Here is a 70,542-nt window from a genome sequence, read left to right on the forward strand (position 1 = left end):
ATAAGATAATCAAAATAAAGTAAAAAGATAAGCAAGACAAAGGTGGCCTAGGGAAGTGGGTAGCAGATCAGGTTAAAAGCCTTTTCTTACTGTATACTCAGGCAATTATGTGGCAGATAAGATTGTGGGCCACACGCTGTGCTCCTGGAGGAAAAAGATACAGCAACAAAGTTACATTGAGAGTTATCTCTGCCCTACCTTACACAGGAGCTTATATTGATGGACAAAGAATGTTGTGGGTAGGGGCTGGAGAGATGGCTCAGTGGTTAAGGGCACCAACTGCTCTTCCTGAGGTCCTGAGTTCAAATCCCAGCAACCACATGGTGGCTCACAACCATCTGTAATGAGATCTGATGCCCTCTTCTGGTGTGTCTAAAGGCAGCTACAGTGTACTCATACAATAAAATAAAATCTTTAAAAAAAAAAAAAAGAATGTTGTGAGTAAGTGGGAAAAGAATAAAATATTAAGAACTCCCCTTCTTAGAAAAGTTAGCTCATGTTAGGCCACTGTGGTGTCATGTGACCAAGAAACAAAAGAATGCTAAGATTCAACATAAATAAATTCTACAAAGATACAAAATATAGACAGTGTATTATGGCAGAGATTGGATAATAACTGTAGCAGCTTTGGCCTGAAGATTTTTTGGGGGGCACTAATGACAATTTAGCACTCTGACCATTAAGTTGATAATACACTGCTTGGGACATGACCACCTGCCCAGGCTGGCTTGGTGATTTTTTTTTTTTTTCCTGTTTAATGCCCTTGAAGAAGCCACAAGAGCAACCAGCCTAAGAACAGGCTGTCATGCTTTGGCAAAATATGTCTCTAGATTCTTAAAAATTGGGTTATAGGATTGATGAGGGAAAATGACTGTAAAAGATAACTCTGTTCTGTCACAGTTTATCAATGATGACTAAACTCATGACCAAGAGGAAGTTAAAACAAACGTCAGGGACAGAAATGATATGTTCTGTGTTTTGGAACAACATAAATCTATCCATGCCTATTGAGTTCTGTGTAACTGAACTGCCAGCCTGTCAGGCTGCAAGATTCCTTCTACCCTCCCCAGCACCTCACCCCATAACCCCACACCCTGACGCCCTTCCTCCAACCACTGTGCCTGACTCACTCCACACAGGCAAACTGCTTATCTGCTTTGTGGAATTTGGCCATCTCCCGTGGTAGGATTGGTGTTGAAACTTTAAGGTTTCAAAAGCCCATAGCCTGACTCGGTCGTGTTCTCTCTCGCCTGTGAATCAGGGTGTAGAAACTCTCAGCTAATAACCATGCCTGCCTGCACACGCCATGCTTCCCACCATGACTATAATGAACTAAACCTCTGAACGGTAAGCCCACCCCAGCTAAATGTTAAAGAGTTGCCTTGGTCTTGGTGTCTCTTCACTGCAATAGAACAGTTAGTTACTGGAGGCCTTCAAGGTAGTGAGTCTCTCAGACTGCCTGAGGTTCAGCCTTGAGGCTAACTGGGGCGTGCCCCCTGCCTGAGGCTTGAAAAGAATTTCCATTTCCTGGGGCTGGAGAGATGGCTCAGCAGTTAAGAGCATTGATTGCACTTCACGTGCTTGTTTTGCGTACTTGCTTTAGTAGAACATCCTCTCTCCTGTGTCTGTTTCAGCGAAATGTTCCTTTGTGCCTTTGACCCAGCAAAACACTATCCAAACGACTTCCCCAAGAACCCTTAAGTTTCCATTTCAGGACTCTAGAGACCAGACATCCAAGGGCTGACTAGGGTCTCATGTGTCACCATAGTTGGAAATATTTAGAGCCATACTGTAGCACAGGTTGGTGACTTGTACCCACAACTGAGGAGAAGGGAACAGGGACCATGGTCCCCAGGAACATGCAACAGGAAGGAATAGCATACCTCATGCTCTTGGTGTGAAGGCATCAGCACCCTTACTTTAGAAATCTAGGCGCTGAGGCCGGATGTGGTGGCATGCACCTTTAGTCCCAGCACTCTAGAGAGGCAGAGGCAGGTGGATCTCTGAGTTCAAGGACAATCTGGTCGACCTACAGAATTTCTGAACACCCAGAACTAGACAGATAAACCCTGTCTCAGGGGCTGTGGGGGCGCCAGAGAGATGGCTCAGCAGTTAAGAGCACTGGCTGCTCTTCCAGAGGTCCTGAGTTCAATTCCCATCAACCACCCAGTGCCTCACAACCATCTGTTAAGGGATCCAGTGCCCTCTTCTTGTGTGTATAAAGACAGCTATGGTATATTCATATACATAAAACTAATAAATAAATCCTTTTTAAACACTTTCTCTTTTTTTTTTTTTTTTTCCGGAGCTGGGGACTGAACCCAGGGCCTTGCGCTTGCTAGGCAAGCGCTCTACCACATAAATCCTTTTTAAAAGAATGAGTCTAGCATTTATTTATTTATTCATGTATATTAGTACTCTTTCGCATGTATCCCTGTGTGACAGAAGAGGGAATCAGATCCTGATGCAGATGGTTGTAAGCCATCATGTAGTCGCTGGGAATTGCATTCAGGATCTTTGGTACTGGTTTTTGTCCCTTTGTTCAGAGCCCCATCCCACCTCTTCTCTGAACCCTTTGTCCATTTGTCTGATCCGCAGGGGCAGCAAGGATGGGCCGTATTGCCCAAGGCTTTGGTCTGTGTTCTCCCTGGTTCAGTAGACTACATGTGCCAAGGGTGCCACGGAGCCTGGTGGAGATAATGCACCAGATAAAATGGCCCATTTTGCCAGAGAAACATAGAGGTCTGTGACACTCAGGACTTAGGCTAAAGTCCTGATGATGTGGGATAGCCCAGGGGTCTCTGTACAATCCTACCTCTCATATTGCCCGTGTCTCCAAGACAGGATTTTTCCCCAGGATCTGGGTCAGGTCTAGAACAGATGAGGAGTGAGGCAGATGGAGTTCTTTGAGCTCCCGTTCTTTAGCCTGCAGAAGGTAAAGTCTGATAGAGAAAAATGCATGTTGGCCCAGAGCTGGCAGGAAATCTATGGAGATGGTTTATAACAGAAAAAAAAAGGTACGGGGGGAGGGGAGGGCCTGTGAAAACTCGGGCACGAAGGATCCGGTGGGGCAGAAGAATAGCCAGGCCGCTCTCTTTCCTTTTCTTTTTTCTGAAAGGGAAAAGGAAACATTCAAACAGGAAGATGGAAGTTTTGTCTTCAAAAGGCAAGAGGGAAGAAAAGTTGTTCCTGGATCACAGCTTCCCCTTCCCTCTGTCTGGTTCTGATGCTATCACCTGAGCCTAAAGCTGTAACTGGCTATGAGAACCCCTGATGGGACTTTTCCTGGATCTAGCAACATTCCTTAAGTGTATATGGTGCAAGAAAGCACCTTCTTTTCTCTCTTTCTTTCCTTCTTTCTTTCCTTCTTTCTTTCTTTCTTTCTTTCTTTTTTTTTTTTGAGATAGGATTTCATATATCTCAGATTGGCCTTGAACTTGATAACAGCTGGATAACAGCTGAAGGTGACTTTGGACTCTTGCCCCTACCTCTCGGAGCTACTGGGATTGTAAGCACTTCCATGCCTGCTTTTTAGCACTTACTGGGTTTTCCAAGTGAGAAAGTTAAGCCATTGATGGGGCAAGAAGTTGCTGGTTGGGCTGGAGAGATGGTTCAGTGGTTAGAGCACTGACTGCTCTTCTAGAGGTCCTGAGTTCAATTCCCAGCAACCACATGGTGGCTCACAACCATCTGTAATGATGTGCCTGAAGATAGCAACAGTGTACTTATATATAATAAAGAAATAAATCTTAAAAAAGAAGAATTAGCTGGCTGGTGGTCTCGTGGAGGTCAGGAGTAGTGGGCTCAGCCCCTAAAGCCCTATGTGGTATTTCTAATTTTATTTATTTTTTATGTGCATTAGTGTTTTGCCCTCATGTATGTCTGTGTGAGGGGGTGAGATCTTGGAACTACAGACAGTTGTAAACTGCCATGTGGGTACTGGGAATTGAACCTAGGTCCTCTGGAAGAACAATCAGTGCTCTTACCTGCTGAGCCATCTCTCTAGCCCTGAGCATGCCTAAGTTTTGTAAAAAATAATGGTAATTAAACTAAGTTGGTCGGCCATAGCACACTCCTTTAACCCTGGCACTCTGGAACAGAGGCAGGCAGATCTCTGAGTTCAAGATCAGCCTGGTCTACAGAGCGAGTTCCAGGACACCAAGGTCTACAACATAAAGAAGCTCTGTTTCTGGAAAATACATACATACATACATACATACATACATACATACATACCCTAAAATTTAAAAAGATTTATTTTTAATCATGTGTGTGTGAGTTTCTGCAGAGTATAGGTACCCACAGAGGTCAGAAGTGAGTGTCAGATCCCCAGGAGAAGGAGTTACAGGTGACTGCGAGTTGCCCAGCATGGGCTCTGGGAGGCGAACTTTGTTCCTCTGTGAGATCAGTATTTGCTCTCAACTGCTAAGACGTCTCTCACCTCCTTCCATCCCCTCTGATGATGGGTGGCCTCCTAGGTCTCCAATGGTTAGATCCTGACCCGAGGCTCTTATTGCAGAGAGGTTCAGTCTGACTCTGCTATGGTATGACTGCTATGGTATGTCCTTGCCAACACTCAGAAATATCCTCGCATAAGATCAGTCACCCTAGTGCCTTGGGACCTGCCCTGTCATCCTTAGAGCCTCCGATGGCCTGGGAAAGTTCTTAGCTACGGTTTTCTTTTTTTTTTTTTTTTTTTTTTTTGGTTCTTTTTTTCGGAGCTGGGGACCGACGAACCCAGGGCCTTGCGCTTCCTAGGTAAGCGCTCTACCACTGAGCTAAATCCCCAGCCCCTTAGCTACGGTTTTCATTCCCTAGTCTGGGAGCTGGCGCTGGACCTGTGAGATCACTCCTGGTAAGGTCTGTCCAGCTGACTTTCCTTCTCAGGCCTGCCTCTTAGGAGAGCCCTGGGTAGAGAGCAGAGCTGAGTGGGCCAGAGTATTTGTCAGAGCACCTACTGACACCCAGAGCCAACGACCTTCCCTTGCTCTGTTGGGATCATATTCAGGTGTTTTTGGGTCCCCAGGTACAGGGAGCACTTCAGACCTGTCATTTGCTGCAGTCTCCCATTCTAGCTATTCTTTCACACCACGGGAACAGCGGTATGGAGACCGCGAGGAGAATTCTAAGCCTAGTGCTCCAGCCATCGCTCCTCATTTCCCACATTCTTTATCCCTGTGTGTGTGTGTGTGTGTGTGTGTGGTGTCCCTGCAGATGCTACAGTTGGCAGAGGACTTATCTGCGAGAGGCACAGGAAATCTGGTTCAGCGCAATGTGGTTAGCTGGGCTGGTCCAAACTTCTGGAGTCTGACGTCAAACTCCAGAACACATAGTGCGTGTCTTAATCATGCGTACAGTACGATTGGGAGCAAAGCTTCCTGGTGCGATGTAATCCTCTGTGCACAAAGGGGCATAACTAATCGAAGCCTGCTTCCGAACACATTCCACTCCTTCCAAGACGATGGGTCACATGTATTAAGGGCCTAGAAAGGGATCCGGTGTGGTCTTTGTCACACTGATAGTACAGAGCTCATCTAGGCTGTTAGACACCTTCAGCCCCGCTTGTGGGAGCTTGATAAGACCTGGCTTCACAGATAGTGTCAATCACTAGGTAATTAACCACCTCCATTCCCAGCCTTCTAGGGGGAAGAACAGGTTATGTTCTTTCCCATTAAAAATTCCTTAGTGAGGGTTGGGGATTTAGCTCAGTGGTAGAGTGCTTGCCTAGGAAGCGCAAGGCCCTGGGTTCGGTCCCCAGCTCCGAAAAAAAAAAAAGAACCCCCCAAAAAAAAATTCCTTAGTGGCAGTGGTGGCACACACCATTGATCCCAGCACTTGGGAGGCTGATGCAGGTAGATCTCTGAGTTCAAGACCAGTCTGGCCTACCAAGCAAGCTCCAGGATAACCAGAGCTGTACAGAGAAACCCCATCAAAAAGGGGGTGGTGGCGGTGGTGATGACTGGAGAGATGGCTCAGCGGTTAAGAGCACTGACTGCTCTTCCAGAGGTCCTGAGTTCAATTCCCAGCCACATGGTGGCTCACAACCATCTGTAATGGGATCCAATGCCCTCTTCTGGTGTGTCTGCAAATGCCTATAGTGTACTCATAAATAAATAAATCTTTAAAAAGAAAAAGGGAAAAAAGAAAGAAAGAAGAATCCTTTGCTTTCTCTGTGTTCATCTGTGAAGGCAGGGACCTTTGTGTTTATTTGTGGAGGCAGGGACCTTTACTTTCTCCACACCCTTGGCTCCTCCCAGCCCTGTGTGGCTTGCTTTGTACACTTAAGGCTGAAGTCATTTCCTTTGTCTCCCCTCTGCACCACCATCCCTCCTTCTGTAAGAGAACCATAAGGAAGCCACTTCTCCAGGGGCTCCGGAGCCCGAGGCGACAGGACAGGCAGCTCTGGGACTGCGTTGCACTGTCCAAAAAGGTTCAGGTGTGTGGCCTTGAAGATAGTCATTTATTCACCCAGCAGACCATGCTTGCTTACTTCCTCTGCATCAACTTATACTGGGGGCTGAGGGTACAGATCATGGAATGGCCCAGCAGGCTAGATGTCCCAACTTTAGCAGGCAGTCCAAACTGTGAGAAAGGTGTGGGGAGGGAGATTTTTCTGGGACCTTGACCCCTCCTAGCATACTTGGACTTTATCTTTGGGCTTAGACTTTATTCAGAGGGCACTGGATCCAAGAACGAAAAGAGCGGGCTGGCTCCTGTGAACCTGACTGGGATTCCCTCAGGAAGGCTGTGCTCTGGTCATGGTGAGTGCTTAATTGCTGATCATGGGGTCTGAGATTAGTGCCAGCCTGGCTGGTTCCTGGAGACCTGGCTAGAAGTTTCTTAGAGAGGCTGCTCTATCCTTCACCTTGGTGAGCGCTTGAATGAAACAAATAACCAAGTGAGGGCATGACTGTTCCTAGGAAGGGCGGAGACAAAGATTTATTGTAGATCTGAGAGAGAGCATAGCCAGAGGCATGTGGAAGGGTCCAGACTGAATATGACCACCTTGCTGGACTGTAACATGTGAGAAGGTGGAGAAGGGGAGAGGAACCTTACAGCAGCAGCCAAGGTGCTGAAAGGCCAAAACAGAACCCGTAACCAAAATGGCTGGGTTATATAGAGAAGAACAACTGGGGGAAGGGCACAGTCCCTGGGCAAGAGAAGTTTACGGTAGGGGACGTTTCTGCCAGCCAGGAAGACCGTGCAACAGGTAGGGACTGAGGGATGCTGGGAGAACCTGGCGGAGGAAGGTTTCTTGTTGTTGTTGCTGTTGTTAGTTTGTTTTTGAATTCTCAGCAGGTCATCAGACAGAGGAGGACCATTGAGTGGAAAGACTGAGGGAGGTTCCTGGGGATTCAGTGTGTGTGGTTGCTTGGCTAATCATCGAGTGGCCCCAGACAAAAGAATACCAGGCATAAAGAAGTTCCCAAAGCCTCCTTCAGTGCCAAGCATGTGTAATAGGTTTATCAACTTGTTTGTCAGAACGGTTCATTCAGAGCACTTTGCAGCTTGCCTGCAGAAGCTAAGCCAGTCTTCTAGGAGGCAGGCAGTGTAACCCACAGCCACGGTCACTTCCTTTTGGCTGCCCATGCCTGTAGGAGTGTCTGCCATGACACGTGTCCCTGATCTTATGCGTTTCCCTACCTCAATATCACAAGGACAGTGTAAGAAACAAAGCTTCCTCGCAAGGGGCTTCACTCCATCAACAGAGAGGTCTTGAGAGGACAGTGGAGGGGTAGGGAGCACCCCCTCCCTCCTCTAGCCCTCTGGGCTAGATGGAGCTAAAGTGGCCTTTTGTACTTTGTTGCTGGAGGCTGGAGGCCTGGGTGGGAGGGGCTGGCACAGCTGGGACAAGACTGCTGGGCCTCAGCAGAGGGGGTTGAGGGGATGTTCTGAGGAGGGGGAAGGTGGTGGGATGTTCTCATCACTGAAGTAGGGAGGGTGTTCCATCGGATGTGAGTTCTTAGTGTCTGGGCCCATTCTCCGAGGACCCTTGAGTGGGTCTGAGCTTGTCACTCTGTACAAGAACCCTTTTCCCAGGGTTCCTTGGGTCCTCGCACTGTTTGGTTCCAGTCCGCAGCAGTTGTTTACTGGCCAGCCAAGCCAGTGGGAGTGGAAGGCAGAAGTTGACCCTTCTCTCCTACAGTTGACATTCCTGAAGGCAGAGAGACATAAACAAGGGCTAGCATCTCCCTCAAGGATGAACTCTGGGGTTGAGACCTGGGGGGGGGGGGGGGGGACAGAGGAGAATTAGTTGTTGGGGCAGGGGTCAGGAAGGTCTTGGACAGTGACATCAGAAAGAGGAGCTGCCTGCACGCAGAGAGCTGAGGTAACAGTGCACCAGAAGGCTAAGACAGCCTGCATGAGGACTCCAGGGTGAGCTTAGCCCGAGGAGGAAGGGTAGGGAAGAGGAACGTGAACTTAGCAAAGATGTGAGAGCCATCTTGGCAGGATCTATGGCCACCCAGAGCAACCTGGGTTTCTTTCTGGGTGTTATGTACCATGAGCAACAGGGCTAAGAGTGGGAGACATCCAGGTGGGGACATTGTAGTGACCTGTGGCTGTTAGGGAGGCAAAGGGAAGCCAGTGAGCTTGGCTTTGGGGTTGCAGAAGAGGAAGAGGGGTCAAGTTTCCTACCAGACACAGGGTGAGGCTACATGTAGAGCGAGTCTCAGGAACTTGTAAAGCAGGTCCTTGTCAAGGCTCCTAAATGTCATCTCCTCTAGTCCTTGTGAAGAGAGTCTCTGGCTGATCTGACTGTGCAGACAGGAACTCTAAGGTTACCTGCCTAGGATCATTTGGTGGTGGGGATGGAGGAAGGACAGGCTTTGAGTTTAAATCCCTTCAACTCAGAGCTGAGCTTCCCAACACTACCACAGGGGCCCAGAATGTTTCTTTTGTCCCATCCTCTCTGGCCTTAATAAACTGAGAGGCACCCACTCTTAATATCACTACCCAACTTCAAGCTCAAGCTGCCCCTTGATGCTGTGCTGGGGAGTTACTAGTGCAGGGAACACCCCGTTCTTCATTGCATAGCTGTGGAAGGGGTTCTTGACAGAGCTGGCCTCGGTGTGACTGTTGAATTTGCCTTCATTCTCGTTTCCTACTGCTGATAAGACAGGGCCACCTTTCTGACTGTGGGAGGCTTGAGGCTTGTAGGTAGCAGGGAGTTGAGGGGCAGGGACCCTGTCAGATTCGTCCCCCACTGGCCTTTGGAACTCTGAAGACGCCTGGAATCAGTTCGAGTGAGTGTGGCTCAGTGAGTGTCAGAGGTCCCAAGCTTCCACAGAATCTCACAGGAGACAGGTTCACCTTCTTCCAGTTGAAGCCATTAATCATTAATCTCTTCCTCGGATTGCCCAGTTCCTCTCTGGCCTCTCCTGTTTTGAAGGTCAAACCCTGCCCCTCTCCTCAAGCTCTATCCAGCCTCTCACTACAGAAGTGGGGAGGGTCTGCGTCTGCCAGGCAAGTCTTGGTGTCTTAGCTCCATGTCTCCTTTCCTCTGAGGAGCTATGGGCAGCTGGGCCAGTACATGCCGTGGCATCTGGCAGATGGAGATCCTGACACACAGACGGGGAAGGGGCTCCTGCCTGTGGGCATCCTGTTTGGTTATTGGTTTGTGGGATGTTTATTGTGTTGATGTTAGAGTGTGTTTTGGGGGACGGGGTTAGGACTTGGTGGTTAAAGCCTGCTGGGAAGTTGAAGAGTCAGGCTACCCAGCCAACTGCCTGGAAGTCCAGGGCCTTTGAGTGGTCTGAGCTTGGAGACTGCCTCAGGGAGGTGGAGGCTGTCCTGCGGTGTAGAAGTGGAGAGAGAAACCTCTATGAGTGGAGCATTGCGTGTGGAGCCGGGGTTAAAACATGGTGGCCCCCGTGAGTGCTTAGAACTCTGGCTGGCCGCCTTCAAAGCTCAAGTCTGACTTATATCCACCACAGAGGATGAGGGTTGTGGCCAGGCCAAAATGGGACTGCTAGGTAGTGTAGCAGCTGCTTGAGGATCTCCTCTAGGCTTCTAAAGTCTCATCTGTGGTCAACCACACAGATCTCTCAGTTCCCCTGTGGAAGGAGAGCTTCTGTGCCACACTCCACCGTGGAGCTGTGGGTACTAAGCTGGAGGCAGAGTTCTTACCCTGGGCTTGTCATCCTGGGTCCCTCTACACAGAGATTTTGGTCCAATCTAGCACTTGGGAATGAAAGACTGGAAAATAGAAGAGGATTCCTTGACTCTATAACAAGTGGGAGAGCAGCCTGGGCTACATGAGACCCTGTCCCAACACAAGTGCACACAGAGACAGACAGACTGACAGAAAGAAAGGCAGAGAGAGAGGAGGAGAGCTTGCCTGCATGCTATGCACATCTTTTAGTTGTTATCTTTGGTCTTCTGAGAATATCCCTTGCGGGTAGGACATAGTCTTCTAGGATGAAGGTTGTGGCCAGAGACTGCGTAGAGCTCAGAGGAGGGAGGTCTGAGGTTGGTTACCTGCACTTGGCCATGACAACTCCAGGAAGGGAAAAGGCAGGTGGTGCTTCCTGCCTCGCCCAACACCTGGCTCCTCAGAGAGTAGGGCTGCCCTCCCCCCTTCCCCCAGCTGCCTGTTTGCCTATTTTACAAACAAGGAGACCTGAGGCCTGGGAAGAGGTGGCTCCAGGAAGCCATTCCAGGTAGACAGCTGTGCTGGCATGGACTTGGCTGAAATCAGTTCGTGGCTACACAACTGATAATCTTGTTTGTCCCTGGACACCAAGGAAGGAATCGGCTGCTACAAAAGCCAGAAGCTGGGACTGAGCCGAGGGCCTCCAAACAGGTACCATATGGTGGAATGGTGGGCAGAGATGGCAAGTAGGGACCCAGGTAGTGACCCTGTACAGGTGGAGTGGTGGAGAACATAAGCCTCAGGTAAGGTAAGAGGACGAGGGCTTGTCCTTTGATTCTGTGCCTTAGCCTCTTAGCTGTAAGTAGCGGTGAGTGGCCGGGGGCAGGATGCAACATGATCTACTCTGAGCAGGTTTCTGTGGGTGTCTCTGGGTGGTCTTAGGATAGGTCCCCGGACCTCTCACACTTGCAGGTCACTGGAGAGCGGTGGGAGAGGTTTGAGTCAGGCAGGCAAACGGTAACACTTGAGTAGCCGGATCACTTGGAGCCTTCTGCCCATGGCCTGAGTTGCCAGCGGTCAGGACTGGGGTAAAACACAGAGGGAAGGTGTGAGATGTAAGCAAGGAGGTTCCTGTGGAGGGGCACGGACCAGTCATGTTAGGGGCAGCACTGTGTGCAAGTGTCCTGTCAGTCCTGTGAAGCCCAGGTTTTCCTAACTTGGATGTTCTCTAACTTCCTGACGTACCAGTGACTTCCCTTCCCCACATCAAATTGTGGGTGAGTTGACAGATGGTAAGGATGTCCAGGATGGCAAGTACCTGAGGGTAGAGCTGAGGAGGCGCTGGCTGTCTCTTCAGATCTTCAGAGAACTTAGGGCTTTGTGAACTGTGGTTTTAAAATTGCTGCAGCCAAGCCTAGGGAGGTACCATGGGCGCTCACACTGGTTGGAGGCAGAGAGATGCATGGGTTGAGAACTGCAGATGTCAGGCTGCTATCAGCCAGCTGTGTGTCAGAGCCTCTGTCCTCCAGAGGGGAGGGAAGAGGGTGGCGCACAGCGTCTGGCAGCAGACAATACTCCAGGAGTCAGCTGCCGTGAACAGAAGGATGAGGAAGGTGCTATTTTCTGGGAGGGATGACCCAATTCCGCTCTCCCGCAGTCTGTCCTCCCCTCCCTGGTTAGAGGGCTTAGCTATGTGTGTCCTCCTCAGAAGACTCCCGTTAACCCTCATGCTCTCCTCAGCTTCCTCATCTCTGTCCCTCTGAGCTGAGCTCTTTAAGGGTTTTTGTTAAAAAAAAAAAAATAATAATAGACTGTTTTTCCTTTCCCAAGTCCTGCTCCGAGAATGATGGCTCTGAGATTAAATATTTACTAACAAATGTCTAGGCCATAAACTTTGGCTTATTCCTCCACTAGGTCATAACTTATTTAACCCATTTAAACTATTCTATGTCTACCATTTGGTTAGTTAACCTCTCCTTCTTTCCTTCAGTCCCAGCCTGCTTCTTCTCGTCTCCCTCAGTGTATCTCCAAGGTCGTCAGCCTGCTGGTTTTCATTCATCTCCTGGTTTGTTTTTTTGTTGTTTTGTTTTATTTTTTGAAAGATGTATTTATTTTTATTTATATGAGGACACTGTAGCTGTCTTCAGACACACCAGAAGAGGGCATCAGATCCCATCACAGATGGTTGTGAGCCACCATGTGGTTGCTGGGAATTGAACTCAGGAATTCTGGAAGAGCAGTCAGTGCTTTTAACCCCTGAGCCATCTCTCCAGGCCCTTGGTCCATTTTTTTGTCTTATCTCTTGTGGCTCTCCCTGAGTCTCTCTTTTATCTCTGTTTCCTAGATCCTCTCTCTTGTGGACAGTGTCCCAACTTCTATTTTCTACCTTAGCTCATTGGCCAGTGGCTTTCTTATTGACAGCTGATGTTTCTAAGAGATTCTTTCTAGTTTTATCCTTCTGTCTGACCTCTGCTGCAACGGCTCCCAGGTAGCCATCCTACCTATTCATCCTCCCATACCTGTACCCTAGACTTTAGTCCCTGTGTCCCCCTTGGCCTTGGATTAACTTCCCTGTATCCCAGCCAGGTCCAGACTCTTCTGCTTTGGGCACTTCGATGGCATATGTGGAAGGTCATGCTTCCTTGCTGCCGGAAATCATGAAGGAAGGTCATATTTCTTTTCTTTTCTTTTCTTTTTTTTTTTTTTTTTTTTTGAGCTGGGGACCGAACCCAGGGCCTTGCGCTTGCTGAGCTAAATCCCCAACCTGGAAGGTCATATTTCTGAGAGTAACACATGACTCATTCTTTTGGTTTATCCACATCTGCTCTGGTCTGGGCCACCTCCTGTCGACCTCTGGCTGCAAAGGGGCTTGGAGGGACCCTTTTCCCTTCCTGACCTGTTCTTTCTGGAATGTTGTTCCCCTTGACCATCTGCAGGTCTGTGTGTGTGTGTAGTAGTAAGGGCCCATTCATCACAGGTCCATATGGGGAATCTATCTGTCTCTCATTTGCCCTGGGATCCTTGTTCCTCAGACAGCTAGAGGGTGAAGACCCATCCCCACACTCTAGGCCTGGCTATGATGAGAAACCTGAGTTTGACCTCCTGTATGAGTTTGGTCAGGTTGCTGACCTTCCGTGGACTCCATTGTTCTGTTGATGGAGACACGGTAAGGCTAGCTGTACTTCTTTTTCTTTTCCTTTCTCCTTCCTTCCCTCTTTCCTTCTTTCCTTCTTTCCTTCTTTCCTTCCTTCCCCAAAGAAAGTTTCTCTGTGGGGTTGGGGATTTAGCTCAGTGGTAGAGCGCTTGCCTAGGAAGTGCAAGGCCCTGGGTTCGGTCCCCAGCTCCGAAAAAAAGAACAAAAAAAAAAAAAAAAAAAAAAAGAAAGTTTCTCTGTGTAGCCCTGGCTGTCCTACAACTCACTCTGTGACCAGGCAGGCCTCGAACTCAGAGATCTACCTGCCTCTGCCTCCAAGTGCTGGGATGATTAAAGGCATGTGTCACCACCACCTGACTTAACTGAGGCTGGCCATTTATTTTAGGCCATTCTCATCATGACATGACAGCAGGCAGATATGGTGCTTAGTGTTCTACACCCAGATTGGCAGGTAGCAGGGCAGGTGAGCCACACTGGACTTGGTTTGAGCCTCTGAGACCTCAAAGCCCAACCCCTAGTGACACACCTCCAACAAAGCCACACCCACTCCAACAAAGCCACATTCCCTAACAGTGCCATTCCTTATGGGTTCTTTCAAGCCAACACATTCTTGTCTGTGGTCCCCAGAGGCTATATCATCAGTCCAACTTTAGAAGTCCCCAGAGTCTATCAAAGCCTCTGACCCGTTTAAAAGTCCACAGTTCGAAGTCTCTTCTGTGATCTCTTAACTGTAGTCCCCTATAAAATCAAGAGCAAAAAGCAGACCACGGGCTGGGGATTTAGCTCAGTGGTAGAGCGCTTGCCTAGCAAGCGCAAGGCCCTGGGTTCGGTCCCCAGCTCCGAAAAAAAAGAAAAAAAAGACAGTAAAAAAAAAAAGGGGGGGGGGCTGGGGATTTAGCTCAGTGGGTTCGGTCCCCAGCTCCGAAAAAAAGAACCAAAAAAAAAAAAAAAAAAAAGCAGACCACACATATATGATATTCAGCATATGATGGCACAGGATATACATTACCATTCCAAAATGGAGAGAAGAGAGCATAGTGAGGAAGTGCTGAACCAAAGCAAGATGGAAAAGCAGCTGGTTAAACTCCAAGCTCTGCGTCTCCATGTCTGATGTCAAAACATCCTTCAGATCTCCGACTCCTTTCAGCTATGTTGACTACAACACACTTCTTTCTCTTGGGCTGGTTCCACCCCTGTTAGCAGCTTTCCCCAGCAGGTATCCCACGGCTCTGGCATCTCTAACATCTTGGGGTCTCCAAGACTACCTGGGCTTCACACAATGGATTCTCTAGGCCTCCATGCAAGGAGACCCCTGTCACATGCTTGGCTTTGGTGCCTTTCTTTAATCATGGAGGGAGATTCCGTAACCCCTTTCTCCTGCCCTTGACTCTAAAGCCAGAGCCACATGGCCAGTCTGCTGGGGCCTGATTACATCTTCACTAGCTTTCTGGTTTTGATGGATTCCTTCACGGCTTAAGCTTGGCTGTTCTGGGACTCCATCTGTAGATCATGTTGGCCTTGAACTCAGATATCCAATTGCCTCTGTCTCTGGAGTGCTGGGATTAAAGGTGGGATTAAATGCCTAGACGGTTCTTTGTTTCCTTTTCACCAGGTAGAAGCTTAGCTGGGTGCAGTCTTGCCCTGAGGTCACCTACTCCCTTTAGTTCATTAAACATCAGGATTCTCTTTAATCTGTTTATGTCCGTGAACACAGGATTTTAGTTCCATTCCACTTCCTAGTACCCCCTTTCTCCTCAAACTGTGCACTTCCTACTTTTCCTTGCTCAGCTTGCTCCATTTCGTTATCGATCTGCCTAGGAGTGACCACTAGTAAGCACACAACAGAGTTGACACTAGGCCATTTTGAGAATTCCTCTGCCGAAGCAATTCATCCAAAACTCTTCAGTTTGGCCTCAGGCGGATTTTTTTTTTGGGGGGGGGGGAGATAAGGGCAAAAAGCAGCTGCATTCTTCACCAAAATATTACAAGAAAGGTCTTTGGGCTACATAGCTGAAATTCTCTGAAACCTCTTCAGTCAGGCTCCCATAGTTCAAATCACCCTCAGCACCGCCATCTTCATGGCTCAAAGCCTTTCCACTGCTTTTCTAACCCTAAGTCCTTCCTCTAAACAAAAGAATGATCAGGCCTATCTATCACAGCAATGTCCCAGCCTCTGGTACCAACTTCTGTCTTAGTTTTAGGGTTCCTATCCCCATGAAGAGACACTGTGACCATGGCAGCTCTTACATAGGAATCCATTTCATGGGGCTGGCTTACAGTTTCAGAGTTCAGTCCATCATCATCATGGCAGGAACTGTGGATGGCAGGGTACTGGAAGACCTGGTGCCGGAGAAGTGTCTGAGAGTTCTACATTCAGATGGACAGGCAGCAGGAAGAACAAGAGAGCCACACTAGGCTTGGCTTGAGCATCTGAGACCTCAAAGCCCGCCCCCTAGTGACACCTCCAACAAAGAAAGCCACATTTCCTAACATTCCTTATGGGCTCATTCCTATGGGGCCATTTTCTTTCAAACCATCACAGTTACCTAGACTGTACTGGACTAGGTACAGTCTGCTAGGACCTTAGCCCACAACCATCCCACACTCAGGTCTTTCCCTTCACTCGGGCTGGCTGTTCCCTCATCTGCCCCCATCAATCTAGCAGGGCCAGTATAACCAACCTACCTGCCTCTCTGCCTCCATTCTCTCTAGGCTGATCAGTTGCAAGCTTAATACAATAGTGCCCAGTGCATGTAGCTACAGGAATTACTTTGTTCCTCCGTTATCAGAGTCAGGTTCCTGGGCTCAGTAACTGCATGTGATGAGTAGCTCTTGTATTGGACAGTGTAGTCCAGGTCCATTTCCATTGTCACAGGGAGTTCTGTTGAACAACAATAAGGCTGGCCATATGACCCATCCTCAGGTATAAGCTGACCAGGTTCACCCTGCTTACTGCCTCCTAGAGCCTGTGGCCAAGGTCTGCCTCCTTCCTAACCACGTAGGATGGAGTGTGGGTCTCAAGCCCTGAAGGGCAGTGGGTCTGGACAGGTGAGTGAGTCCAGCTGCTTTAACCCCCTTGAGCCTCAGTTTCCTCATGTGTAAAATGGGAGTGTAGGCTCTACCTCAGAGGGAGGAAGGGGAAAGCATGTAGAAGTTTCCTAGCTGGTGCCTGGCATTTATATCAAGGCTGTGGTAAGTGGTACGTGTCACTTTAGCATGAATTAGGCAAACCACAGGTAGGTCATGGAAATCGGGGCTCTCAAGAGTCACTGCTTCATTGGCTCACAGTAAAAGCCATGAAGGCTTCTGACCACAGCTAGCCTTTGGTCATGACTAATCTGCTTGCCTCTGGCAACAGTAGAATTGTCCTTTGTCTCCACTGCTGGGTAGGGAGTATGGGGGAAGGTCAAAGTCCTGGCAGGGCAGCTCTCTCAAGGACTTGCCAGCCCCTTCTGTAGAAGAGTTCTGAGGTAGCCTGCAGGATGCTGAAGTCAGGCTAATGAGGGCTTGGAGGAAGGGAAGGAATCAGTCAGGGTGCAGATGGTTGTGGGGTAGCAAGATTGAGAGCTGTCAGTGAGCTTTTTATTCTGGAACTAAAATAGCCAAGGGATCTCTATGGGATCTAGGTGGTCTGGTCTGGTCTGGGCACCCCGGAGCACAGGTTGGGCAAAAACTGCCCTCCCTGTAGTTTTTTTCACCTCCCTGACTTTGATGGTTTTGCCCACATAAGGCACAGTGGCAGTTGTCCCATGGTAAACAGGATGGCAAAGACCATCCAAGCAGGCAGGTGTCCTTGACAGCTTTGACAACACCTTTTCCCCTGGAGCAGACTTTTCCCCTCTGGGTGAGCCAGGGAATGGACTGGGTATCCTGGGCTTTCCTCAGCCCAGATATTTGTGTTTATCCTGGAGCAGGACCCCAGCCTACAGCCCCACTAGAGAGTACTCAGATCTGTCTGTTAGCTACCAAAGGATGCCTGGCCATCTTGGCTTCTGTTAGCTTCATTTCTTTGCATGATAATGTGTGATTGTTGACCAGCTTCTAGCACCACTGACACCAATCCCTTCCAGACATGGGGAATAACTCTATGCTGTGTAACTGTTAGCATTTTTTTAATGAATGGAGACTGCAAGCCATACACTACAACAGCCTCTTTAAAATGCATTTCCATTGGACACCAGGTAAACTCATTATAAGTATGACCGCCATCATTAGTGGGCATGTGCTGTACAATGATTGGAAAAGCTGAAGATTCCTGTGTAGCCCCAGACAAATCTTGCCCTCCCTGGCTCCTTGTCTCACAGAAGTGCTCTGGGCACCTGGCAGTGAAAGTGCGTGGAGCAGGGCAGAGTGGCAGTCTGCCCTGCAGCCTAGTTTGCTGCCCTCTTTCATTGTGCAGTAAATTCCTGGTTTCAGACATTAAGCCTGAACCCTGTTCTCTCACTGGCTCGTTTTGCTTTCCAAGTGTTTCTACCTCTATCTGCAAAGCCAACTCTGCAATCTTTTCTAAGATAAGAAAATTGAATGAACCTTCAGAGTTTCGACTTTCCCCCCAATCTTTCTCAAAATGATATACATGAAAACTATGAAGCAAAACCAGAAAACCCCCTCAGGGAGCAAGGCAGGCAACCACCCAGTTGCAGTAGCTGCTATTTTTACTCACCTCCTTAAACAACCTTGCCAACCCATCAAAACTTGGTAATTCCTCTACTACCTTAGAAGTGAAGTTACCCCTTAAACCTAGGCCACATTGGGCACCACCTCTATGCTTAGATTTTTTTCTTTTCAAAACCTACCTTAGGGTCCTTAGATGCTTCAATCTAGCCCACCAGTGAGAGGTAGAGGAGAAAGAAGGTTAATAGGGGGCTGGGGATTTAGCTCAGTGGTAGAGCGCTTACCTAGGAAGCGCAAGGCCCTGGGTTCGGTCCCCAGGTCCGAAAAAAAGAACCAAAAAAAAAAAAAAAAGAATATGAAAAAAAAAGAAGGTTAATAGGGAAAAGGAGGTTGTAGACCTGGTTAGAAATAGTTCTTCAGGGGTGTTTCTACTCTTCATTGTCAAGATACCAGCAGTCCAGTTCAATAGCAAACAGCAAACAAGAGTCAGTAAGTAGCAACAGCATGATGCAGCAGAAACAGCAAGGCTCTGCAGAATCAGCATGAGTCAGCAGAAGTGGCCAGAACCAGTTAGAATGCCACAAGAAGTTCTTTGGTGTATTTTTATGAAGTGAAGACTTGTGAAATGTTGCACGGTGTAGCAAAGCAAGAGTATCCTCTCACTGTTTGTGGGGTTCCATTTATATTCTTCCTAAACACCACGTGTCTTTTTTTTTCCTCAGCAAAACATCACATGCCCTCTCACAAGACAGTTTCCAGAAAAACATCAAGTGACCCAACTAAGTTGTTAAAGAAACCAGAAATTTCCACTTCAGTTATGTGGCTGGGTGAGTGGCTTAAGTACCCCAAGGCTTCTGTTTCTTCTAAGCAAGCTGATCTCCACCAGGCTTGGCTCTGCTCTGGAGCCAATCCCTAGTTTTTCTCAGGCATTTGAAGCAGCAGAGCTTGGCACTACAGAGGCTATCTTAGTTATGGTTTTACTGCTGTGAACAGACACCATGACGACCAAGGCAACTTTAAAAAAATAATATATATATAAAACTGTCTTCAGACACACCAGAAGAAGGCATCAGATCCCATTACAGATGGTTGTGAGCTATTATGTGGTTGCTGGGAATTGAACTCAGGACCTTTAGAAGAGTAACCAGTGCTCTTTTTTTTTTTTTTTTTTTTGGTTCTTTTTTTTGGGGGACCGAACCCAGGGCCTTGCGCTTCCTAGGTAAGCGCTCTACCACTGAGCTAAATCCCCAGCCCCGTAACCAGTGCCCTTAACCATTGAGCCATCTCTCCAATCCCCAAGGCAACTCTTTTTTTTTTTTTTTTTTTCTTTTTTCTTTTTTCTTTTTTTCGGAGCTGGGGACTGAACCCAGAGCCTTGCGCTTGCTAGGCAAGCGCTCTACCACTGAACTAAATCCCCAACCCCCCCAAGGCAACTCTTATAAGGCCAACAGTTAATTAGGGTTTGCTTACAGGTTCAGAGATCCAGACCATTATCATCAGGGTGGGAGCGTGGCAGCATCCAGGCAGGTATGGTGCAGGAGAAGCTGAGAGGTCAGTCACATCTTCATCTGCAGACCTCTAAGAGAAGACTGGCCTCCAGGCAGCTAGGACTAGAGTATTAAAGCCATGCCCATAATAATACACTTCCTCCAACAAGGCCACACTTCCTAATAGTGCCACTCTCTGGTCCAAGCATATACAAACCATCACATTCCATTTCCTGACCCCCACCCCCATAGGCTTGTTCAAACATATAAGTCTATGGGGGACATACCTAAACATAGTATAACACAAAATACATTTAGTCCAACTTCCAAAGTTCCCATAGTCTGTAACAGTCTCAACAATGTTAACAAAGTTCACAGTCTCTTCTGAGATTCATCAAATCACTCAGCTGTAATCCCCAAAGCAAGACAGGGAACCAGCTGGGCATACTTCAAACTCTGCATTTCCATATCTGATATCAAAGCAATCTTCAGCTCTCCCAACTCCTTTTTCATTTTTTTTTGACTGCAACAAACTTCTTTCTCCTGTGCTGGTTCCACTCACTGTTGGTAGCTTTCTTCAGCAGATAGCCCACAGCTCTGGCGTCTCAAACATCTTGAGTCTCCAAGGCAACTTCAATGTTTCAAGCTTCTTGTTTCAATGTCTGGGATCCACACATAATCTTCTGGGCTCCTCCAAAAGGCTGGTGTCACTTCTCTAGCTCTGCCCTCTGTAGCACTCTAAGCTCAGGTTGATCGACTCCACTGCCACTGCTGTTCTTGGTGATCATCCCATGGTACTGGCATCTCCAATACACTGGAATTTTTCTCTGCAACTAGGCTTCACCAAGCCTCTCATAGGCTCTCTTCATGATGCCAAGCCTCCTTTGCAAGACCCATTCAGTCCTGGGCCATCAACTGCAGTTGAGGCTGCACCTTCACCAATGGCCTTCCATGACCTCTCACAGTGCCAAGACTCAGCTGCTCTTCATGACCCCTTCATGTCTTCAAAACCAGTACCACCTGGGTGACTCTCACATTACCAAGTATAGCTGTAGCACTAAGTACAACCTTGGCTATGTCTGGAACACAGCTTCTTTGTGCTTTCAGAAAACATTTCCCAAAAGATTTCGCCTCAATGATGTTGGTCTTTTCTTAATCACCACCCACTAATTTCTTAGCTCTAGCTGACCAGCATCAATTGTCCATGTAGTCTCTTTCTCTTGACTCTAAAGCCAGAGCCACATGGCTGAAGCTGCTGAGTTTCGCTGCTTCCTGGAGCTGAAACATGACTTTCTTGTTCTATTACATTATCACCAGCTTTCTGTTTTCCAACTCCTTCACTGCCTAAGCTTGGCTGTCCTGGAACTTGCTCTGTAGACTGACTTTGAACTCATGCCTGTCTCTTAAGTGCCAGGATTAAAGGTGTGTCACACCACATCTGGATCTAAAATTTGCTTTGTTGCACGCTCACACCTTAAACTCAGAGATCTGCTTGCCTCAGTCTCCTGGAATTAAAGGCGTGCACCACCATGCCTGGTCCTATACTTAGCTGAGTGGGATCTTGCCCCAAGGTTACCACTCCCTTAATTCAACTTAATCTCCTTGAACACAAGTTTCAGCTCCATTCCACTTCCTGGTGCCCCTTTAATACTTGAACTATATATTTTATATTTTTCCTTTCTAAGCTTGCAACATTTGTTCAAAATGCTCTTCATGAGACTTAACCAGAGAATAAAGTTAATGCTGGGCTTTTTTGAGACTTCCTTTGTCAATGTAGTTAATATAAATCTCTTTTCCTTAGTCTCATGTAGACTTTTCAGACAAGGGAAGAAAGCAGCCACTTCTGGTTCTTTTTTTTTTTTTTTTTTTTTTTTCGGAGCTGGGGACCGAACCCAGGGCCTTGCGCTTGAAAGCAGCCACTTCTTTACCAAAATACCACAAAACAGTCTCTAGGCCACATACTGAAATTCTCCACTGAATCCTCTTGGGCCAGGCCTGCACAGTTCAAATTGATCACAACAACAAAGTCTTTTATATTCTTAGTAGGATAGCCCACTAAGCCCCACTGCTTTCCAAATCCAAAGTCCCAAAATCCACATTCTTCCGAACAAAAGCATGGTCAGGCCTATCACAGCAATACCCAAGTCCCTGGTACCAACTTCTGTCTTAGTTAGGGTTTTACTGCTTTGAACAGACACCATGACCAAGTCAAGTCTTATAAAGGACAACATTTAATTGGGACTGCTTTACAAGTTCAGAGGCTCAGTCCAGTGTCATGGCAGGAGCATGACAGCATCCAGGTTGGCACGGTATAGCTGGAGCTGAGAGCTCTACATCTTCATCTGAACGCTTCTAAGAGAAGGCAGCTAGGACTCGGGTATTAAAGTCCACACCCACAGCGACACACCTACTCCTAATAGTGCCACTCCCTGGCCCAAGCATATACAAATCATCACAGAGGCTTAGGAAACTGGATGATATATGGGCCAGAGTGACCACTTGATCACTATGTATAGCCATGACCTGTGGAGCCCAACCCGATGTGTACTCATCAAGGAATGGATAAGGATGAGAAGTGAAGACATAAACCCAGTGTCAGCCTCTCTTTGAATCCTGAAGCCTCAGGAGTCTGCCTGTTGTTACTCCTGGGGCCATTAAGCTTTAAGTCAAGAGGATCTCCGTGTGTCTTCAGAGACCAGGGAAGGCTTGGAAGGGATGGATGTGTTGCCAGTTGGATGAGTGAAGACCAAGGCACACTGGCAGAACACTGGCTTGGAATGAGGGCGTAGGCAGTATCCTCCCTTATTATGTGTGGGGTGTGTGTATGTGTTTATGCCTGAGTGTGTGTGTGTGTGTGTGTGTGTGTGTGTGTGTACACATATGTATGTGTGCATACAGAAGCCAGATGTCAACATCTTCAGTCACTCTCCACCTTATCTTCTGAGTTAGGGTCTCTCATTAAAACTTGGACTTAGCTGGTTGGCTGTGCTGGCTGCTGAGCTCGCTCTGCGAATCACTTGTTTCTACCTTAACGGTTCTGGGGTTACAGGTACACAAAGCTGTGCCCAGCTCCTTACATCGATGCCAGGGATCAGACGTAGGTCTTCATGCTTGTGCAGCAAACACTTTTTTCATTGAGCCATCTCCCCACACACTGGGCAGAATTCCTACTTAGGGGCCTTTTGGAGCTAAGAGTAGAGACTAGAGATGCCTGGCTCAAGGTCCTGAAGCCTCGTGAGATACTCAAACGATGCTGCAGGGTGATCAGTGTCAGTTGCCTGTGGTAAGCAGCTCCCATTTGGCCCAGTCCTTTATTAAAGCCTTCCAGAACAAGGCACGTTCAGTGGAACATCTACATCCCAATGTCTGGCAGGAGACAACAAAGTGAGCATTTACAGAGCAGCCTCTGGCACCAGGCGCCCTAGAGAATGCTTCAACACCATAGCTTCTTCTGGTTGCCCATGGGGCTCTAAAAGAATATATTTTCATCCAAGGAGACAGGCTCAGAAAGGCAAAGAGACTTGCCTTAGAGTACACAGCTAATTCCCAGGCTTAACAGTAACCAGGAATGCACACCTACTGTGTGCCTGGGCAGGCTTCCAGCCCTTTCCACAGACCCCTGAAGGAGAAACCAAGAAACTCACAGGCAGCATATGGATCTGCCCTTTGTAGCCACAGACTGCCTTGTGCCTCAGGAACTGCTGGACATGCAGATTGCTCACAGACCCCAGAAGCAGACAGAGTGCTAGAGGACCTTGTGCAAACCCTAGAATAGATTGGAAGGTAAGCACAGGGCAGACCTTAGCACAAAGTCGGGATAATCTTTAGAGCAGATGAACCAAGCAGAATTCCTGAAGGTGTTTCTGAGCTGCATTTTGCCTTCTTATTCCGCTCCATGCACACCCCAGTACTGCCTACAGTTGTTGGCCTGACCATGTTTCTACCATGAATCTGGTCCCTTCTCCCAGTTAGAAGAACCAGAGACCTCATTGCTAGCCCAGAGCTAAGAACACCAGAGATCCAGGCATCAAGGGGCAGGGAGGGAGGCAGGGTCATTGGGTGTCATACAGGGGAATAACTCTTAGGTCATGAACAATCTATACTATAGCAGAGGCCAGTCAGCAGGAGCTAGGACAAGGGCAGTCAAGGGAACACCAGATCCCAACTAAGATCCTGATCTGCTCAGGCCAGCTCAGGACCACGGAGAGCTCCACAGGCACCTCTGTCGCTAAGTGATACCCAGTGAGTGACACCTGTCAGGCTGTCCCCTAGAGTTGCTACTGCATGAATCCAATCACAACCTCCAGGGCTACTGGCTGGACTCAAGCTGAGCCTGACTCTGAGGTCATGGCAGGTCACTGTGTTACCCTAACAGTATTAAGAAACACAGGTGAGGGGAAAAGCTCCACCCTCAGCATGGAGGACACTGTTCAGTGGAATAGGGGTCTGGAGCAAACAAAAAGGGCAGAGACTGAATTCTTGTCTTCCAGGATTGGGGCACTTCTGCCCTTGGACCCCAGAACTCTTCATGCTCTGGCCTTGGGGCTCCAGGGCTCACACCAGTGGCTTCTGAACTCTCCAACTCTCAGCCTGGGAGTGGGAATCACACCAGGGTTCCTTGGACTTGGACTGGACCACACAACATGCCCACTAGGGTCTCTACTTTGCAGACACATGCCGCCATTTCACAGGCTAATCTCCGAAACCATGTGAGCCACTTCGCCCAATAAGTCCTCTGTGTGTCTCTCTTGTTGAGCCGTCTGTCTAGAGAACCCAACTCACAGCTGTGCCGCTCCATTTGGTCAGATTTCTTCTTCATGTCACTTTCCAATAAGAGCCAAGGAAAATGGTGTGTGCGAGGGAATAGAGAGGTAGAAGGGGGAGAGGATCTCCCTGGATCAGATTTGCCACTGTCCTACTGACACCTTCTTGGCTTGGCCTCAGCCTCCAGTGTCCAGGAAGCAGCTCATCTCCACCCTTTTACCAACTCAGCCAGGAGGCTCAGTCCCAGGGGCAGGGTGCAGCTGGCACAGTGGGTCCCTTGGGGCATGGTGTCACTCTCCAGCTCACACCTGCCTCAGCCGGCTCAGGCTTTGTCCGGTCTCTACAGCAGAGCCCCAACTCTGTTTCTCGTTGCTTTGAGACAGGATAGCACGTCCCTGGGCTGGAGTTTTGTTCCTGTGAACCCCTTACCTGCAGGCAGTCTATCCAGGGACAAATTTCAGGCTAAGAGCTGGCGTGGACCGAGCACATACTGACTGAGCTAGGCCCTTTGTGTGAATTTCTATACAAACGCTAACAAGACAGTGAAGCCCAAGGCCACGCACACAGCAAATGGCAGAGCTGGGGGTTGGGTGGGACCATCTGTACTTGTGTGAGTGACAGTGAATACCTTGAGAAGGTTCTGGGAAGCCCCTGAGGGATTATTGAAGAATTTTTATGGCTTTAGTGGGACCTACTATAAGCCTCTGAGCTCTAGGATCAGTCTCTGCAGAAGGGCCCCAAGGACTTTGTCCTCAGAGAGCTGCCTGCCTGGCCCCCAAGGGCAGTGGCTCAGCTCTCTGGAGGTCAAATCCTTCATCAGTTGAACTTGGTTCTCAGGCAACTCCTGGGATCTTTGGGTTCCCAAAGTCTGGAACATCCTGAGGAGCAAGGTAGGAGTGGGGTGGTGTCCCTAGGGCCTCCACTTCTGACAGTTGTGTGACAGTGACCTGTGCTCTTATCTGGATCTCTTATCTGAGGAAAGTAAGAGCTTCAGGCATGCTGCTGGGAGTCCCTGTTCAGGTCACTTCCCACCCCCCATGCAGACAGCAGAGTGGCTGCTACCCAAAGCCAGTCTACCTCCCATCCAGTTAATCAACACACCTCCCCGAGTTGACAGTTCCCTGCCACTCTTGTCAGAGCCCTCTGTCCACCGCCCTCCCTTTTGCCACCTTGGAAGGCAATTATGAAGGGCGAAGTCGAAGCAGGTGTGAAGGTAAGAGGATAACTTGCCAGAGTTGGTTCTCCCACCACGTGAATCCCAGTGATGAAGCTTAGGTCACCAGGCTTGGTGGCAAGCTCCTTTACCTGCTTAACCTTCTTGCCAGCCCAATCTACACCCCTGACCTTGGCCATGAACCCTGCATGATCTGGCTACGTCCTCCTATTGTTTTCCCTGACCCCAGCGAGGTCTGAGTCTAAGCCACAGATGCACAAAGCGAGTGGTGTGATTCTCAGTTTGCCAAAAGACGGGGAACTCGGGGAACTTGAGAAACTGCTGATCTGAGCCCTGGAGTCCCAAGGCCGGCAGGAGGAGAAGAAAGGAACTTCCCCAGGCTCTGCCATTTCGTTCCCTCTAGACCCCTTCCCATTGGTTGGTGTCCTCCCCTGAACAGAGGTTGCACCCTTTTCTCTCTGCCTTCCCAGTCAAACCTCCAGAAATACTCTCTTAGATGTTCAGTTCTCCAGATGTCCCTTAATCCAGTCATTTGACCCATCAGTTCACTGCTCAGGGAGCCCGTCTGGCCAGCCCATGAGTCTGTGCCTGTACCCACCTATCCTTTAATTCTGCTTCATTACTTCCCAGGGCAGAACTCTGTCCTGCAGGGTATTGTGTGAGTGATTCATCCCACACTGACAGGAAACTCCCCTGGGGCAGAGTTTGTCCCTGAAGGTTCTCAGTGGTTGGCTAGGTGTTGGCACATAGAGATATGGGCTGAGGTGACCATGGCGGCTGCCCACTGCATGTTCTCTGGGTGGACTCTGTCATCCCAATTGGGTTCAACTTAGGAGGTGGAATGGCTCAAGAGAGCTCTCTCACCAGCAAAAATGCCACCGCTGTCTCTTTTCAATTAAGTACCCTACTGATCAGTCAGCACTGTACACATTAGTTCATTCTTCTGCTAAGGTTTCTTCATGTATATGAGGCTGACCCGGGTACCTGCTTTGTGTTGGGAAGATTGTATGAGGCTGTGCACATAGCATGCTTAGGACAGAAACTGGTGTGAGGCATCAGGCCTCAGTGAAGCTTGGTAACAGCCGCAGAAACATTGCAACATGGTAACAAAGGCAGAAACATCGCAACATGGTAACAGAGGCAGAAACATTGCAACAGGACCATGGCAACAGGGCCCAATGTGCTCCTCAGTGTTAACTATACCTGGATCTCCTGTACTGTTGAGGGAGAGAGACAGGTTTGCCTGGGGACCAGCAGTCATTTTATGAGCTGTGACTCATCACGGTCATGGTGTTTTGGGCAAAGTCTTACCGTCCTTCCAAGTCTGTTTCCCCATCAGTAAAAACTGGTCACGGTGACCCCTTGAAAGGCCGAGAGACTTAACTGAGGCCCTGAGGCCAGATGCTTCTTTATCCCACTTCACATATATGCTGCTTTAGCCCACACAATATATTTGAGGCAGTGACAAAAAGATTAAAAAGAGAGGGAGACTCTAGATCGAGTATGGTGTGCCTGCTGATCACACAGCTAAGGGAAGATCCTGCTGGAGGTTTCCAGCCTGGAGCATTTGAGTGGTTGAAAGTTTACTGTGCTTACTTTGTACCTACTGTGCTCCAGAAACTCCATGCCCAGGTCCCAGGAGCTTGCTAAAGGCCAGGAACTAACTAACTTACTTACTTTCTTTCTTTCTTTCTTTCTTTCTTTCTTTCTTTCTTTCTTTCTTCCTTCCTTCCTCCCTCCCTCCCTCCCTCCCTCTCTCTCTCTCTCTCTTTCTTTCTTTCTTTTTCTGGAGCTGAGGACCGAACCCAGGGCCTTGCGCTTGCTAGGCAAGCGCTCTACCACTGAGCTAAATCCCCAACCCTTCTTTTTTTCTTGTCTGTCTGTCTGTCTGTCTGTCTATCTATCTATCTATCTATCTATCTATCTATCTATCTATCTTTTCTTTTTTTCGGAGCTGGGAACCGAACCCAGGGCCTTGCGCTTGCTAAGCAAGCGCTCTACCACTGAGCTAAATCCCCAACCCTCTATTTATTTATTTTGACACAGGGTTTCTCTATGTAACCCTGACTGTCTAAAACCCACTCTACACCAGGCTGGCCTCCAACTGTCAGGAGGCAGAGGCAGGTAGATCTTTATAAGTTCGAGGCCAGTCTGGTCTATGTTGTGAGTTTCAGGACAGGCAGGGCTAAACTGTGAGACACTGCCTCAAACAGCCAATCAGGCCTGTTGACCCAGACCTTTAATTCCAGCACTCTGGAAGCCGAAGTGGGCAGATGTCTTTTGAGATCAAGGCCAAGCCTGGTCTACACCGCAGTTCCAGGCCACCAGTCAAAGCTATACAATGAGACCAACAAAACAAACAACAAACAAACAAACAAAACAAAACCAACAAAAAACCCAAACAAACAAAGGAAAACCCAACAAAGCAAAAACCAAAACTAAGCAAAACACACAACAGCATTAACAACAATAAATGAAAAAAAAATAAACAGACTGGTTTCTGGGTGTGGACAATCAGAGTGGATTTCTTTGTTCTTGGCTTAAGACTCACAAATCTCAGCACGTTAGACACTAGGTCCAATCCAGTTGTTTTCCTGACTCAATAATGAATTGAAAAGACTTTCAAGTTAATAGGAATAGATCTTTCCTTTCCTTTTAAATTCCACAAAACACGCCCAGCCTTTTCATTTCCTTTGCTTTGCTAAATGAATCTCTGTACTCACGAGATGTGGGAACTAACCACTTGCTATTCATTGGCACCATTTAATTTCTCAAATAGCTTCTGGTTGTGGATAGAGATGTTGGTCTATCCACTCGGCCTCTCTACTATTTTTTTTTTTTTTGGTTCTTTTTTTCTCGGAGCTGGGAACCGAACCCAGGGCCTTGCACTTCCTAGGTAAGGGCTCTACCACTGAGCTAAATCCCCAGCCCCAGGCCTCTCTACTATTATTCTACGGAGAGGAAACAGACACCAGCGTGTCACTATTAACGAAACTCCATTATTTCGATTTGATGTTATTTTGGTGGAGTTTGGTGTTGGGAGTGCCACCCGGGGCCTCCAGCAGGCTAAGCATGTGTGCCTCTCCCTCCCCCCCAGCCCCCCCCCCCCCCGCACCACCCCTAGCAGAGAATGTATTTCTTTCAGAGTTGTTAGACTGCACGTGGACGAGCTTGTGCAGGGAGCGCCTGGGACAGAATCTTAGCCTTTGGCATTTGTGGTCATTCTTTAAAATGCTCCTGTCAGGGCAGAGGATGGAGCTCAGTGCCTGAGCACGCACGGCCTGTTATCAAACCCCAGAAACTCAGAAAAAGTAAACCATTCCTCTCATGGTTCTTTTCCCAGGTTTCCCCACTCTACTGTCTCCCCCCCCCCCCCCCCGTTCCTGACAGCTTCAGGGTGGAACTGAAAGATATGCTATCTATAGGTGTTGGTGACTGTGCACTCCTTTGATCCCAGCACTGGGAGGCAGATTAAATGTGGACTTTTAAACTCTTACTTGTGGAGAAAGCAGATTGTAGGCCCCAGTTAACAAAAATAAAGAAATAAAGGGAGGAATTCCAAGCTCTGAACTCAGAGTAGCTGTCCTCAGTTGGAGATCATTCTGCATCTAGAGAAGGAGAGAGGAGAGAAATTTAACTCTGGTCCAATTTTAGTTTAAAACTAGTTGGGCTGGGTGCAGTAGTGCATGAAAAGCCTTTAATCTCCAGCCCTTGGCCCACAGAGGCAGGCAGATCTCTGTGAATTTGAGCCCCTCTTGGTCTACATAGTGAGCTCCAGGACAGCCAGGACTAATAATAGAGACCCTATCTTTAAAATAAAAAATAAATAAAATAAATAAAATAAAATAAAATAAAAAAAATAAAGTATAGACCTTGTCACAGCGTGCGCTCCCCACCCTCTCTCTCTCCCCCCTCCAAATGATTTTTTTTTAAATATTTTTATTCTGTGTGCATTGGTGTTCTGCCTGCATGTATGTGTTAGGGTGTCAGGCTCCCTGGAACTGGAGTTACATTTCAAGCCTCCACATGTGGGCTGAACTTGAACCTGGGTCCTCTAGGGAAGCAGCCAGTGCTCATAACCTGTGAATCATCTCTCCTGAGTCATCTCTCCAGCCCATATTCACGGGTCACTAGTAACCGACTTAACTGCCTTCCTGTGATACACAGACATTAGAGGTGGAAGGTCTGAGGGTACCCCCTTGTTAGAGACAAGAACATAAAATTAGGAGGCCATCCCAGAATGGGGAAGGGTGCTGGCAGCTTAATGAATGCACTTTCCTAGCCTTTAGAATTTGGCCTGATTTCTGACCTTGATGAGTTGGTGGTCCTTAAAACTCTTAGTCTCTCAGCATTTTTCTTTTTTCTTTTTCTTTTTTTTTTTTTCTGGAGCTGGGGACTGAACCCAGGGCCTTGAGCTAAATCCCCAACCCCTCTCAGCATTTTTCTATGAAAATGTATTGAAAAGGTTTGGTTGGTTCCTTCACATACAGAAAGAAAGAAACAAAGAGAAGAGAAAGGGGAAGAAAAAATATAAAAGGAACAGTAGCCTAGGGCAGGGCATCAGCAAGCCGCTAGACAATTGGCAGCTGCTTCACACCCCACCCTCTACCTATTGGAGCCTGACACCCTCCAGGACAATTTCCCCCTGGCTGCATTTTGCTCCAAGAGCCAAGCCTAGCCCTGTTGAGCAGTTGGTGGCTTCTGGTGGAAGAGCATTCTACAGAAAGGTGACGTGTAGTATCTCAGGGCTGTGGGAACTGGGATCACAGGGGTCTTGGTACAGTCAACTTTTTTTTTTTTTTTTTGGAAACAGTGTCTTTCTATACAGCGTTGACTGTCCTGGAACTCATTAGGTAGACTAGGTTGGCCTTCGGGTCACAGAGACCTATCTTCCTCTGCTTTTTAAGTATTGTCAATTAAAGGTGTGTAACATGTGTCATTAAAGTCCTGGGACAGTGAACGTTTGGGGACAGAAGATGGGTGACTAAGTGCAGGACATTCTCACAGCTGACTGCAGCTAGAATTCCTCTCAAGTCCCCTTCCTAGGCCAGGAGTCTCAGGCTGCCCTGACTTTTTGCTCTCTCTATCTCCCGCAGGATGAAGATGAGACGCTACAAGCTTTTTCTCATGTTCTGTATGGCCGGCCTGTGCCTCATCTCCTTCCTGCACTTCTTTAAGACGTTATCCTATGTCACCTTCCCGAGAGAACTGGCCTCCCTCAGCCCTAACCTCATATCCAGCTTCTTCTGGAACAATGCCCCTGTCACTCCCCAGGCCAGTCCGGAGCCCGGTGACCCCGACTTGTTACGGACTCCACTCTACTCCCACTCCCCCCTGCTCCAGCCACTGTCCCCTAGCAAGGCCACCGAAGAACTGCACCGGGTGGACTTCGTGTTGCCGGAGGACACCACAGAGTATTTTGTGCGCACCAAAGCTGGCGGTGTGTGCTTCAAACCAGGTACCAGGATGCTGGAGAAACCTTCTCCAGGGCGGACAGAGGAGAAGACCAAGGTGGCTGAGGGGTCCTCGGTCCGGGGTCCTGCTCGGAGGCCTATGCGGCATGTGTTGAGTGCACGGGAGCGCCTGGGAGGCCGGGGCACTAGGCGCAAGTGGGTTGAGTGTGTGTGCCTGCCAGGCTGGCACGGGCCCAGCTGCGGGGTGCCCACTGTGGTCCAGTATTCCAACCTGCCCACCAAGGAGCGCCTGGTACCCAGGGAGGTGCCGAGGCGGGTTATCAACGCCATCAACATCAACCATGAGTTCGACCTGCTGGATGTGCGCTTCCATGAGCTGGGCGATGTTGTGGACGCCTTTGTGGTCTGCGAATCCAATTTCACCGCCTACGGGGAGCCTCGGCCGCTCAAGTTCCGAGAGATGCTGACCAATGGCACCTTCGAGTACATCCGCCACAAGGTGCTCTACGTCTTCCTGGACCACTTCCCACCTGGTGGCCGTCAGGACGGCTGGATTGCAGACGACTACCTGCGTACCTTCCTCACCCAGGATGGTGTCTCCCGCCTGCGCAACCTGCGACCTGATGACGTCTTTATCATCGACGACGCGGACGAGATCCCTGCGCGTGATGGTGTGCTGTTCCTCAAGCTCTACGATGGCTGGACAGAGCCCTTCGCCTTCCATATGCGCAAGTCCCTGTATGGTTTCTTTTGGAAGCAACCAGGCACACTGGAGGTGGTGTCAGGCTGCACCATTGACATGCTGCAGGCTGTGTATGGGCTGGACGGCATCCGCCTGCGCCGCCGTCAGTACTACACCATGCCCAACTTTCGACAGTATGAGAACCGCACCGGCCACATCCTAGTGCAGTGGTCTCTCGGCAGCCCCCTGCACTTCGCGGGCTGGCACTGCTCCTGGTGCTTCACACCCGAGGGCATCTACTTCAAACTCGTGTCGGCCCAGAATGGTGACTTCCCCCGCTGGGGTGACTACGAGGACAAGAGGGACCTCAATTACATCCGAAGCTTGATTCGCACTGGGGGATGGTTCGACGGCACGCAGCAGGAGTACCCTCCTGCAGACCCCAGTGAACACATGTATGCTCCTAAGTACCTGCTCAAGAACTATGACCAGTTCCGCTACTTGCTCGAAAATCCCTACCGGGAGCCCAAGAGCACTGTAGAGGGTGGGCGCCGGAACCAGGGCTCAGACGGAAGGTCATCTGCTGTCAGGGGCAAGTTGGATACAACGGAGGGCTAGGGCTGTGCAGTTTCACAGGGCTGGGCTGGCTGAGATGATGGCTAAGCCAGTGTTATCTTTGGCCTCCTCATTATCTTGGGGCTCTTGAGAGAGCCAGGAGTCCTTGGAGTTGGTCCTCTGGGCTCAAGCCCCCTAGAATTAAGGGTCAGGCCTTCCATCCCAAAACAGGAAAGAAAAAAATATTTTTTAGTAAAGAAGAGCAAGCCCAGATATCTATGCAGCACTTTTTGTCCCCAAGAGTGCTGTGGGAAAGAGGTGTTCCTGGGGAGCATGCAGTCGTTTTCTGGGACTGGTACTGGGAGTGCTATGGAACTTCAGCCTAGTTAAGAGAAGCCCACCTTTGACATCCCAGATTGTTGTCCTGTAATGGACAAGGAGGTATACCATGCCAGGAGTTCCCAGCATCCTGTAAATAAATGCAATGGGTCCAGGAGCAAGAAGAGACAGTAAGGAGGGACTAGAAAGCGTATCTGCTCCCAATCTTGGCCAAGAGGCTGGGGAAGCATTGGAAAATGGCACCCTGGAGAGAGAGCACTTTGCAGCTTCCTCAGACATGCTGGACCCAAGGAATGAGGTCACAGATGGCTGGAAGGGTGGAGCCGGTGGCTGTCAGTCCCTCTGCCTCTCTAAGGAGACACGCCTGGGGGGCTGAGGTTCCAAATATACCTTGATGACTGATCACTTTCCTGCTGCTGTCTTGTGGGAGCTGCTTTGATGGACTCTAGGAGTCTAGTTCTCGGGGTGGGACAGGAGCTGGACACCATGTGGACAGCCAGTATAGTAGGTGGGACAAGAGAAGGAGACGAACAGAGGCCCTATATCCTTCTCTCCCTCCCCATCACTGTCTGCTGGCATCCAGTCCCATTTTTACGACATCCCCTTCCCCAGGCCTGTAAGAGCAAGCTGGGGGCCAGGAAGGGACTACAAGTTCTTCCGGGGTCCAAGAAAGGACCTTAAGGTCAGTGGCATTATCAACCCATTCCTCTTAATTTGTCTTGGGGGGGGGAAGGGTGCAAGATGTATTTGAGAAAACGTTAAGCTGCTATAGAAGCCCCTTGGCAAAGCAGCAATTACAGTAATACCAGCTTGTCACTAAGTAAATAGTGTAGAAAGAGACGGTCCAAACCCTGTTAGACAGTCAGTTTAGCTTCACAAACAACCTCCAGGTCTGGGTAGAGTGGCTGCACCTGCTCACATGGTAAGGCGAGGAAGTGTGGACTCTTTCCTGAGAAGGCAGGAGTCAGATGTGTCTGTTGCTTCTGATAGTGTCTTACTGGTCAGGACTTAGCTGCACAGCTACAGGTAGTTGCAAGGGAATCTGGGAAATGTAGTTTTGAGCAGGACAGCAGTGTGTCCGCCTCAGTTTGAGAGTTCTGTATTATTTACCCCAGCATCTTTACAGGAAGGGAACAAGTGATTGCTCATCACCCTGTTCTCTTCCTGTCTGCCCTGGGGTTGAGGTACAGTGGGGACTTGCAGGTGTATGGGAAGAGTGGGTGCCTTTTCCTGAGGCCCCTGATATTCCCTCAATACCAGTATGCCAGGGCTACCTGTGGAATGGTCCGTGTTTGTGCGTGTGTGTATATTTATGGGCATGGGTGCATGCTTGGTGTGTATTGTACATGTCTGTATCCATGTGTCCCTGTATAAAGATGATACTCAACGTGTGGGTGTAGGAGCCTAGGCTTGGCTGTCCTCTTCCTTATGACCTGGATCTCACGGTCTCATCTCCTATGGCTCCATAATATGCCTGAGGTGGGAAGTCCACGGCGGAACCTTGAAAGCAAGACTAGAAGGGAGTACAGGGTCTGTCTGTCTGTCTGTTTTTCAGTCTGAGGAATGGAATCTTCTAGATAGAGGGATATGCAGCTGAGAACCCACCCCTCAGCCCCCCTTGCCCCGCCACTTCCTCCCACTGCCACCCCAGCATCTCCTGGATGTAACTCTGTCTGGAGCAGTTTGCCAGGTGGTGGGTATAGTGTGGTGACTGCTCTGGCAAACAGGCATGGAGGGAGATGAGGGGCTCCTCTCCTCCCGTTGAGGGACATACCCCTGTGGAACCTCTCCTTCAAAGAAACTTCGTCTCAGGTTCCTCTTGGGGCTGAAAGGTGACCACAGAAGTCAGGGCATCCCAGAGACTTATGGGTCCATCTGAGCCAGGGCTCTCTCCTGAGATGTCTGTGGATGCTTCTGTGTGATACCTACCCCCTTGAATGAAATCTTTACCCCCACACTCTTGGAACCCCCAAGCTGCTTCATAGATGTCCTGTTTCAGGCATTTCAGGGCTCCTGCCCACAAGTGATCAATTCAGGGAGGGAAAAGGACACTGGGAAAGCATAGGTCTGCTGGGCTGGCCTTCCTTCTCGCACTAGTAATGGGGAGATAGCATAATAGTTCCAACTAGGCAGAAAGAGGCCTGACCATGGGCTGAGAGACCACCTGTGAGAGGTGGGACTAAAAAGTTTCACATCTAACTATAGCATACACTGGGAAGATGAGGGGCAGGGAACCCAGGACCACTCCCCCCGAAAATGAAGAGAAACTGAACTGAATGTGAATGTGGGCCCATTCTCCAGGAACCACTGGCCTGTGATCCCTAGACCCAAGGAAGCCTCTACAGGCATCCAGCTGGCCTCGTTCACCCAGGGGTCACAGTGGTTATAAGGGACAAGCTTGACGAAGCTTCGGGAACAAAGGTGAGATTCAGGGTGGGAAGGCAGGACTCACCCAAGCAGAAGGTAGGGCCCTGGGAAATGTGTAATTTAAGGACACCAATAATGATAATAGTATTATTTTTTTTGTAAAGGAAAATCAATATGTACATTCTGAAATCATTTTCTCTGTAAATGGTTGAATTTCATTTCACCCTTAAAGGGATGCTTAAAGGAGAAGATAATATTAATAATAAAACAGCTGAGAAGTCTGGGTGGTGTGTGTGTGTTGTGTGTGGCCAGTTTGCGGATGCCCCAGGGCAGAGATGGACCAGACAACTGCCAAATCTGGGCCTGTGGGGCACAAGGCCCTCATCAGGTCGGATTGTGTGGGGAAAAAGAAACTGTACACGGTCCCCTCACTTGGGGATGTGGTCACCCTCAACTTGGGCTTGTTTCCTACCTGTGGATGGGATTATAGACACGAGGCTGTTCAGTGGGAGGAAGAAGGAAACCTGGACCCTACAGGGATCTGGCATTCCACTTTTCTTCTCTCAGCACCAGAGAGCATGCTTCCGCCATTGGGTGCCCCTGGTACCCAGTGTCAGTCAAGATCACATTGCCGCTTATGTTCTGGACCTAGGAAAAGATTGTGACCTCTTTTTCTTCTTCTTTTTTTTTTTTTTTTTTTTTTTAGAATTATTTATTTCAAGTATAGGACACATTGTAGCTGTCTTCAGACACACCAGAAGAGGGGCATGGAATCCCATTACAGATGGTTGTGAGCCATATGTGGTCGCTGGGAATTGAACTCAGGACCTCTGGAAGAGCACCTAGTGCTCTTAACCACTGAGCCATCTCTCCAGCCCAGACTGTGACCTCTTCTCTGGAGTTGACAATCTTTGCCCTCAGGTGTTGCAGCAGTCACTAAGGCGTTGGAGCACAGAGCCTCTTGTCCCTGGCTACGTCCTAAGGATAGCCTGAGACAGGGTGGGTCAGACTTTTTTTTTTTTTTGGTTCTTTTTTTGGAGCTGGGGACCGAACCCAGGGCCTTGCACTTCCTAGGCAAGCGCTCTACCACTGAGCTAAATCCCCAACCCTAGCGGGTCAGACTCTTAAGCGCTGCCTTTGTGGGACAACTCTGTAACCTCCACAGGAGACTGAAGGTCCGGAAGCCAGAGGGTGACAGCAGTGGTAGTGGCCTGACACCTGAGACCAGAACTGCTCAGGTCTCTGGCCACACTCCCAAAGTTCAAAAGGAGCTGAGTGGATGCTTAGGGTGGGAAGGGACAATGAGTTCTGAAAAACCCAGGAAGTGAAGATGAAGACACCCAGCATGGCCAGGAGAGGGCGACAGTGACCCACTCGCTGGGAGGTTTTTCCGATTCTAGCTTGCGTTGGGGCATGTCGTCATTATCATCAGTATTTACAGATAATACATCTTTTTGGGTATTCCTTAACACTTTCAGCCAAGTTGTAGGCTGAAGAATCTCTCGATCATACCCATTTGATGAATGTGGAAAGGAAAACATAGACCAAACCTGCCTCAGATGTGGGTGGCAAGTTCCAGTTCCCGTATGATCTGAGAATGTCACTGCGGGACTACACTTCCTGAAGGCTGAGGAGGGAAACAGGAAGAGACAAAGGAGAGGATCGGTACCATGACAAAGCTGCTAGCCAAGCCAGGCATGGGCCCAGGGCAAGGGACAAGGGACAGTGTCTGCTCTTCAGAGGTTGGCAGTCGTGCAGAACGCAGACATGGAAGTACAAGTTGATCGCTGAGGTGACGGCTGGGGTGCAGGCTGGGGTGTGTCACACATCTCAGCAAGCACTCCTTGCTGTATCTTTCTTCAATGGCTGTCTAGGTGGGTATGGGTACCAGCAGGCTCCATGATGACCCTAGATCAGGGTGCTCTTTGCCTCACTGTCTCTGGCCTCTGAAAATGGGAGTATACAGCGCTTTAGTAGATACAGATAATTAATGACATCTGAAAACCTTCATCCAGCGGGAACAGCTGAGGGCTACGTTGATAACAGCTGTCAGATCCACCATTAAAACTCTACTGCCAAGGGACGGAGACATGGTTCATTGATAAAGAGTGAGTATGGTTCTCATGGGGGACCCAAGTTTGTCTCTCAGCACCCACATCCAGTGGGCATGAATGGCTTTGTGGGTTCCAAGGCTACTGGCTTCCTAAGGCATTTCTCATGTCCACAACCCCCTACACACACATATATACAAAATTAAGTGTAGAAATAAACTCTAGGCCTGGAAGATGGCTCAGTGGTTAAGAATATACTTGCTGGTCTTGATAATGGACCAGAATTAGGTTCCTAGCACCCACATCAGGCAACTCACAAACACTTGTAACTCTAGCTCCAGGGGACCCAATAGCCCCTTCTGGCCTGTGTGGAGATATATATATATATATATGTATATATATATATATATATATATATATATATATATATATATGATTTCTTTGAGACAGGATCTTACTTTGTGGTCCCCTGACTGTCCTGAAACTCCCTTTGAAGAGCAGATTGGCCTTGATCTCATCTAGATCCACCTCCCTCTGTCTCTTGTCTCCTAAGCGCTAGGATTAAAGACTTCTACCATTATACCCAGATAAAAACAATAAAATCTTAAAAAATAAACAATAACAAAACCAAACAAGTTCCAGCCACATAGGAGCTCAGGGCAACAGAATCCTGAGATCCTGAAAGTCCATCACCACCCCCACCCCCCAAAGCTCTCTAGGAACCCCTTCCATGCACCTACAAATGAATAGTTAAAATACAAGTCAATAAAAAGTCCTGTCTAGGTCTGGACCTCTTGCCAGCATCTTTAGCTTCAGTTGCTCTGATAAATTCTAAGAGATTCATGAATAGCAAGCAGTTAATTCCCTTTTATTACAAACCTTCAGTGTCAACACTTGAGAGGCCAAAGCAGGTAGCTATCCACCAGCTTGTTGCTAGCCTGGTGTACAAAGTAAATCACCAACCGGGCAGTGGTGGCATCAGCCTTTAATCTCAGTGCTAGGGAGGCAGAGGCTGGCAGATCTGTGAGTTCAAGGCCAGCCTGATCTACAGAGTGAGTTCCAGGAGAGCCAGGGTAACACAGAGAAACTATGTCTCCACAAAACCAATCCCCCCTTAAATAAACAAAGTAAATTATTTAAATTTTCTCCTCAACAAAATCAACACCCCCTTCCCCCCCCCAAAAAAAAAAAACTGCACAGGCAATCCCAAGCTGCACCCTGATCCAGTCTCCTGAGCTTTCTTACTTTAAGCCCCACTGAGCTATGAGGTGCTTTAATTAGACTGAGTTCCATTAGACCTGTAAGTAACCAATACGTTTGTTTTTAATAAATGACAGGAAAGCTGACCCGAACTACAGAGGCAGAGAAGGAACTTGCTGGCGGTCAAGCTTCAGGCGGTGTCATTGTCCCTGCAGCTTGTGTTACAGGTCATTTGCCAATGCCATCTAGCCCTGTGGCTCACTGACCTCTACTTTGCAAGTTAGTTGCAAAGTACAGTTAGTTGAGCTTCTGGGACGGTTGCAAAAGCTCCCAGCTTCACATTCTCTTCTTCAGAGTCAGCACAGAAGAAACAGTTTCCTTTCCTTAACAGTCCTGAGCCTGGAGCCTTGGGAGACACCTTAGTCAGTAAATTATCTGGAATGCAGGGATAAGGGCCTGAGTTTAGAGCCCCCGCACCCACAAAAACAAACTTGTGCTCGGTGACACGTATCTAGAATCCTAGGCAGACGGGCACCTGGAGTTTGCTAGGCAGGAAGTCTAGCTAATTGGTGAGCACCCTGTCTCAAAAAAAAAAAAAAAAAAATAAGGTGGAGGGCTGGAGAGATGGCTCAGCGGTTAGAGCACCAACTGACCTCTCCCAGGGGTCCTGAGTTCAATTCCCAGCAACCACATGGTGGCTCACAACTGTCTGTAATGAGATCTGATGCCCTCTTATAGTGGGTCTGAAGACAGTGACAGTGTACTCCATATACATAAAGAAACTAAGGTGGAGAAGTGACTAAAGATGACACTGGACATCAACCCCAGCCTCTACACACACGTGAACAAATGCATATCTGCTCGTGTGCACATATGTGCAGGCGCACATAGTCTTGTGCTTGAGCTGGGCATGGTGGTGTGGTCTGATAATCTCGGCATTGGAGAGAGAGAGGTAGGAACACTGTTATAAGTTCGAGGCCATCCTGATCTACATACAGAATTCCAGGTTAGCCAAGACTGCGTGACTAGAGCCTTCTCAAAATAAAGTCAGTGGCTCTAGAGAGATTGGTCAGGGCTTAACAAGGGTTGCTCTCCAAGGGACCTGGGTCTGATATCCAGCACCCAGGAGTTACCACAACCATGTGTAACTCCAATTTCAGGGGACCTAGAGCTCTCTTCTGGCCTCTGTAGGCACCGGTACAAGTGTGCGATGCCTTTACTTAGACACAGGCAAAACACTCATAAGAGTAAAAAAAAAAAAAAAAAATCTTGGCCAGGTGGTGGTGAAGTTCGACTTTAATCCCAGCATTCAGGAGGCAGAGGCAGGCAGATCTCTTCTGTGAGTACGAGGCCAGCCTGGTCTACAGTGTGAGTTCCAGGATAGCCAGGACTACATGAGAAACCCTGTTTTGAAAAATCAAAACAGACAAACAATCTTTAAAATGTTTCTGAACTAGGCATGGTGATGCACCTTTAATCCTAGCATCTAAGAGGCAGCAGCAAGTGGATTTCTGAGTTCAAGGCCAGCCTGCTCTACAAAGTGAGTTTCAGGACAGCCAGGGCTACACAGAGAAATCCTGCCTCGAAAAACCAACTCTCCCCCAACCCCCACTCCAATAAAACCCAAACTCTTGGGCCTGGATCTTGGTGGCTTCTGTTAGGCTTGTTGACCATCTGAGCAGATCTGAGTGACTTGGGTGGGATCTCAGATCAGTTTAGAAGCTTCGGACAGTCAGAGTTGAGTCGATACCAGTCAAGGAAGAGAACAGATAGTTTTCTAAAGGAAATGAGGATCAGATGTCACCTTGGCACCTCAGCTATCCATGACTGGCCTCCTTGTCACCTAGCTGCCCTCCTTTGCTCACATCCTGTTCCTTGATCCTCATCTGTCAAATGGGTGTGAGTATCACAGGTCTCCAGCTGTGGTAGGCGGGGTGTGTGTGTGTGTGTGTGTGTACCTGGCGGCAGAGCCTGAGCTTGGTGGGAGTTTATAAACACCTTGGCCGTGAACCCGTGTGCGCCCCCCCTTCGATGTAGTATACATGACACACACGGGTCAGGCATATCTTCCCTAGGTTTCTTCCTTTCACCTCTGTGACTCATCTGTCTCCTTTACCTTTTCCCCACTGTCCTGCTGACCTTATTAATTTCCCAGAGATCTGTCTGCTCTGCCTGTGGATCTCACTCCCCTACAGAGTGGGGCTGGTCGCACCTCTGCTGGGAGCCCTCCCTACTGAGTGCAAGCTCAAGGGTCAGCCACCCGCTGGAAGGGTCCTAAGGCATCAAGGTCTCCTCAGATCTTGATTACTTCCCTGTCCTCTCCATCCTGGTTTTGACCACTCATCTACCCAGTGCCATCAGCTGGAAATGGGAAGGTGTCCTGGGGAACGCCCCTCCCCCAACAGTAGCTACTCTTCTGGAATGTTTGGAATGTTTTTTATGTGCCTGGGACAGATGTGACTCAACAACCAGGAAGGAGTAAGAAGCCAGCTTGAACTTCATGTGACCCAGTCTAAAAACAAAAAACAAAAAAACCAGGGCTGGGGATTTAGCTCAGTGGTGGAGCACTTGCCTAGGAAGCGCAAGGCCCTGGGTTCGGTCCCCAGCTCCGGAAAAAAAAAAGAACCAAAAAAAAAAAACAAAAAAAAAAACAAAAACAAAAAAACCAAAAACAAGGCAAAACCCCAAAAACAACCAAACAAAAACCCTACAGGTAAAGAAAAAGGAAACACCCAAATGTGCTGTTACTTACCTTTAATCCCAGCACTCAGAAGGCAGAGAGAGAAGCAAGGGGATCTCTGTGAATTCAAGGTCAGTTTGGTCTACACATTGAGTTCCAGGACAACCAGGGGTACGTACTAAGACAACATCAACACCAAGAATATCACACACACACACACACACACACACACACACACACACACACACACACACACAGATCTTCACCACCATGCTTGAAGGCTCAAATTATTTATTTAATTTTTAAAAACTTGTTTGTTTATTGAGGCAGGCTTCTCTTGTAGACCAGGTTGGCCTCAAAGTTAGAGATCTGCCTGCCTCTGCCTCCTGAGTGCTGAGATTAAAGGCCTGTGCCACCCCAGCCCAGAGGCTCAAAAATATTTACGTAAAATTTACAGACATCATGGAGAGTTCCTTCTTTTTACTGGGGAAAGCAGAAGTGGGGCAGGGCACAAAGTTCACTGGTTGGGTTGGGGAGAGATGGGGAAAGTACTTGTTGTACAAGTCCGAAGACCAGAGTTCAAATCCCCAGCACTCATGTAAGCTGGTATGATGGCTAGCTTGTAGGCCTCAGGAAGCAGAGAGAGGGATTCCCCAGAGCGAGCTAGCTAGACTAGGTGAATTAGCAAGCTCTGGGTTCCAGTGGGAAACCTGCCTCAAGATAGATGGGCGGAAATACCCCATATCAACCTCTGACCTCCACATGCACATGCAACACTGCCAGTAATTCCCCTGGGGCTTTCCACACCTTTGACCTTTGATACAAGTTTTATGTTGAATTTTTTCCTAGGTAACAAACACCCAGAGCATTTCAAGTCATCTAATGAGGACATTTCGTGGTAAGTTCTCGAGTGCTACCCTCATGGCCCAGAACTTTTCTATCTTCATTTTACTTGTAACCCTGGCTCTAAGGCACCACCAGCGGCAGGTTCTTCAGACCTTGAAAGTTTATGTCTCTGCTATGCCCTCCACACAGAGGCTAGGCTTAGGCTCTGGGCTTCCATGACTAGTCTCCAGTCCTGTCTACATTGGCCTTTCTGCTTGGCCTGGTTTTCTGTGCGTGTCTCCTACACTTGAGGACAAGCAAATCCTGGTACACTTCAATCACTGAGGAGTGAGTAGCCAAGCAGATGAGGAGGGAATGTCTCCAGCGCAGTCCCAGGACTAATTTCCTAATCCTCTGTTTCTAGAATGTTCTAACCTACCAGCCTTGGGGCTGAGGTTCTGTCACACAAAGCCTACTTGTCCAACTGGAGAGATGGCTCAGTGGTTAAGAGCACTGACTGCAGGGGTTGGGGATTTAGCTCAGTGGTAGAGCGCTTGCCTAGGAAGCACAAGGCCCTGGGTTCGATCCTCAGCTCCAAAAAAAAGAACCAAAAAAAAAAAAAAAAAGAGCACTGATTGCTCTTTCTGAGGTAATAAGTTCCATTCTCAGCAACCAACCACACAGTGGCTCACAACCATCTATAATGAGATCAATGCCCTCCTCTTCTGGTGTGTCTGAAGACAGCAACAGTGTACTCATATACATTAAACAAACAAATAAATCTTAAGAAAATTAAAAGCCATCTTGTCCACTGAGGTTAGTAGGCCTTCGGTAGGCCACATCTCTCTCCTGGAACACCTCTTGCCCACAACATCAGTGGTCCCCAGTCTGCAATGGCTTAGACTTGACACTTATACTAAATATCACTCAGGAGCAAAACCTTTTTGTTTTTATTTTCATTTTTCAAGACAGGGTTTCTTTGTGTAGCCCTTGGCTGTTCTGGAACTCACTTTGTAGACCAGGCTGGCCTTGAACACACAGAGAGTTCTAGAGGCCTCTGCCTCCTGAGTTTTTTTTTTGGTTCTTTTTTTCGGAGCTGGGGACCGAACCCAGGGCCTTGCGCTTCCTAGGTAAGCGCTCTACCACTGAGCTAAATCCCCAGCCCCCTCTTGAGTGTTGAGATTAAAGGAGTGCACCACCACTGCCCAGGAAAACCTTTTCTTTTTTTTTTTTTTTGGTTCTCTTTTTCGGAGCTGGGGACCGAACCCAGGGCCTTGCGCTTGCTAGGCAAGCGCTCTACCACTGAGCTAAATCCCCAGCCCCCAGCCCCGCCTTTTCTTATAACAGTAATTTCTGGCTGTTAGTGTTCGGAAAGCCAAAGCAACCCAAGCAGGCACAAGAGTCCATGCAAAGAAAGATATTTATTTGAATTAGGCAGCAAAAACTGACCAGTCAGAGGCAGCAGGACAGACTTGGAAGCTGACAGCGTCCCTGTTCATCTTAGTAAATATTTAAGCAGAAAAACCGTAAGGCCCGTGTGCATCTGTGCTAAGATATGACTACAATTTTCATCACTCGGATCATTTTTTTCTTTCATGGTTGTGTTTTGGGGAACAAAATAAGAAATTAGGAGGAAGTTGGCTAGCCCTCTGGAAAGCTTCCCTAGAGCCCTTGGAACTTCGTTTCCCCCGATGATAAAAATGGAGTCTGAAAACAAAATGGCTGTACTCAGAATAAGTCTCGTTTGATTGACCATGGCTTGCCTGGAAGCCTGTCTTTCTGAAGACTGTGCGTGCTCCCCGGGACCCTAGCTTTCTGGAAGGTCACAAGAGACACAGCTAGGCCCTCTTCCACACAACTGTCTATCAGTCAAAGATTCCCTAATCCCCATCCTTGAATCAACCTCCCTACTCACTCACTCTTCCTCTCAGTACTGAGGACTGAACCAGTGACTCACGCATGGTAAGCAGGCATCCTTGGCTTTCTTTTCAGATTTTTTTTTTTTTGGTTTAATCAAATTAGTTAATTATTTTATTTTAGAAAGGGACTCACCATGTAACTCAGGCTGACCTGAAATTCAGAGATGGCTCTACCTCACTCATGCTGGGATTAAGGGCAGGCACCACCAGGCCTTGCTCTTTTGGGACATGGTCTCACCATGTCCATCCCTGGCTGGTCTGGAACTCACAGAGATCCACCTGCCTCAGCCTGTTGAGTGCTGGGATGTAAGATGTGCACCTCCATGCCTGACTCCTTTATTTTGAGGCAGGGTTCTCTTTAAGTGCCTTAGGCTGGCCCTAAAGTTGTGATCCTCCTGCTTCAGATTCCTGCGTGGCTGGGATTGTCCCACCAGGCCCAGGTTCCCTGAATCTCTTGACCAGTCCATCAAGTGTCCCATCATGCTGGCTGGTTTTGTGTTAAGCATGATACACGCTAGAGTCATTAGAGAGGAGGGAGCCTCAATTGAGAAAATACCTTCATAATCAGGCTATAGGCAGGCCTGTGGGGAATTTTCGTGGTGATCATATGGGGGGACCCATCCATCATGGGAGGTGGCATCCTTAGGCTGGTGGTCTGGAGTTCTATAAGAAAGCAGGTCTGGCAAGCCATGTGGAGAGAGCCAGCACTCGATGCTACATCAGCTCCTGCCTCCAGGTTCCTGCCCTGTTTGAATTCCTGCCCTTCAACGTCTGTATGCAGGTAAAGGCAGGCACAAGATAAGGCAAGGCCTGTGACTGGGCAGTGAAAAAGTAGGGCAGGCCCAGAGTTTTGGAGAGAGAGAAGAGAAAGCAGAAGAACAAAAATGGAGAAAAGAAGGATGACCCAGATCCGTGTGACCTTAATATGGCCACAGGTAGATGTGAATATTTTATAAGGGATGGATTATTACAGGACAGTTTGTGTTATCTGGGTGGGCAGTTTATAGCAATATTAATTGGCTCTGAGTGTATTATGTGGGCATTTTGTGGAGGGAGAACTCACTGATATAAATCTGATTCGTAAATTACAAGCTTATTGAGTTTTGATTTTAATGGGTTACTGAGAGTTGGGACTATAACCACAGGGGTGGATGCTGGGAATGTGAGCAGAGTCCGCATCAAAAGAGCCAGCGAGATAGGCAGTCGTTGTATGGAACTGGAGTGGCAGCCACCTGCCTTGGGAACAAAATGGATGGCGAGATTGCCGCAGGGCCTAGAGAGTAGCAGGCGGCAACATGGGATGGAGATTGGAAACTTAGTGAGCTGGGTGGAGACGGATTTTGCTGATTGAGATGAAACTACCCCGCAGATGCCATGTGGCCTGCTGGGGCCGGCAATAGCATGGATGGTGTCCTTTTTATTTTTATTTACTGCAACACTATGCAATACGGAAGAGTAACCAAATAAACCCTCTTCTCGCCAACTTGTTGGTAATAACGGTTTCATCATTACAGCAACCCTGTAACATAGTAACCCTGACTAAAGCACTTTTTTTAAAAAAATTATTTACCTTATTTATAGATGGTTGTGAGCCACCATGTGGTTGCTGGGAATTGAACTCAGGACCTTTGGAAGAGCAGACAGTGCTCTTAACCACTGAGCCATCTCTCCAGCCCCTAAAGCACTTCCAATTAACAGAAAACTTTAAGCTCTACATCAGTTGTCATGGGGGTTGGGGATTTAGCTCAGTGGTAGAGCGCTTGCCTAGCAAGCGCAAGGCCCTGGGTTCGGTCCCCAGCTCCGATAAAAAGAAAAAAAAAAAAGAAAAAAAGAAAAAGAAAAAACATCAGTTGTCAGGTCAGGAAGAATGAGCACCCCCCGCCCCCATCCCCCAGCTGGGTTGATGAAGTAGGTACTGAGTGGTCAACTGGACTCTGACATTTTTAAAGGGTTGTGGAGTCTTTGTGCTTGGGGTACCCCCCTCAGAAAGTTCTCATCCCAACGTAGTTGGACACATCACCCTCACTATAAGACAGTGTGTCCTTTTGGTCTCACACCCATGGGTTCCACTTAACTTCCTTTACTCTGTCTTGTTTCAATCATTCCTATATCCAGTTCTGGCTGCTGACTGAGACACCCACCCTGAAAGCTGGGCATGGTGGTAATCACTCGGAATCTCGGCCATGAGACTCTGAAGCAGGAGAATCATCTTGAATACAACACCAGCTGTGCTACTTAGTGAGAAATTAGTGAGAAAGGAAGGAAGGAAGGAAGGAAGGAAGGAAAAGAAAAAAGAAAGAAAGGAAAAAGAAAAAGAAAGAAAGGGTAGAGATAAATAGAGAAAGAAAGGGGCTGGGGAGATGGCTCAGTGGTTAAGAGCACCAGCTGCTCTTCTGGAGGACCTGAGTTCAATTCCCAGCATCCACATACCATTTCATAGTTGTCTGTAACTCCAGTTCTAGGGTATTCCTCACTCTCATGCAAGTGTGCATGTAGGCAAAACACCAATGCGTTTAAAAATAAATTTAAAAAGAAAGAGGGCAGAAGGGAAGGGAAGGAAGGAAAGGGAAGCAGGGCTGGAACTCAGGCCCCGTTGTTAGAGCGCTTGTCCAGTGTGCAGGACGTCTTGGGTATGATCTTCCGGGCTGCACGAACCATGTGTGATGGTGCATGCGTGTAATCCCAGCAGTCAGGAGGTGGAAGAGAAGGAACAGGAGGTCAAGCTCACCCTCAGCTCCACAGCAAGTTTGAGGCCACCCTGAGCTACCTGATTGGACCCAGCCTCCCTGAGAGCCTGGGTTCTTGATCTTGGCACTACGTTCATTATGAGACAAGCTCACTCTTGTCATGGAGCAGTGACACAGGTGGCAAGTTATTAGTAGTGTCCTAGCCTCTGATGGCTAGATGCCAGTGAGAGACCCTCCCGAAAAGCATGACAACCAACTGTATCCCTATATGCAAAATATCTGTTCCCTTCCATTTAGAGCTGGGGGTAAGGGGTGTGTGTGTGTGTGTGTGTGTGTGTGTGTGTGTGTGTTAAGAAGCCTAGAGCAGATGTTCTCAACCTGTAGGTTGCAACCCCATGAGGTTGTTTTACTATTTCACAGAAATCGCTTAAGACCATTAGAAAACACAGATATTTTCATTACGATTCATTACAGCAAAAGTACAGTTATGAAGTAGCAACGAAAATAACTTTATGGTTGGGGGGAGGAGGTGTTACCACAGCACGAAGAACTATCAGAATTAGTGGGTCACAGAGTTAGGGAAGTTGAGAACCACTGCCCTAGACCGAACTAGAGCTGAGGCCAGAGGCCCAGTTCAAAGCCAGCTCTGGCTACAGAGTTTCATTGTCTCAAAACAAAACAAAGAGCAGGGCATGGCGGTGAGTGCCATTAATCCCAGCACCCAGAAGACAGAGAGACCCATAGATTTCTGTTAAGTTTCTGACCAGCCAGGGCTACTGGGAAGACTCTGTCTCAAAACAAAACCAGAAAGGGGGTTATAGGTCGCCGGGTGCTTTGCACTGATGGCCTTGCTCTGAGGGAGCCTGGGTGAGGGGTGGAGAGGGTTACTAGCAGTTTTCTGAGGTCAACAACAGAGCACACTAACCCAACTGGGTCCCTTCCAGCTGTGCTGCACTGCCCCCTGGTGGGCGGTGAGGGTTAAGGCACCCACCTGCCAGTTCTCTTTCCCCCTTCATTCTTCCTTAGGCCACATAGGACTCAAAGCAGTTCATACAAACATATATGGCCAGGGTGCTGATGTGATAGTTCAGTGAGTAAACACACGTGCCGCCGAGCCGGACAGACTGAGTTCCATCCCTTGCACCCAAATGCTGGACGGAGAGAACTGATCCCTGTAAGTTTAAGCACATGCTGCACACATATGGAATAAACAATATAAAAATGAACTGGACTGGAGAGGTGCCTTAGCGGCCGGGCTGCAAGCTCAAACTCAGAGCTGTCTGAGGCCAATATATTGTAAAGTAGCAACAAAATAAAATTCTGTATGCCAGCATCTCAGTTGTAATAACCTTATAGGTGGGGTTGGGGATTTAGCTCAGTGGTAGAGCGCTTGCCTAGCAAATGCAAGGCCCTGGGTTCGGTCCCCAGCTCCGAAAAAAAAAAAAAGAAAAAAAAGAACCTTATAGGTTTTGTTTGGTTTGGTTTCGGTTTTTTTTTTTTTTTTTCTTTTTTTCTGAGCTGGGGACCGAACCCAGGGCCTTGCGTTTGCTAGGCAAGCGCTCTACCACTGAGCTAAATCCCCAACCTGGTTTCGGTTTTTTGAGGTAGGGTTTCTCTGTGTATCCCTGCCTGTCCTGGAACTTACTATGTAGACCAGGCTGGCCTTTAACTCACAGAGATCTGCCTCCCTCTGCCTCCCTAGTGCTGAGATTAAAAGCATGTGCCCCCAATGCCTGAACCCACATTATGTTTTCTTTTTATTTTTAAAGAAGCATTTTATTTTTTCAAACAGAATTTTTAAGTATTTATTTATTTTTATGTACTACTGTCGCTGTCTTCAGACACACCAGAAGAGGGCGCTGGGACCCACCCATTACAGATGGTTGTGAGGGGGTTGGGGATTAGCTCAGTGGTAGAGCGCTTGCCTAGTAAGCGCAAGGCCCTGGGTTCGGTCCCCAGCTCCGGAAAAACAAACAAACAAAAACAAAAAAAACAACAACAAAAAAAACCCAGATGGTTGTGAGCCACCATGTGGTTGCTGGGAAAGTGAACTCAGGACCTCTGGAAGAGCAGTCAGTGCTCTTAACCGCTGAGTCATCTCTCCAGCCCCCCATTATAGTTTTACAAAAGCACTTATATGTAAAAAAAAATTAACTATTTATTTTAAAAGATTTATTTTTACCTTATGTGCATAAGTATTTTGCCTGCTTGTATGTCTGTGCACCACATGAATGCAGTACCTATGGATGCCAGAAGAGGGCGCTGAATACCCTGGAACTGGAGTTGGTTGTGAAGATGAACCCTTGTCCTCCTTGAGGAGCAGCCAGTGGTACTAACCACCGCACTATTTCTCTGGCCCCTCTAAGTGTATTTTAGTTACATTCACTGCAGTGAACAATCTGCATTATTCATTGTCTTAGTCAGGGTTCCTATTCCTACACAAACATCAGGGTTTCTTCAGCTTACACTTCCACATTGCTGTTCATCACCAAAGGAAGTCAGGACTGGAACTCAAGCAGGTCAGGAAGCAGGAGCTGATGCAGAGGGCTGTCTCTTACTGGCTTAGCTTCCCCTGGCTTGCTCAGCTTGCTCTCTTATAAAACCCCAGGGTACCAGCCCAGAGACGGCACCACCCACAGTGGGCTTGGCCCTTGATCACTAATTGAGAAAATGCCTTACAACTGGATCTCATGGAGGCATTTCCTCTAGGGAGGCTCCTTCTCTGTGATAACTCCAGCTGTGTCAAGTTGACACGCAAAACCAACGGGTACAATCATCTCTTGATATGTCATTTTTTCACCTTCTTTGACTGAAATAGAGCACAGCCTAGATTTTCAAATACAAAGTAGATACTAACATAAAGAACAAACAACAACAAAAACTGGGCATGGTGGTGCAGGCCTCAGATCCCAGCACTCAGGGGAGCAGAGGCAGGCAGATCTCTGAGTTCAAGGCCAGCCAGGTCTACAGAGAGACCAGGACAACAAGGGTCACACAGAGAAACCCTGTCTTACAAAACAGAAAGGGGCAGGGGCAGACAGACAGACAGTGTGCATTGCTCTGTCATAGGACCTGAGTTTGGGTCTCAACTCCAAATCCAGGAGATCAAAGGCCTCTGGCCTCACAGCTACATGCACTCATGTGTACACTGTCTCCCCCATACACATATAATTTAAAAATAATAAAAGTACATCTATGCCCTTCCTCCACAAAAAAAAAAAAAAAAAAAAAAATCCAGGGCTGGAGAGATGGCTCACTGTCTGCTTTCCCAGAGGTCCTGAGTTCACTTTCCCAGCAACCACATGGTGGCTCACAACCATCTGTAATGGGATCCGATGCCCTCTTACAGTGTACTCATATACATGAAATAAATAAATTTTAAAAAATCCAAACATTCGAATCACAGAACCCTATGAAGGTCAAATAACCAAACCTAGGAAATAATGAAGAATGAAGAGAGAGGAAGAAAGGATTTGTCCTGTTCTCCTTTCCCATAGATAAGAAAGTTCCAGAACTTTCTAGGTTACCAACCTTTGAATACATTTAGCAATGGAGGGAACCTGTCTGTGTTCAGGTGTGATTTCTTCTGGGTGGGACTGAGCTCTGGCATGAAGCACCTAGGCCTGTCCATTCTCCCTTGCTTATTAACATCTACTCCTCTGGGCTTGTCCCTAAAGAGGCTTTAAGGGCCCTCTGTGCTGGTAAGCCTAGGGCAGGCACTCTCCTGCTGAGGCAGGAAGATCCCTGAGAATTTGAGGCCAGCTGGAGAAGGATAGTCTAGGTTTTGTAGCAAGATCCTGGTTCAGAGAAGGAGAGAGAAAGGCATTTGTGTGGGCTTTGCATATGTGTGTGTGTGTGTGTGTGTGTGTGTGTGTGTGTGTCTGTGTATGTGTGTGTTGTACATGCATGTGTGTGTGCACCCCCCCCCCACACACACACACACTTGTTCACCACGAACAGGGGCACAGTGGGATGACAGAAGACAGTTTTGGGTGTGACCTTGAAGTCTAATGGGTTGCTTCTTGTTGGCTACTCTGTGGCTATTTTCTGTGGTGTAAGCAGGCTGAAATAACTGCTATCTCATGGTACAGGGTTGGGTATTTGAAGAAAGTTCCTCCTGTTTTTCTGCCTTCAGTCAGCCTTCGGGTCCACCCCCTGCCCCACCCCTAAGGAAATGCTGTTTTGCCAGCCACTGAGCTCGAGAGTGTCAGGGATCAAAGGTGTGCACCACCACCACCACCACCACCACCACCACCACCACCACCACCACCACCACTCAGTTAATTAATTGATTTTTTTTTTTTTGGTTCTTTTTTTCGGAGCTGGGGGACCGAACCCAGGGCCTTGCGCTTCCTAGGCAAGCGCTCTACCACTGAGCTAAATCCCCAACTCCTAATTAATTGATTTTACATCAGGTCTTTCTCTGTAGCTCTAAGTGATGTAGAACTCATTCTGGCCTCACAGTGGTCCTCTTGCTCCTGCCTCTCATGGACAGGGATTGTAGGTGTGGGCCACTATGCCTAACCTTCCACTCTAGTATTTACTCACACGGTCTCCAGACAGGGCAGCCACTGGCTTACAGGAGCTTTTATGTGAATTGGGAAAGGATCTCAGTGATGTCCTTAGAACAGCAAACTCCCTTCTGCTGAACAAAACAAATACCTTCCGAAATACACAGGCCCACATTGTCAAAGTTGAAAGGGATCCATCCCTTGGGTATGAAGCCCTGGTGCAAAACTTAGCTTACAGCACAGCCAGTGACTCTGCCTCCCATTCACACGCTCTCCCTTTTAAAGTAGCTCTCCTTCCCAGTACCAAGTCAAAGTCGCAGGTACAACCTCAGGAAATCCCGGCTACCCTATTGTGATATTAGCCTCTTGGACAAACACGGACTACTGACTTCAAATCAGGCAGAGTGATGGGGAAATGAAGCCACGTTGGAGGAGGGGAACTGAGGCCATCAGAGGAGAAGGGTGGAAAGGCCGGAAGACACCAGGCTCCAGCAACTGGTTCTGGAGGGTCCCTGGGACAAACCCAACCCAAGAATCTCTGAACAGGAACTCCAGCAGTCCAAAGACTCACCAAACTTGAATTTATCATCACATTCTTAAGAATAAGAACTGGGAAGGGGTTGGGGATTTAGCTCAGTGGTAGAGCGCTTGCTTGCCTAGCAATTGCAAGGCCCTGGGTTCGGTCCTCAGCTCTGGGAAAAAAAAAAAAAAAAGAATAAGAACTGGGGCTGGAGAGATGGCTCAGTGGTTAAGAGCACTGACTGCTCTTCCAGAGGTCCTGAGTTCAAATCCCAGCAACCACATGGTGGCTCACAACCATCTGCAATAAAGTCTTAAAAAAAAGTTTAAGGGACTGGAGAGATGGCTCAGTGGTTAAGAGCACTGACTGCTCTTCCAGAGGTCCTGAGTTCAAATCCCAGTAACCACATGGTGGCTCATGACCATCTGTAATGGGATTCAATCCCCTCTTCTGGTGTGTCTGAAGACAGCGACAGTGTACTCACATACATTAAATAAATAAATCTTTAAAATAAAAGTTTTAAAAAAAAGAATAAGAACTGACAGGCATAGGAGAGTGTTCTGTAGCTATGAAAAGGCTTAGAAAAGGTCTGTAAGAAGAAACCAAACTAAAGACATTTTGAATGAAGCTTCCAGTTTGAATAGGAGTCAAATAAAGTTTAAGTTCCCAAGACCTCCCTTTGTAACTAACATCTTGATTGGTAAGTCGACCTGCCAGTTGAGTAACCCAACCGATGGGAAAAGGTGAGTGTAACACAAACATGTTCCTCAGGAAGTCCCCTATCCCTAAATCCTGACCGGTGGCATAACTTGACAAACATTGGGTTTGTCAAAAGTATCAATTGATTTGGCTTTTAAAACATTTTGAAGTATCAGTATTGGTGTTAGTATTGTTGTGTGGGATTGAACCCAGGGCCTTACCACAAACCTACATCCCTATCCCTGACCTCTATTTCCTTTCTTTCTTTCTTCCTTCCTTCCTTCCTTCCTTTCTTTCTTTCTTTCTTTCTTTCTTTCTTTCTTTCTTTCTTTCTTTCTTTTATTTTTCTTTGTTTCTTTTCTTTCTTTTTTCTTTCTCTGTCTTGTCTTTCTTCTTTCTTTTTCTTTTTGTCTTCTATCTTTCTTTCTTTGCTTCTTTTTTCTTTTCTTTCTCTTTCTCTTTCTTTCTTTCTTTCTTTCTTTCTTTCTTTCTTTCTCTTTCTTTCTTTCTTTCTTCAGACAAGATCTAAGTACCTCAGGTTGCCCTTGAACCCCCCACCCTCCTGCCTCAGCTTCCCAAATGACAGGATTACATGTGCACACCTCTGCACTTGGCAGCAGTTCTGCCAGTTCTTATGTGAAGGCTCAGTGCTTTGTGACAGACACTAGTGACAGTCACTCTGGATCCCTTCCTTGCCTTTTACCTGGAAGAGAACTCCTACAAGGTCTTGGATGATTATAGGGGTTCTACAGGTATCAGTGGGATGGTGGTGGCGCACGCCTTGAATCTCAGTGCTTGGGAGGCAGAGGCAGGTGGATCTCTGAGTTTAAGGCCAGCCTGGTCTACAGATTAAGTTCTAGGACAGCCAAGACTGAAAGAATAAAAAATACAGCCCGAAATGGGGTTAGAAATGCTATCTCACCCCTAAGAAGCCCTAAATACCTCAAATTCCAGACCCTGCTCTCTACCTGTAAGTAGGTAAAAGGTTGCATTTCTTGAGCCTGCTCTCCCAGGATCCAGATAAAAGGATTTAAGATAAGGCCCTTAGATAGGTGATCCTGACCTACGATAAGAGGAAGCTTCTCCCAGGAACTAGCTGACCACAAAGTTAGATTACAATCTCAAAAGCAATCTTGAGAGACAGGAAGCTTCTCCTTGTGATTTTTCACATGACACCATCCCTGCCCTCTTGGGTTGTGGCTTCTTCCTTTAAATACTCCTTCTCCCAGCTACTGGTCGTCGAACTCCTGTGCCCTTGTGTTGGATACGAGTCTTGACCCCAGTGCACTGGTTCCTATCGGTAAACCTCATGTGATTACAGCAAGGACAGTCTTGTGTGAGTTCTTGGGGGTTTCCATCATCCCGAGACTTGAGTGAGGGTCTCCCCACACCGGGGGTCTTTCAAGGCTACAGTGAGAGACCCTGTCTCAAAAATCCTTGGAGGGAAGCAAGAAGGGCAAGATGCTTTTGGTGAGCCAGGACTCAACAGTGTCAGAGCCTACAGTGGCTATTCCTGATTGTCAACTTGACTATATCTGGAATGAACAATCCAGAATTGGAAGGCTCACCTTTGATCCTGATCTTGAGGCTGGGAGATACAAGTTTCTGATGTGGATCTTGGTATGGAGATCTTGAGGCAAAGTGGCTATGAATTCCAGCAGCTTTAGGCAAGGAGATCTCTGAGTTCAAGGACACCTGGGACAAAGTAAGTTCCAGCTCCAAGCCTGGTGGTACCTATCTTTAATCTGGGACATACTTGCTAGAGATTTACATAAGGACTTTGGAAGAAGGAAGAGTCTCTCTTTTCTGCCTGCCTGCCTGCCTGCCTGCCTTCCTTGAGGGTCTGAGCCACTGCTAGGTCTTTGGACTTTCATTCACAGCTGCTGATATCATTGTTGGGGAGTTGACTACAGACCATAAGTCATCAACCAATTCTCTTACTATCTAGAGACTACCCATAGTTCTGTGACTCTAGAGAACCCTGACTAAGAACAGAGCCTAAGGTTGCCAGATCCTTTAGTGACTGGACACTGTCTCGGACTATTCCTTTGTGTTTTACCTATCTGTGTTATAAGTGACAGTCTTGGGGCACCCCAGCATCTAGATGTCCAGTTTTCCCACTGAGGAGGTAGCATGGTAAGACCTCATCTACAAAACATGTGCACAGTGCAAAGATACCCAGTCCTTTCAGGACTACAGCAGGGGCAGAGGGGACAGAGAGGGGATAAGAAAACCATCTGTCGCTGGCCATGAGGGAGTATAACTTTAAACCCAGCATTTGGGAGGCAGACAGGTAGATCTCTCTGCGGGTTCAAAGTGAGTCTGTTCTATGAAGCAAGTTCCAGAACAGCCAGAGCTACACAGAAAAACCCTGTCTCAAAAAACAAACAAACAAACAAACAAACAAAAAAACCCTGTCTCAAAAAAACAAAGAAAAAAGAAAGAAAGAAAAAAGGAAAGAAGAAAACCATCTGTTGTTCATGTAGCACCTAGTATGGTCTTGTATTACAGCCTTTTAAGTTCATTATTAATCCTGAATCTCACGGGAGCTGCATAGACAGGTAGGGCCATGGAGTCTGGGTTCAGACCCTGCGCCTCTGCCCACACCAGCCCCTTCATTGCTGCAAAGAGCAGGCTCACCTTCCATCGTCTTGTCCCAACATGGCTGTATACGGTATAGGCAGCAGAGATGTATATGTCTTCCTCCTACCTGCCAGATCCTGGATCTAGCAGCTGGCTTGCTCTGCAGAGCTTCACCCCTCTGGTTATAACCATTTCCTCCAACAGCCTGGGTTGTCCCTGGGGAGGTGTGGGGAAGCAGGCTGCTCTCTCAGTCACTCAGAAACAATTTCCCAGTTTCCCACTGTTTTAGGTCAACAGGCATTTACGGAGGGGCTCCATTTCATAAGACAACCTACTGGGCAAAGTAGAACATGTCATGCAAACCGCACACTTTTGTCACCCGCTGGAGCGACTGCTCTTTCACTCTCCCTGTCACCTCTGTGCCACGGACAGTCCCCCTCCCGCTTCCAGCTTCTTCAACTTTCCTCCCAAAATGGATTCTCTTGCTCCTCCATGAAGCAGGCTGAAACAACTGGCCCCAACCCCAAGCCAAGGTCAGCTGGGCACAGCACACTCAGTTGGCTTTTGTCCCCTTCCTTCAGCTTGCCTTCAGCTCCCCTTTCACTTCTCAACAGAATCTCCAGTGCCCGCTGGATTTGCCATTCATTCTCCAGCCCCCAGCTCTGCCCCAGTTCCCGCCGAGTCAGCTACCCACAGAGAGCTCCTAAGTGTGGGGACAATATCCAGCTCACAGGGCTACATGCCTTTGTGAACACATTCAGTTCCCCCTTGAAGACCACGCCCCCCTTTGTGACTCTGTCCTCAAGCCTCTCAGATGTTCAATCTTCTGACTGTCCCTTTCCAGTCCACTTGTCTCTTCAGTGTTAGATTTTAGTGTCCCAGCACCCCACCTCCCTCACACCTCCTGTCCTTCCTAGTTCTGAATGACCTGTGGATAATTCAGAGCTTCAGATCTGAGTTCAGAATCTACGTCTGCCGCTCGGCTTAATGCCAGCACCGTAGTTCCAGCACTGGGGCGACTGAGGCAGGAAGAGTAAGAGTTTGGGTTGCAGCTAAGGAGATGGTTCAGTTGGCGAAGTGTTTGACACAGGGAGGACCTGAGTTTGGATCCTCAGTACCTGAGTTTGGATCCTCAGTATCCACGTAAGAGGCCAGCACAATAGGACACACTCGTGATCCCGGGGCTGGAGGCAGGAGGCAGGGGCAGAAGGATTCTGGGGCTTGCTGGCTAATCAAGCTAAGATTCGGGTTCAGTGGGGAGCCCTGTCTCAAAACTGAGAACGGTTGAAGAAGACATCTGACGTTGACCTCTGGCCTCTCCACACACATGAACGCACGTACATTTGTACCTGAACACACCCCCTCCCTAACCTTACGTGTACCTCTACCCGCAAGGCTGCGTAGCAAGACACTGTCTTACATACAAATTTAAAGGTCTGATTTTCTGGCTGTCCTTAGGGTGGGCGATGCCAGTTCTTCTGCTTGCAGATCTGTGTTGAGGATTATAACTGGCGCATGTGTGCGCCAATCAGGTAAAGTGTGATGTCACTCAAGGCCCAGGGAGTGATCTCCTTCAGGACTCAGCCACCCATCCAGTCCTCACAAAGAATCCAAGGTTGGTCCTTTCCGGACACAAGTCCCGTCCCAGCAGTGAACTTGTCACTTTTATTAGAATCAGGGCCAAGATTGGGGGTGTGGCCTGGACAGCTCATGCGAGGTCAATGCCAGCTCTACACCTTCTCTTGGTACTGGAACCCTCAGCCACACATGTAATCTTCCTTGCAGATACTCCACCTGGCTTGCTCGCCTCTCCCTCTCGATTTGACATGAGTCAGTTTCTAGTTCTGGGCATTTTGTTTTGTGGCAGGGTCTTATGGAGCCCAGGCTAGTCTTGGAATCAGTATGTAGCCAAGGGTGACTTCCCCCTTCTCGAGCTACTTAAAGGTGTACCAACTAAGTCCCAGATATCCTGAGGCCCCTGCAGATGTCGCCTGGCCTGTCAGGTGGCAGGGTTCATTCCCAAGACTGATTCAGAACAAGCTAGAACACACCTAAGTAGATGGATTCCTTCAGGGCAACCTCAGCCCATGTCTCACCCCATCGCCCACCCTGTGCTTACCACATTGTTCTTCTGGACTTCTGCAGAACCTGTGATGGCTTTTTTACAGGAGTGGTCTGTACACCTCTCTGTGTCCTCTGTGACCTCTGGGAAGGCATTTGGTTTCTGCATTCCCATCTGCTTCAGATGGAGGCACTGAATATATCAGAAGCAATGGTGTTAGCACTCATGGGTGTTAGCACTCATGGGTGTTAGCACTCAATGGTGTTAGCACTCATGGGTGTTAGCACTCAATGGTGTTAGCACTCATGGGTGTTAGCACTCATGGGTGTTAGCACTCAATGGTGTTAGCACTCATGGGTGTTAGCACTCAATGGTGTTAGCACTCATGGGTGTTAGCACTCAATGGTGTTAGCACTCATGGGTGTTAGCACTCAATGGTGTTAGCACTCATGGGTGGCCATTCACTTTAAAATCTTTTTTTTTAAACATTTATTTTACTTATGAGTACACGATAGCTGTCTTCAGACACACCAGAAGAGGGCATCAGATCTCATTCCAGATGGTTGTGAGCCACCATGTGGTTGCTGGGAATTGAACTCAGGACCTCTGGAAGAGCAGTCAGTGCTCATAACCACTGAGCCATCCCTCCAGCTCCTCCTTTGTTTGTTTTTTGTTTTTTTTTTTTGAGACAGGGTCTCATTGCATAGCTCTGGCTGGCCTAAGATGTAGACCAGATGGATAGCCTCAAACTCACAAATATCTGCCTGCCTCTGCCTCCTGAGTGCTGGGATTAAAGAGTGCTCCAGCTGTCTCTTGTTCACTTTCAAAAATGTGTGTGTGCATGTGTATGTATGTGTGTATGTGTGTATGTGTGTATGTGTGTGTATGTGCGTGTGTGTGAATCAGGAGCCACAGCACCTTTGTGGAAGTCAAAGGACAACTTGGAATGACAGGTTTTTTTTTTTTTTTTAAGATTTATTTCATGTATGTGAGTACACTGTAGCTGTCTTCAGACACACCAGAAGAGGGGGCATCGGATCCCATTACAGATGGTTGTGAGCCACCATGTGGTTGCTGGGTATTGAACTCAGGACCTTCGGAAGAGCAGTCATAACCGCTGAGCAGCCCTCTCTCCAGCCCTGAGATGACAGTCTTGGTCTTGCTTGAGACATGGCCTTTTATTTTTCCCTTTTGTGCAGACCAGGCTACCTGGCCTATGACATACTTCCAGGTTTTTCCTGCTTCCTGCTCCTGCCTCCCCACCGGAACACTGGAATTGAACACCCATGCTACCACAACAGGCTTTACATGGGCTCTGGGAATTCAAACTCAGGTCCTCATGGCAGTGCTTTACCCACTGAGACACACACACACACACACACATACACACACACACACACACACACCACACACACACACACACACCACACACACACACACACACACACCACACACACACACACACACACACACACACAGCATCCTGCCTTGGCCTTCTAGACCCATGGTCACAGAGCCTTTCCAAGCAACCTCAGGTTGAGACTTTCTTTGAGGGCTCACCTTGGAACTAGTGTCCTGGATTTTCATATATACATATATGTAAATATTTCATTTATTTTTACTTTTTGTGCATTGGTTTTGCCCTCATGTATGTCTGTCTGAGCGTGTCAGAAGCACTGTCATTGGAGTTAGGGACATTTGTGAGCTGCCATGTAGGTGCTGGGAATTGAACTTGGGTCCTCTGGAGGAGCAGCCAGTGCTCTCCACTGCAGAGCCATCTCTCCAGCCCCCCTCTCCAAAATCCTTCCCCTGGCTCCCTTTCCCCTTGTGCCTACCCAGGCATGACAGAGAATGATGTTTTATAATAACAAAAGCCACCAACCACAATGGTGATCTTTTTTTTTTTTTTTTTTTTTTTTGGTTCTTTTTTTTGGAGCTGGGGACCGAACCCAAGGCCTTGCGCTTCCTAGGCAAGCGCTCTACCACTGAGCTAAATCCCCAACCCCCACAATGGTGATCTTTTCATGCTCTCTGACATTTAATTTCAATCTTTAGTCCCATGAGGTCATCGTATTTCTCCTCCTTCAGGACTGAATGGATCCCAGGGCAATGTGCGTGCTAAGCAAGTGCATTCCCAGATGAGCAAAGCAAGACTCAGGAAACTTAACCCATTGCCCCAAGTGCACCACTCGCACAAAGGCCCCTTCCAAATCAGACAGACTTGATCATGCTGACCCTTGACCTTCTGGTTCATCCATTCACCAGTGAAATGCCTACTGTACATGAATCTGTGCCCTTGAGCTGCAATTCCTGTAAGAACCTGCCACCTTATGATGAGAGTTGATGGTTATGACAATCCCGTAACAAGTCCAGAGGACCCCAGAGTGCCCATGCTCTATGAAACCCAGCAGAACCCTGGGGTTTGCATCAGTGCCTTGGTTTGTGGGTCTCTGGCCTCTAAAACACCACAGATACATGTGGGTGCTAGATGACACATTCCATCCCCCATTACACTGGGAGCATGGGGTAGGAGAGGGGTATGGGAAGGCTAGTGAATCTGGAAAAGGTCACCCTGACATTCAACATGATTCTGTGTGTGAGTGGGTAATCCTAAGGTCTGCAAAGGGCTCTCCTTGTCCTTTGCTAGTGGAAAGCTATTCTACTGATGAAGCAGTCCTGAGGGACAGGTCACCTGGAAATGTCACAAACTAGATTTATTTGGGTCACAAAATTATTTCTTTAAAAAGCAAAGTAGGGCGGCCTAGAAGAATGGAAAGACACACACTTTGGAGAAATACTGAGTTTGGGACCCACTGTGAGCCTTTGCAGGGCTCAGCTCACAGTGCAAACGACCAAGACTCCCTAGACCTCGATTTTCCCATCTGTAACACTGGAATAATGAAGTCTACCAAACAGCGAGGTTGTGTTGGACAAAATGCAGTGTGAAGTATCCAATTCAGTGTCTGAAACACCATAGGTGTTTCAAGAAGGCAACTCTGGGTGTTGCTCCAGTTTGAGTGGTAATTGCTGAACTTAACTGCCTGTCATCTTACCAGTCAAACTCGGGAGAGGGCAGATTCCTAAACTTCTGAAATCCACTTCCACATGTGGTCAGAGCCCCTCGCAGGCTAGAGGTTGGCAGCAGGTGGAGGGCGAGGACTCGCTGCCCCTCCTTCAACCCACATCCACCCAACACTGAGCTTAGAAGACACTGTACAGTTTTAGGAGGGCCGTGAGGGGCTGGATGACGTCACTCAGGAGGAGGGGCTGCGTCAGTGGGCGGGGCCCCATGAAGGGCAGTGCGGGACTAAGTCCCCGGCTCCGCCTCCGGAGCGAGGCTGTGGAGGGGGCCGACCGGAAGTGCTTCTGCCTCCTCCCGCCTCCGTGCTCCCTGTCGAGTCTCCGTCGGCCGGGCGAGCGAGGTCGTGCCCCGGAAGTAAAGGGGCCATGTTGATGGGTGACCCCGAGAGAGGTACTGGGCGAGTGGCGAGTCCTGAGGAAAGGTAGCGCGTGGCCCGCGGGTGAGTGAGGGAGCGTATGAGGGCGGCCGGGGATCGCCCGCTTGAGCTCGGGCTGATCGGGGCTACCGGCTCCCACCGGGACCTCCAAGTTTCGCCCTGCCCCGCCTCAAGACCCGGTTTCTCAAGCCACGGAGCCACTCTGGCTCCGGGGTCTGTGTCCCTGTCCTCTGGGAGTTGTACCCCGATCGGAGCCCATAGTCGGTCACTTGGCAACCTTGTTCCAGCCCCTGCGTGATACTCTCCTTCCAGCCCTCCGTTGTTTTTCTGCATCTTTTGCATCACGGAAGACCCCCAGGGCCCAAAGGAAGCGGCTCTGCAATTGAGAAAAAAAGGGGCAACGGTGGTTTGCCCAGGTTCGCTCTGGAAGTTAGCGAGGTCAGAGGCCACTGCTTCTTTCTGTCTTGGAGCCCAAAGTCCAGATCATTTTTATTTTTCGTCCAGGTACTCCCTTCACCCCTCAAACACATACAGGCTCATACAACAATTCTTTCTTCCGCATAGGGTTATCGGAAGGATTCCTCCTTCCAGCATAGTTTTGACCCTGGTGAGCACTGGGCTCTGTGCTGGCAAAGTTTGCTGAACAACTCGAAGTGCACACATGTAAGACCCCCTCATTCCAGCGAGTTAGGGTCTGGATTATTGTGGCGAATTACTTTTGGGAACGATGTCATCACATACCTGGCACACACCTTTAATTTCAGCTCTCAGTAAGCAGAAACAGGCAGATCCCAGAGTTTGAGGCCAGCCTGGTTTACAGAGTGAGTTCTAGGACAGCCAGAACTCTGTTTGGCTTAGGAAACCAGACTAAACAAAAGGAAAATAAAAGCCAAAGAAAGAGGTAAAGGGATGTCTCTGTGGTTAAGAGCACTGGCTGCACTTCCAGAGGACCTATGTGGTGGCTCACAACTGTATGTGTGTATAACTCCAGTCTTGGCATATGATGCTGTCAGACACTGAAGGCATACAATGGTGTGTAGACAGACATGTAGGCAAATACCCATACACAACAGAAAGAAAAAAGTAATTAACAATAATGCCACTCAGGGTGATGCTGCTTACATGGTGGTGTAGGATGCAGAGGTAGCTAAATCCTGGTCTTTAACCACTCCAGGCCATACTATCTGGTAGAGTTCCATTACAGGTGCTTTTTAGGAGCGGTTCTCAAAATAACCTTGCATAGTAAGTGTTCTCATGATGTCATCGTTATCTCCGCTTTACAACGAGGAAGCCAATGCCCACTGTACTTTATACTAAGTGCCCTGGCAGTGGGATGACACTCAAGCCATACTTCTTGGATCTTGGTGAGCCATAAACTGAACTGCCCCAGGAGGAGCTGTTTACAGGGAGGAATCTGATCCCAGTTTGCCATGAATCCTTGGAAGTCTCTGAATCTGGCATTAAGAACCCCTGACCGTCTCCGCCCCCACTTCCACCCCCACTTCCACCCCCACCCCCATTCCCAGTGTCTAATAGACCCTGCTGTCATCAATTCTGACTCTCGATTCCTATGTCTTCTGTTTAGAGTGTGACGCTTAGTCCTTGTCAGTCCCCCATGGCCCCGTGGAGCCGAGAGGCGGTGCTGCGTCTGTACCGGGCTCTGCTGCGCCAAGGCCGAGAGCTTCGCTACACCGATCGAGACTTCTACTTTGCTTCCATCCGCCGAGAATTCAGGAAAAATCAGAAACTTGAGGATCTGGAGGCTCGAGAGAAGCAGCTGGAGAAGGGCCTGGTCTTCCTCCATAGCAAACTAGGAGGCCTTATTTAGAATCCTCTCTTTTCCCCTCCTACCCTAATTCCAAGACGAGGACAAAGGTGCCTTCAGTAGATACTCCTGGCTCCCCTACCCCACCTCACAGATGCATTAGGAAGCCTCAGGTAGGTAAATCCTTGATCTTAGAGGTTTCTTTTTTCTGTGCAAGAAACTAGGAAAAGGAAGCCCTCCCTAAAACTTACTAGATAAAGTATAGGCTACACAGAAAGCCTGCTCAGAAACCTACACACACACACCAATAGATGTGGGTCCTATTACTGGATTACAAACCCCACCAAAACAGAATTGGCGGCCTTTTATTTCATAGACTACTTTATTAATCTGAGAACATTAGAAGAGAGTGGCTGGGGCTGGAGAGATGGCTCAGTGGTTAAGAGCACCGACTGCTCTTCCCGAGGTCCTGAGTTCAAATCCCAGCAACCACATGGTGGCTCACAACCATCTGTAATGAGATCTGATGCCCTTGTCTGGTGTGTCTAAAGGCAGCTACAGTGTACTCATATATAATAAATAAATAAAAATATATAAAAAAAAAAAAAGAAGAGCGTGGTTGAAGTCATTAGAGTTGAGTTCCCAGCCAGCTTGTGTGCTCAGTCATATTGTGTCACATTGTGTTTGCTGAGATCCAAGCTTATCAATACTGCATAATTGGTATAGCAGTCACATTTAGTGCCTGCCTTCAAATCCTGCACTGCTAACTAGTAGCTGTGGGATATAGATAAGTCTCTAAACCTTCCCAGGACTTTATCCTCTGTGAAGTAGAAATTATAGTCCTTAACCTCTGGGTTCAGTGAGAGTTGACCCAGTTACAGACAGCACTGAGAGTGGTACGTGGCAGGTGGGACATTTACGAGCCCCGCTGGAACGAACTGACATTTTATTTCACAGACTCATGTATTTGAGAGTATTAGAAATGAGTGGTTTTTGTATCCTTTTCATAAAAAAAAAGTTGCTTTTTTTTTTATTGTGGGTGTGGGTGTATATGCCTTAGCATGCTTGGGGAGGTCAGAAGTCTTGTGGGAGCTCTGCTTTTCTCTATTTTGGAGATCTGGGGATTGAACTCTGGTCTTCAGGCTTGTCGGCAAGTGTCTTTATCCACTGAGCCTGCTCACTGGGCCCAGCTCTATTTACTCTTGAAGACGTTGCTATCAGGAAGCTCCACTGCACTGTAAAGGCCATGTTTAATTCAGGACCCTTCAGAGGTCCCTTTAGATACCAAGGCCCTGGGGACAGAGAAGAGAGAGTCCATTAAAAACTTTAGACTAGGGGTTGGGGATTTGGCTCAGTGTTAGAGCGCTTGCCTAGCAATCGCAAGGCCCTGGGTTCGGTCCCCAGCTCCGAAAAAAAGAAAAAAAGAAAAAAAAAAAAAAGAACTTTAGACTAGGGCAGAAGACATGATTCAGTGGCTATGAGCACTTGCTTTTGTAGAAGATCCAGATTCAATTCCCAGCGCTCACAAGATGGCTCATAACTGTCCATTACTCCAGTTTCAAGGGATCCCATGACCTCTTCTGACCTCCATAGGCATCAGACACATACATGGTGCATAGACAATAAGATAGAATAAACCTTTTTTTTTTTTTAAGATTTATTTATTATTTAATGTATATGAGCACACTGTAGCTATCTTCAGACACACCAGAAGAGGGCATCAGTCCCACTATAGATGGTTGTGAGCCACCATGTGGTTGCTGGGAATTGAACTCAAGTCCTCTGGAAGAGCATTCAGTGCTCTTAACCTCTGAGCCATCTCTCCACCCCCTAGAATAAATCTTAAAAACAAAAAACAACCAGAGAGTGAGGAAGAATTCAGTGGGCAGTAATTCAGCTATGAACAGGGCTATGCCAAGGCATGGTATAAAAGGTTGTGGAGATAGGAATGCAGATGGCTCTCTCTTGGTTGGTAGGAGAGACTTGTGATAGTTACAGTTGAGGTCTGCTTCAAATGAGCAGCAGAAGCTTGCTGTAGTGCGGAGAGAATAAACAAGTGGCCAGGTAGAAAGCTCACTTGTTAGCCTGGAAACACTGGTTGTGGTTAGAATGGAACAAGACTGAGACAGAGTTGACGTTGGCCATGGATGGAAGGATGTTGAATTTCCTGGTATAGAGCCTAGTATCTGACTGGGGGCCTATCGCAACCTTTGGTTTTGAATTGTGCTAAATCTTGCCATCAAGGGAAAAATGAAAAGCTAGCTATGGTGGCACTAACCTGTAATCCCAGTACTCGGGAAGCTAAGGCCAGAGGACCACAAGTTCAAAGTTAGCCTGGGACAGGTAGTAAATTTCAGATTAGCCTAGGCGGTACAGCAGAATGTCTAGGAGAGCCTGGGACAGGTAGTAAATTTCAGATTAGCCTAGGCGGTACAGCAGAATGTCTAGGAGAGCCTGGGACAGGTAGTAAATTTCAGATTAGCCTAGGCGGTACAGCAGAATGTCTAGGAGAGCCTGGGACAGGTAGTAAATTTGTCAGCCTAGGCTAAACAATTGCCTATGTCTGGAAGAAACAAACAAAGCAAAACAAAACCCTCAAATGCCACAGGGTTAGTTCATTCATTACAGTAGAAAGTGTGTCAGGCATTACATTATGTGCCACATTACAGAATGTGCCAGAATGTTCCCATGAAGCTATCGTATAGTGGGTAGAGCAGCTGTGTGGTGTCACAGGTGGTTGGAAGTCCTGTGGATTGGTTCTCTCAGCAATGTAAGCTCTGGATTCAAACCCGAGCTGCACACTTTGCTGACATGTAAGTCACTCTGGGGTACTTATTGAGTATGTACCTCAGTTTCTTCATCTTTACATTGAAGATAACAGCCAGGTGTGGGGATGCATACCTATAATCACAGCCTTGAGAGGAGGCAGGAGGATCAGGAGTTTGAGTCTGGTGTTGGTTCCATAGGTAGTTTGGGGCCAGCTTGGGTAACATGGTCAGGGAAGGACTCATGGTTGATAACCCGTACGGAACTCAGAATGAAGGCCCAAACAATCAGGACGAGTCACCGTTTTCTGTTTGGGTTCAGTAATTGGGCAGCTGTGTACTAGAGACCTGGGTGTAGTGTATAGTCTAACAATGGGTTGAGAAGGAGTTTCAGCAAGGCCTGCCTGTCTTCTCAGCTCTATTTTGGCTCCTAAGTTGTGTCTTTTTTTTTTTTTTTTTTTTTTTGGGCAGATCCCTTTCTGGAATAGAATTCTTAATAAAGACTTTTGGTCAACCAGGGAGGTTACAGAGAAGGAGAGTTAAAAACAAAGTGGTTGTTTTTCGGATGGTGATTGATGCTTGGATGGAACCTGGAGCTTGAGCATGAAAGGCAGGTGCTCTACCACTGAACTATTCCCAGCCCCTTGTGTGATATTTATGGCTTTTAAGTTCTTGTTAGTTAATTTTGGGATAGGGTCTCACTGTGTAGCACTGGCTGGCCTGGAACTCACTTTGTTGACCAGGCTGTCTTCAAATTCATAGAGATTCACCTGCATCTGCCTTCCCTGTGCTGGGCTTAAAGGCTTGCACGCCCTGCTACTTTACATGTTTTGCCTCTGAGGAGAGTTGGAAAGATGGCTGGAAGGCGGGAGAAGGCCAGAGGCAAACTGCTTCTGAGGCCTTTTCGGGTGTTGTTTGCTGAACCAGTGCATTCGCTGTTACTGCCACATGCACTCAGGCGGCACATGGTTGTGGAAACCTGGGTTTACTCAGTTACGTTCCGCTGTATTCTGTCGAGCTAGGGATCTCAAGGCTCTAATGACCTCACTAAGGAGAAACATTGGTGCTGTCCCATTCGTGTGTCTAGGGAAATAGTTTAGATAAAGCTTGCTTGAGTTGTTCACAGAGCACAGCACATTTCCCCCCAGTCTTCTTTCCTCCCTGGTCACTGTTTTTTCTCTTTCTGCTTTTTTTTTTTTTTTTTTAAGCCATTTTAGGTGGTTAAAGTGCATAGGTCAGTAGTATCATGCAACAGGTTTCCAGAACTTTTTTTAAAAACTGGCTAATCTGAAACTACCTATTAAACACAGTGTTCCTTTGTGCTTGCCTTGAGGAGCCAAGCCTGACTGTCCTTGCCAGGGGATCTTATGTGTGCTGGAGGTTGGAGGAGTAGAATCGAGGTTGGAGCTGGAGGGACAGTAACCTGAATGAGAAAGGTTCAAAGCCCTTGCCTCCTGTGAGCTTGTACGCGTTCTTTTCTAGGACCTTAGTCCATGGGTAGGGGTGAGTATTGAATTAGGTTGTTGGGGAGGCCTGCCCTGCTTCCCAGTTTTGATGTCGAGCACAGCAGAGGTTCAGTGTTGTTGAGGCTGTTTGAGTTCATCCTAAAACATGCAGAGTGACTGCACAGTTGGTTGCAGCCCTTCTCTCTGTGAATAGAAATCCTGACTTAATGATGGCAGTCCCTTGGAGGCTGGGTTTACAGTGGATGAAGTACTTGCATGCATTGTTCCTACCAGTGCTTTTCCTCTCTACAACTCTGATTTGGGCCATGAAGTAATCATAGCTTGGGGGTTAAGGGAGGACCTAGTTGAGGTCACCCAGCAAATTAGCTCAGGCCCAAGGCAAGTCCTCAGGTCTCAGGACTCCTGACTCTAAAACCCATGCCTGACTGTTTGACTGCATCCACTGTGATCTTGCCAGACATCTGCAGGGCCAAGGACTGGCAGGCTTGGTGAGGCCCCTGCTGGCTCCGACTTGGAAGGAGGCAGTGCCCTCCTCCCTGATGTCACTCTAAAGGATGGTTAGAGGGTTCTCCATCTAGTGCTTCTCCTATCTAAAGGTTTTTCATAAAATGGAGGTCATTCGTGGACTTATGAGTGTTCTGTCTTTCCTGATCAGAACTCTGCCTCTGCTGGGTGTCATGTACCCCATCTCTGTGGCAGTGGTGGCTGGAAGGACGGTGAATATCTGTCTTACCTGACCCCACATGTACATGCCATGTTTAACTCTTCTTTGACTTCTCTCTGCACTTGAGGTAGGAATATATTTTAATTGACCAAATAATCTCATTACATCCCTGAACTTAAAGCTTTAATTGAAAATAAAAGGTAGAGGAGAGGAAAATGTTACCCTGTGAGCATGGTGAGGGAAAGAGTATTTTGACAGTGAGTCCTTTTTTTAAAAAAATGTGGCTGTCGTTACAAATGTCGGTCACCATGCCTACTTCTCAATCCTAGCATTCTCAAAGCAGTGGCTAAAGGAAGACCCTGTTTTCCTATTAAAAACCATATTGTAAAGGTTAGGGAGGCTTGTCTTGTATTGTGGGATATTTCACTGGAATAAAAAATAGGACTGATAAGGGGTTGGGGATTTAGCTCAGTGGTAGAGCGCTTGCCTAGCAAGTGCAAGGCCCTGGGTTCGGTCCCCAGCTCCGGAAAAAAAAAAAAAAAAAAAAAAGAAAAAAAAATAGGACTGATAATAGACTTAATGTTTGCTGGCCCCAGGCCTGTGAAAGGTTATTCTGCTGTATACACGGGCATTTCTTTTCCTGTCATGGGAGAGGGTGCTTCCCTCTGGACCTTAGAGTATGCAGTTCTATGTTTCGCAGGTAGCAATCTTGGCTGTGGTGGGGAGGAACATAAAGAGGGAGTTCTGTGGTTCCCCGGTGATGGCTATGTTGTCTTCATTCTCAGGTGAGCAATGGCAGGCGCTGGTGAGCGCAAAGGCAAGAAGGATGACAATGGCATTGGAACGGCCATTGATTTTGTGCTCTCCAATGCCCGGCTGGTGCTGGGCGTGGGTGGAGCAGCCATGCTGGGCATCGCCACATTGGCAGTTAAGCGGGTAAGTGCATGCAGCCTGGTCCCAGGATGGGAAGTGATGAGTTACCTACAAAGAGGAGCTCTCCTGAGGTAGACTGACACTGTAATTGGAGCATAACTTGCTCATCTGCAACTTGCTTCGAGGCTTCTCCATAAAGAGACCACTGTGATGTAAAGAGATGTATCCCAGCAAGTAAAACACAGCAACTGACCCAACCACCCTGCCTTCTGTGATGGCGTGGTTTAGAGTAGCAGCCACATTACTTCTGTTTCCTTCTCTTACTCTTGTTTTTAAAGCTTCTATCTCTGTCTGCATCCTTTGACACACCTAGAAGCTAAGCACTTAGAGCATGCTTAACATGTAGTACCTCTGAAGGAAAGAGAATCCCCTTAGTCCATGAGTTCAGCGTCACAGTTTCAGCTGACCAGACTGGAAATACTCTGTTAGCTCAGAGGACAGCTCTGTCGAGTGGGTTCTCCTTCTACTTTTATGTGGGTTTTGGAGATTGAACTCAGACTTGTATTATTGGGGAGCAAGTGCCTTTACTTGTGGAGTCTTCCTACAGTTCCTGTTTGTTTTGACATAAGGGCTCACAATAGCCTGCCTACTCATGAAGTAGCTGTCAAATCTTGTCTTTGCCTCCTGAGTGCTGAGATTTTAAGCATGGGCCACACTAAACCCAGCTACAGTATGCCATTTCATGTAAGGACTTGAGACAGCTAAGGGTTTTGGTATGCGTGGAGCATCCTAGGATGAGCCCTCTGGTGATACTGAGGAGAAGCTGGTAACTCAGTGGAATAAGAAACGAGTATTCAGCACTGAGTGTTAGGCCAGCATGGTGCTGCCCAGCAGTACTCCAACCCTTCCAACATGGAATGTTCTTACGGAATAATGTTGTAAAGTCAGGAAATACTGAAGCAACTTCAGTAATAGGAGATGAGCAAAGACTGGAGCTGTTCTTTCAGAAGCTGTAGAGTCTGGCCAGTGAGATGGCTCACTCACAGTTTGACCCCAGGGACCCACGTAGTGGGAGGGGAGAACTTACTCCCACAGCTTGTCCTCTGACTTTCACACGTCGTCGTGTTGTAGCATTTGTGGTGCGGTGCAAATGGGTGATATTTGTTTGTTTGTTTGTTTGTTTGTTTGTTTGTTTTTGTTTTGTTGAGGCAGGGTTTCTCTGTGTACCCCTGGTTGTCTTGGGACTCCATCTGTAGATCAGGCTGGCCTGGAACAGAGAGATTTGCTTGTCTCTGCCTCCTGAGCACTGGGATTAAAGGTGTCTGCCAACTCTATCTAGCAAAAATGGGTGATGTTGATAAAGACAAGGAGGTTTTGTCCAGGAGTGTGCTGACTGCCACACTGTGGAAAATGAGGCAAGCATGAGACTGGACCAAACCTCCAGGGTCTGTTTGGGTAGAAGACAGGCCAGGCTGCTGGATTCTCTCAAACAGATGCCAGTAAGAACAAAGGCATCACCTGGGGAGAGGATACTGACGGAGCATTTGGAGAATCTCAGAAAGTACATTCCTGGTACAAAAATGATCTTCACCGGGAATTAAGAATGAGTGAGGGGGTTGGGGATTTAGCTCAGTGGTAGAGCGCTTGCCTAGCAAGCACAAGGCCCTGGGTTCGGTCCCCAGCTCCGAAAAAAAAAAAAAAAAAAAAAAAAGAAAAAGAAAAAAAAAAATGAGTGAGAAGGGGCTGGAGCCATGGCTCAGAGGTTAAGAGTAGTGGTTTCTCTTCCAGAGGTCCTGAGTTCAATTCCCAGCAACCACATGGTGGCTCACAACCATCTGTGATGGGATCTGATGCCCTCTTCTGGTGTGTCTTAAGATGATGACAGTGTACAGTGTACTTACATAAAAGAAATAAATCTTTAAAAAACAAAACAAGGGGTTGGGGATTTAGCTCAGCGGTAGAGCGCTTGCCTAGGAAGCGCAAGGCCCTGGGTTCGGTCCCCAGCTCCAAAAAAAAGAACCAAAAAAAAAAAAAAAACAAAAAAAACAAACAAACAAACAATACAAAACAAATGTCTGATGGCCGTTTTATGTATCGTAATTTAATTCACACATTAGCATTCAGATCATGAATGGCTAACAGTGATTTTATTGGACAGTCCTGATTTAAGTAAGATTGACTTGTAGGAAAGTGGAAAACAAATTGGCTGGAGATGAAATTCAGTGGTAGTGTTTACCCAGCATGCACAAGGCCCTGTGTCCCATCCCCTGTACCATCATAAACAAAGACAACAAAAAATTTCTTGAACTAAATGGGGCAGAGTCTTTGGAAGGAGGGGTGTGGGGAATGAGGTGGAAGGAGGAGGCTGGTATATGTATGTCCTGGGTCCTCTCTGGTCTTGCAGATGTACGACCGGGCAATTAGTGCCCCTACCAGCCCCACCCGCCTAAGCCATTCAGGAAAGAGGAGCTGGGAGGAACCAAACTGGATGGGCTCTCCTCGACTATTGAACAGGGACATGAAGACAGGTCTGAGCCGGTCCCTGCAGACCCTTCCCACAGACTCTTCTGCCTTTGACACAGGTGAGAAATCTTGAGTCCTCTGGCACTGCTTCTGGACTTAGAGTGGCTGTGGCACAGAGACACTTCTCAGCAAGGAATGTCAGGCAATTTGCCCTTTGTGCCAAGTCCCTTTCCTTCCTGGGACTGGGACTTGTGGCCTGAGCAAGCTTGGGCAGAGCTCACATGCCTCTCTCTCTTGCCTTGGCAGATACATTCTGCCCACCCCGGCCCAAACCTTTGGCCAGGAGGGGCCAGGTAGACTTGAAGAAGTCACGACTCCGCATGTCCCTGCAGGAGAAACTTCTTTCTTACTACCGGAACCGTGCAGCCATCCCTGCTGGAGAGCAGGCTCGAGCCAAGCAAGCTGCGGTGGACATATGTGCTGAGCTGCGGAGCTTCCTGCGGGCCAAGCTGCCTGACATGCCACTCCGGGACATGTACTTGAGTGGCAGCCTCTATGACGATCTGCAGGTAACAGCTCTCAGGAGGGGTGGGCCTGGGTGTGCACACATGCTTCTCAGTGTGGGGGTTTTCATGAAAGTTGTTCCTGGGCCTCAACCAGGAAGCTTCTTGCTTACAGATCCTGCCACACAGCAGTGTTTGTTTCTCT

General features: G+C 48.1%; 3 protein-coding genes across 3 annotated transcripts in view; all 3 read left to right on the forward strand.

The window, feature by feature from the left end:
* Positions 1 to 6,819: 6,819 nt before the first annotated feature.
* On the forward strand, positions 6,820 to 33,010 carry Mgat3 (beta-1,4-mannosyl-glycoprotein 4-beta-N-acetylglucosaminyltransferase). Its single transcript, NM_019239.2, has 2 exons — positions 6,820 to 6,869; positions 30,383 to 33,010. Exon 2 carries the CDS (start codon positions 30,384 to 30,386, stop codon positions 31,998 to 32,000), a length of 1,617 nt encoding a protein of 538 aa, NP_062112.2. The 5' UTR covers positions 6,820 to 6,869; position 30,383; the 3' UTR covers positions 32,001 to 33,010.
* A 26,716-nt stretch (positions 33,011 to 59,726) lies between these two features.
* Mief1 (mitochondrial elongation factor 1) overlaps positions 59,727 to 70,542 on the forward strand; it is a 12,633-nt gene continuing 1,817 nt past the window's right edge. Inside the window, exons 1-5 of the mRNA NM_001007709.1 lie at positions 59,727 to 59,852; positions 61,424 to 61,776; positions 67,284 to 67,434; positions 69,776 to 69,953; positions 70,141 to 70,403. Of these exons, the coding sequence (NP_001007710.1) occupies positions 67,291 to 67,434; positions 69,776 to 69,953; positions 70,141 to 70,403 (585 nt within the window). The 5' untranslated portion in view covers positions 59,727 to 59,852; positions 61,424 to 61,776; positions 67,284 to 67,290. The remainder of the gene's footprint in view (positions 59,853 to 61,423; positions 61,777 to 67,283; positions 67,435 to 69,775; positions 69,954 to 70,140; positions 70,404 to 70,542) is intronic.
* On the forward strand, positions 61,454 to 65,599 carry LOC134479940 (mitochondrial ribosome and complex I assembly factor AltMIEF1). The gene is made up of 2 exons (XM_063264682.1): positions 61,454 to 61,776; positions 64,840 to 65,599. Exon 1 carries the CDS (start codon positions 61,454 to 61,456, stop codon positions 61,664 to 61,666), a length of 213 nt encoding a protein of 70 aa, XP_063120752.1. The 3' UTR covers positions 61,667 to 61,776; positions 64,840 to 65,599.

This window comes from Rattus norvegicus, chromosome 7, assembly GCF_036323735.1.
Source record: "Rattus norvegicus strain BN/NHsdMcwi chromosome 7, GRCr8, whole genome shotgun sequence".
Taxonomy (NCBI): Eukaryota; Metazoa; Chordata; class Mammalia; order Rodentia; family Muridae; genus Rattus; species Rattus norvegicus.

Bases quoted from the DNA above. Each gene is read 5' to 3' on its own strand.
- Mgat3 (NM_019239.2), top strand. From the start codon at position 30,384: ATGAAGATGAGACGCTACAAGCTTTTTCTCATGTTCTGTATGGCCGGC.
- LOC134479940 (XM_063264682.1), top strand. From the start codon at position 61,454: ATGGCCCCGTGGAGCCGAGAGGCGGTGCTGCGTCTGTACCGGGCTCTG.